The 68,627-nt window shown below is 36.9% G+C and overlaps 1 protein-coding gene and 1 pseudogene across 1 annotated transcript; both read left to right on the forward strand.

Moving 5' to 3' along the window:
* The first annotated feature begins 4,843 nt into the window (after positions 1–4,843).
* Positions 4,844–6,687, forward strand: LOC138389655 (neugrin-like; annotated as a pseudogene).
* Positions 6,688–13,839: 7,152 nt separating this feature from the next.
* CLCA4 (chloride channel accessory 4) lies at positions 13,840–41,516 on the forward strand. The gene is made up of 14 exons (XM_069478161.1): positions 13,840–14,040; positions 19,497–19,637; positions 19,778–19,925; positions 23,798–23,906; positions 25,775–25,952; positions 26,286–26,504; positions 28,528–28,755; positions 31,841–32,018; positions 33,353–33,459; positions 36,052–36,267; positions 36,879–37,146; positions 39,049–39,219; positions 40,131–40,364; positions 40,726–41,516. The coding sequence occupies exons 1-14, from the start codon at positions 13,882–13,884 to the stop codon at positions 41,166–41,168; spliced, it is 2,799 nt and encodes a 932-aa protein (XP_069334262.1). The 5' UTR covers positions 13,840–13,881; the 3' UTR covers positions 41,169–41,516.
* Positions 41,517–68,627: the final 27,111 nt, after the last annotated feature.

Here is a 68,627-nt window from a genome sequence, read left to right on the forward strand (position 1 = left end):
TAGCTCCTGCAGTCTGGGCCAGGGTTGGGAAATTTCTGTGTGAGGATGAGCAAGACAGAACCTGAGGGATTGAGGTCCCCTGAGGAGGGAAGAGGCACCCGGTGGGTAGAGAAACAATATGGCACCTGCCATCTGGCTCAGGTCTGTGGGGCAGGAGGCACCCCCTGGGGGAGGTGTGGTGAGAGCCTGGTGCCCTATCTGCAAGAAGCTCTCTGCTCACTGGTGGCAGCAGTCTCTGGATTCGCTTTGGCAGGAGGTCGCTCCAGCAGCTCAGGAGCCCACCAACAGTCTGAGACCCGAAGGAAGGGGATGTTAGCCAATCCACCTTCCCTTCTCGCTGGTCTCCAAGCCTCTCTGGACTTAATCCCCAACGATGCCTTTCTCCTTCCAGTTCTGCTCCACAACCTCTTCCCATGGAGTCTCCTATAGGTTCTGGTACGCTTCCTTCAGACCCTCATCTGATTTATGTTTGTCTGTTTTTTCTCTTTCATCTAAAATTTCCCCTTCTTACACAGACATTCTGGCTGGTGGTATCTTTGGTCCACCATATTGTCCTCTTCCACTGTAATTTTTAATCTTGGGGGTAGCAGTTTGCCCTTTGTCCTCACCCACCTCTCTTACAGGTCCAAGAAGAGTTGTTGATTTTTCAGTTTGTTCAGCATGTTGTTTGCTGTTAGGATAGAATGGCAATTTCTAAGTTCCTTACATGCCAAATAGGAAACCAGAACTTGATCACCAGCTTTTTCATAAATAATCCAATATATTTTTTTAATGTCCAAAGAATGTCAAGGATCCACTTCCTCAACTTATATATAATAATAACAGCTGATATTTGTGGAGCACTTACCATGTGTCAGGCAGTGTTCTAAGCACCCAATATGTATATAGATTTAACTAATTTAAGTTTTATAACTACTCTTTGAGGCAGGTTTTATTATTACCCCCACTCTACTATTGAGGAAACTGAAGCACAGAGAGGATCCATCTCAACAAGTTTGGGTCTCCCTGAGGCTTTTAATCCACAGGTTGGAAATCACTCTCCTTTACTCAGTGTTGCCATTAAGATCTCCAAGTTCTCATCTCCATATTAGGGACATTTGAAAATTTGAAACTACAGTTTCAGAGTCATATATTTAATGTAGCTATAAACAGCTATGAATATACGCAATTGCTGCTCGGAAGCAAACACTCTAATTGTAAAATAATTCTGGGTTATTTTAAAGACAATAGTGACTCAGCCCACTCTACCAGTTGATCAGAGAAAGAAGCACTGCTATTGTGCCAATCAGAGCAAGTACATTGGGATCTAAGTCATCGCGTTAGAATTTTAATAAGTATAGATATAGGCCATTCTCTATCACTGTGATTTTTGACCTCTATTTCAATCACAATTCTGGTACATGTTCTTCCTTCATAAAATATAAAATACGGTAGAATAAAATAGAATGAAATAATAAAATAAAATTAAAATAACAGAATAAAATATTAAAATCCTATCCATTCTTTAAGACCCAGCTTAAATCCATCCTTTAACACCCATCAGTAGCCCTCACTCACCCAAAGAATCCCCAGGGCTATGATTGTTTATTCCTTCCTCCTTGCTATTATATACTTTTATTATGGCATTATGGCATCATATTATATCATAAGTCTTCTTAGGGAAGTCTCCTTTACTAAATTGTGGATTCCTCAAGGGCAAGCAACTTCTTATTTTCTCAGCAGTATTTCAAAGCAAATACTCCATAAATATTCAAGGAATTAGTCTAAAGACTATATGACCTGTTATATTTGTATTTCCCAGACAAGATTTCTACTTTTCCCCAGTTACAAAAATCTAGATCTTCTGAATTAGGAAAAGGAAATTGTAAAATATGTGAGAATTTGGTTATTGCACTGAAATTATAATCATTTGATTTTAATATTCTTCCTCAGATAGAAGGCTTCACTGATCATGGGTTGGCCTCCTTTCTAGGGAAAATAATGTCCTCAACGAATGCAGCATAAAGGTTATAAATATGACTTGGAGACAGACCAGGGTTTCAGTTTGGTTCTAACACTTGCGTGACTTTGAGCAAGCTATTAAGGTTTAGTTTTCAGATCTGTAAAATGAGAAGTGGTGTCTACTCATGGGGCAGTTGTGAGGATTAAATGAGTTAATACATGTAAACAATATCACATAGAGCTTGGCATACAATAACTGCTTAATAAATGTTATTTGATAAGTTAAGACATGGTATCCTATCTTAGGCTGGGTTTTCCAAAAGCAGGCCCTGAGACAAGGATTTGTGTATAAGCAACTCACTAAGGAAGTTCTCAAGGAAAAAATGGTATGAGAGTAGGGGAAGCTGGACAAGAGAAGCCAAGCAGGATATACTGCCTTGCAGGATATACGCTATCTTCCAGCCGTATGCCATAAATGGGTAAAGTAGCCCGAGTAGCCTGAGGGCCATTCTCAAAGAAGAGTTGTAGGTATGGGCCATTGGAAGCAAAGACATGTTTATACAGGGAGAAGGAGCGTACAGGAACAGTAAAAGGAATATGAGGTGATCTGGACAGAGCATCACACCCCAAGGTATAAACTACCAGGAAAAATATAACTACTCATAGCATGGTGTAGAGACAGATAAACATAGGTTCAAATCCCATCTCCTACCCCTTTCCTGGTTATATAAACTTGGACAATTTACTTCACATCTCTGAGTCTCTGTTTCACCATTTTATAGAAGGGGGTGATAACACCTATCTCAAAGAGTGATTATGAAAACTAAATGAGTTAATGTAAAGTAACTATTAGAGTATCTGAAATACTCAGATAGGCTCAGTAAATATTAATTCCCTCTGGTCCTTGAAGGATCCCTTGTATATACAAAGAATGGATTGTAGAGATTACTGTGAATAGATGAATTTGTAAGTACTTGGTCCTGGCATAAAATTCTTTGGAGAAACTCTGTTTAAAGCAACTTTGTTCAAAGAATATTTCTTCTTCTTATGGCTTTTTCAATTCTTCTGATTATATGAAGAGAAATTTTATAGAGAACTTATAATTTACGAGTCACATGTTACAATATTTCTGTAGCATCCACTAAGCTTACAGCTTCTTGAAAGAAATGGGTGCCTTGAGCTCAGGGTACAGGTGGTGTAACAAATAGCAGCAGCAGCAGCCAGGGAAAGTAAAGAGGGCTGGAGCAGCGTGGACAAGGAGGAAGCCAAGAGAAGAGGTCACACGGGCTACAAGTCAAATGTCTCCAGTTTAAGTTTTGCCATTAAGTCAGTTACTTTCCTCAGACGTCAGCCTTCTCATCTATAACATTGGTGGTCAAGCTGTTTGGTCTCTTAGGTACTTTCTAGTACTAAAATTCTATTGTGTGAATATTCAAAACCTCAACTCCTAAATCCTTGATCCAGAGGATTTCCTGTTATGGTACAAAGTGTACAAAAGTTCAGGGAAGGGAAATGATAGGCTGGATTACTCAGGGAAGTCTTCCTAGGGAAGTAGAATTTAAGCTAGATATTGAAAAATAAGCAGAATTAGGAAAATGAGTATGATCAAGGGTATAAGAGTGGAAAATAAAAATAATTTTTCACAAAATATGAATAGCTTTAATTAGAGATTTATTATAGGTAGTATTGGAAGATAAAGCTGGAAATTATAATTTGAAACCAGATTGTGATGAATTCTGAATAGCAAGTAAAGGATTGTGCCAGCCTAAAGGTAATGATAAATTCTTGAAGAATTTGAGAAAGGAAAGGTGGTATTATGCATGAGATAACTTGGTGATATGTAAGACAAATTAAAACTGGAACACAGTCCTGGCTAAGAAATCTTTAAAAAGGCTGCCAAATTGCCCAGTTATGAGATGAAAATCCTTAAAAATTGAGGTTTTTATACCATTCATTTAACACTATAAAAACAATAATTGAATAAAGCACAGTCCTCTAACAGTGAGAGAAAATGAAATCATCTCCAATAGTCCATCCCTGTGAAAAGGTAGATTTCCTTTTGTTTGTGTAAGACTATTTTGCTCTTTATACATAATCACCGCCTCTTGATGAGTTTGAATATGCAAATTTGGGAGTAGGAGCAGGAAAGAGATGAAGTATTACTGCGTAGAATAGAAAGTATTTTGAGTTCCAGGAATGTAACAATCCCAAAAGGAAGGGGTAAGAAGCAGAGAATGGGGGAAGGGGAGGGGAAATCTGGGTACTAAGTAGGTAGAAGGGCCAATGAGAAATCCTTAACTGTGGATGTCCTAAGAATGTACAAAAATATGTGATTTCATATTATTCCCTGTTTAGTGTATTTAGTGTATTAAAGTGGCAATAACAGAAACAAAACACAGCCATTTCCCCTTCAGAGTTTGGAAGTGATTTGGAAATAGATATAGGAGTCAGACAGATGATGCAAATATTAGCTTTATACATGCTAAAGCTAACCTAACAAGTACTGCTTGACCGAAAGCACAGTTGGGATTTCTAATGCTTCTCCTCAAGTCTAGAGCTCAGAAAGACACTCCCTTTACCACCTCAAAAACATTTTCTGCAAAGCAGTTGCTTATCTGACTGGGTACCAAGGGAATCATAGCCTCACATAAATCGGACACTGGGAGTAGGGAGAGAGAGACTGGTTTCCAGATCGGCCGCTAGAAGGCAGGACAGGCCCCGGCCGTGTGCTTAGCACAAGGAATCAATCCACAGTAGAACATACACACTGCAGACAGGGAGATCCAAAAGAGCAGGAGGCGGAAACTAAGGCTCACAGGATACATTCCACTCTATTTCCATCCCAGGTTCTGTGTTAATGGTGACTAACTTATAATAATTAAAATCTAGGTTTTGCAGGGACATGGCGGTTACCCTAAGTCTCTTGCCGAGTGGGCGTGTCCGCGCTGTGGGTTCACAACCCGGGGGGTGGCTGGCCTGGGCCCTGTCGCTTGGAGCCAACCTGGATTCCTACTGGGAGCCCGAGGAGTGGGAGCTGCAAGAGGTGGAGAGGTACCGGTTCCTCCCGGGTCCCTCAGCCTGAAGCAGGACCTTGGCGCCGGGCATCCTGCCACTGCATGCGCCCCTAGCCCTTGTTTCTTCTTACCCGTTGTCAGGGGCACGGGGGCAGATGTTCAGCTCCCTTGGGACCACGAGTCCCTTCACCAGTGACGTATTTCATCACCAGGTTAGACAATTCGGCAATCTTACAGGCAGCTATTGCTCTGTTAGATTTCTGGGATGGTGTACAGAGCAGCTCTAAGCCTGCAGACACGGCCCCGTTTCCCTTTCAAACAAAGAGAAGAGGGCTGGGCTCTGTGATTTAACCTGAGGCTCTTCAGACACCCATCTTGCTTCTACCCATGGCTTCTGCCATTGTTTCTCTGCCCCAGCACCCTGAAACGACAGAAAAAAGCAATCCGATTCCAGAAAATTCGTCGGCAAATGGAGACTCCAGATGCCTCACCCAGAAGACTGACACGGGAAGTCATGGAGCAGATCTGGTATTTACACAAGGAATTTGTAGAATCCCAGTCAGTTTCCAGGTTGTCTGAAGGCTTTGATGTCAGCACCCATGTGATCCGAATAGTTTGTTTTTTTTTTTTTTTTTTTTTTTTTTTTTTTTTTTTTGAGACAGAGTCTCACTTTGTTGCCCAGGCTAGAGTGAGTGCCGTGGCGTCAGCTTAGCTCACAGCAACCTCAGACTCCGCGGCTTAAGCGATCCTACTGCCTCAGCCTCCCGAGTAGCTGGGACTACAGGCATGCGCCACTATGCCCGGCTAATCTTTTCTATATAGATTTTTAGTTGTCCATATAATGTCTTTCTATTTTTAGTAGAGACGGGGGTCTCGCTCAGGCTGGTCTCGAACTTCTGACCTTGAGCAATCCACCCGCCTCGGCCTCCCAGAGTGCTAGGATTACAGGCGTGAGCCACCGCGCCCGGCCGAATAGTTTTAAAAAGCAAGTTTGTACACACATTGGAGCAGAAACTGAAGCAAGATCAAAAAGTCCTTAAGAGAGCTGGGCTTGCCGACTCGCCGCCGCAGATCCAGGGCTCTGGAAGTACCCGGAAGCCGCTCTCTGGAGGCCACTTTGTATCAGGCTGTTTGCTGATGCCAGGGAATGAAGGTTCATCCAAAGGCCAGAGTCACAGCACGGCTTTGAAAGTGATTGAGTCAAATGGTCATAGTACAAATACACCGAGGAGACAGAAAGGAAGGGATAAAGGAATCCAGAGCCTGGAGAAAGAGAGCTTTGTGCCTGTCACTGCAACTGTAGGTCATCAGAGAGCTGCAGAAGTACTCTACCAGTGCTTGTGAGGGCACCAGAAGAACTGACAGTGATGGATTGCCCAGTGAGGAGAAGCTGGAGAAATTGAAGGCAGGGGAACCAGGTGACCAGAACTTCAGCAACAAAGTACTGCAGAGGGGGCAGGAGTTTTTTGACAGCAATGGGAACTTCCTGTACAAAATTTGAGCTGAGACTTGGCTTGTGGAGGTGCCTCATGAAACACAACTGGACAAGCATATTTGTAGCTGCCTGGATTTCTGTGTATGGATTAGCCACCTTGGAATGGGAGGAAGTGATGAGCCTGGAACATGGGAGGAAAGAGCTGCTTGGATAGAGTCAAACTTTCTGGACCACTGCTCCCAGTCTGACCCCTGTAGATCTTTAGTACTCATCTTTCTTGTTTGGGTTCTGTGTATATTGAAAACCAGCCCATGCTGCATGTGTTGTTATGAGTTTCTGTGATACTTGTAATACATATTTGGGAAGACATGAAAACTTTGCCTTCTGACCTCATTTCCTTCTTGATCAATGAATACTAACAGTTCTGGAACTGCTTAGTCAATTGGTTTTCCTTAGGTGCAAAATAAAGTAAAATGTAGCAGTCAAAAAAAAAAAAAAATTAAAATCCAGTGTTGCCTTCAAAAAATTGTATAAGGATAACTCAGCTTTTCAGTTCAAAAATAAGCTCTTTTCATTTTTTTAAATAAAAATCTTACAAATATTATTCCTTCTAGGAAATAAAACATGAAATCATGACCACAAGCCTCCCTCAGTAAGAATCCAAATCTTCTCATAGAGAATGAAAATGGCTATTACTCTCTTACTCTCTTAGCATGTAACTGACCCATGATTAAAAGTCTGGTTAGGGAAGACTTCTCTGTTACCATAGAAATCAGAAGTTCTGACTCTCTCTGGAGAATTAAGTGTTGTTCGACTAATTTCCCAGAGAAGAGGAGTCTCTGGAATGGGATGTTAAAAAGAAATAACATAAAACTCATATCCCATTTTCTGTACTTGGCATATTCATTCTCCCTGTAAAGAATATAAGGAAATTCTTTTATTAATAAATTTATCAAAATAAATAAATATATATATCATGGGAGAACACAAATCCATTTCTTTTATGGCTCTTGAAAAACAGTGTTTTTCATTCAAATGTGAGTCCACTTTGGCTTATTGCAGGTAATAAAATGTTTGTTTGAGCCAGAAAGAGAGTAGAAGAGGGAATTATTAACCCAGTAAAGATAAGTTCTCCTAGGATCTTAAACATTCACCCAAACTGTCAATGCTATATCATAGAATCTGTTACCCACTGGAATCAATTATTAATTTAACTTTAGAAACTATTTTCCTTTTATGTTATGATCTGATAACTAAACCTAACAAAAACTGTACTTTGAAGCTGAATAAATGTTTTTTATACATAATAAATGTTTTATAAAGAAAAAATGCATAGTAATTACATTTGCAAAAATAAAATATTTACCAATTTTGTAGTATTTCACATATCAACCTGGAGATCTAGAGATCTTATAAAAAAGTGGTATAAAAATCAGCATAATCAAATCTGAATTAGTATATGATATGCAAGGACACTGCGAGGATTTTAGCAAAATAGCCTCAGCATTAAACGTATTAAATATCTCTAACCTGCATAGAATTAGAGAGAAAAATCACAATTAAAATTATAAACTATGTAGAAACAAGTGTCAAAAACATCAGTGGAACAAAATAAACTATCTAGACTGTAACACTATATATTAAAACTGTGGGATATGGCCAAAATAGTGCTGAATGTACTTGTTTTTTAGCATTTATCCATAAAAAATAATAAAAATAAATAAGTTACCTAATCAACTTGAGAAGCTAGAAAGAGAATTAAATTATAAACCTAAAAGTAATAAAAGCAATGACTAATGATGAAAGAAGAAATTAATGAAATATAAGCACCACCCACAACAACCAAAAGCAGCAAAAATAATTTTTAAATATATAATTTCTGGCACCAGTGTAAGTAAGGGGGAAAATTTTCCCTTAAATTTTATAATACCCAATACTGGAAACCTAAATACATACAAATGCTCATTAATAAGAAATTCTTCAATTATGGTTAATCTGCATTATAAAATTATATTCAATGTTTAAAAAGAATGAAATAATTCTATATGTAATACACGGACTAGGTTTCCTAATCTCATGCATGCACAAACTAACTTCAGGATTGTTATGTTTGCATATTCATTCTACTATTTCCTAGTATTTTGCTTTAAATCAATTCACTTTAAAAGAAAAAAATAAAAAATAAACCTACCATACGATCTAGCAATCCCACTACTGGGTATGTATTCAAAGGAAAAGAAATCAGGATATGAAGGGATATCTGCACTTTATGTTTATTGCAGCACTATTCACAATAGCCAAAATAAAGAATAAACATAAGTGTCCATCAAAGGACACGTGGATAAAGAAAATGTTATATATGTATACAAAGTCTATCCGGAAAGTATCCAGCCATGTAATATGAAAAATAGAGACATCTATTGTAGAAAATGCAAGATACAAGAAACATTGTACATAGGACAATGAGGCCTCACAGCAGGTACCTTGGGACCTCACACATTTCTCGCAGCATCTCTTAACCTAACCCCTACACATTCAGCATTCTCAGGTATTCTGCTTATTGCAAGCCTTCCAGAATATGGATCACTTTCAACAGATTCTCGACCATTTTTGAAGCATTTGTGCCACACTTTTATTTGCGCTATACTCATTGCATCATCCCTGAAAGCCTTCTGAATCATCCAAATAGTTTCCACAGAGAAGGATGTTCAAGCTTAACGTAAAATCTGATGCAAATTCATTGCTCTACTGACTCAGTCATTTTGAATGCAATGGCCACACCGTACACATGCTCACTCAGTGGCGTCTAGCACCCTACTGACTAGTGAAGTCGTCATTGTTCATGCATGCACATGCCAGTCCACTCTCCTTGGCTGCCAGGTTATATGGTTATCACGAAACTGTTCCCGTTATATTAACAATGGCTGGATACTTTCTGGACAGACCTCGTATACACAATGGAACACTATATGACCATAAAAAAGAATGAAGTCATATCATCTGCAGCAACATGGATGGAACTGGAGGTCATTATATTAAGTGAAATAAACCAGGCCCAGAAAGACAAATATTACATGTTCTCACTCATACGTGGGACCTAAAAATGTCGACCTTGTGGAGCTAGAGAGTAGAATGATTGATACCAGAGGCTAGGAAGGGTGTGTGTTGGGAGGGGGAATGAAGAGAGGTTGGTTAATGTGTATAAATGTACAATTAAATAGAAGGAATAAGTTCTAGTGTTCAATAAGTTCAGTAGGGTGACTATAGTCAACAATAATTTATTGTATATTTCAAAAGAGCTAGAAGAGAAGATTTGAAATGTTCCCAGCACAAAGAAATGATAAATATTTGTGGTGATGGATATGCTAATTACCCTGATTTGATAATTACACATCGTATGCATGTATCAAAATATCCCATGTATCCCATAAATATGTATAATTATTATATATCAATAAAAAAAGGAAAAAAACAAACCTGGTATCATTCTCACAGTAATATGGGTGAAAATGCAAGTTCGATATGTTGGATACATTTTTCTATTACACACTAAAATTGAACACATAACAAGTGACTTTTTTCAAAGGCTCTTCCTTGACCCAGTAATAAATAAGGCAGCCCAACCCTTCTGAATGACCCATATGAGCCTGTTTGCCTGAGTTGGGTCTGGTTTAGACTCTCTTAGCACAGTTCTTTCTGATTTGTGACAAGCAGTCCTCTGCCAGAATGCCTATCTGAGGCTGGGTTAATGGAGACAGTGGCTCTTGTAGCTGGACCAGCGGACCAGGAATTTCTAAGAAGTGGACTAGTTATGTATGGGGATAGCTCTGAGGGCACCAGAGTACCTGCCCACTTCCCTCTTTTCCAAGAATATTAGAAACTCAGCCAGGCAGACAGATGGAAAATAAGTCAAGGACATACATTTGTCTGCAATTCTAAGGTTCCTGTGATGCCAGGAACAAATAGAGGGGGGCTGTTATAAATATTTACCTATTTCCACCAGGCTGCATGTGTTCATTGCCTGAAGGGAGCTTTTCCTAACTCCTTTGGCAAAGAGGAAATCTCTCCTTTACAATGTTATAACCAAGAGTTTCCTGATTTTATTTAGGGTGTAATAAGACCTGCTCAAAATAAACTAGGTACTCCCCCAAACAATAGAGGGGATATGAGTCCCTCAGGCTTCTTCAACATTTCAAAGACCTTGGATAAGCTTCTGTTCAGGCATTGTGATAGGCTGTTATTTTTGTTTTAAATTATAATCATTCATTTATGCAGTAGGTCCATCAGTCAAAAACAATTTTCTGAGCACAAACTCTATGAGATGGGTGCATACTTTGTTTGCTTGAAGCCACCAAGCTAGAGTTCAGAGAGAAGAAGGGAGCAATAGGAGGAGAGGTCAATAAGGGAACCAGGGCAAGACTGCATAGGATGTATTTGTTAATACCTAGATCTCTAGCCACTTCACGTAATCACAATTTTCTGAGTTGTCAGTATAATAGCTCCACACCATATCTTGCACAACATAGTAATTTTGTGAATGTGCAAGTATTAGGATACTAAGTATGAAATGTCTGATTTTCTTATGTACTAAGTTTGACAGTTGATAACTCTGACATTTCATTTTGATATTTCTTGTTTTTTTTTATTTCAGCATATTATGGAGGTACAAAAGTTTAGGTTACGTATATTGCCCTTGCCCCCCCTCACTCGCTGAATCAGAGCTTCAAGCGTGTCCATCCCTGGACGATGCGAATCGCACTCATTTATGTATGTATACACCCATCCCCTCCCCCACACACATCTGCCCCACACCCAATTACTGTTATTCCTAAATGTGCTCTTAGGTGATGATCAGTGAAACCAATTTGATGGTGAGTACATGCGGTGCTTATTTTTCCATTCTTGGGATACCTCACTTAGTAGAATGGGTTCCAGCTCTATCCAGGAAAATACAAGAGGTGTTTTATTTTTATTGTGAAGGCACATCCTCAGTCTTTCAAGCACACATTTTGGTTTGTGATTACCTTTTAAATTTTTTAGAGCAATTTTTGTGAAACCATTGATAAGTCAAAAATTCATGTTATTTTAGAATATGAGTTCCATTGTGGAACCAATGCAGCGTAAACAGCTCGAAATATCAACAAAGTGTTTGGGAGGGATGTGCCTAATGAACATACAGTACATCGATGGTTTGAGAAGTTCCATGCTGGTGATTTTAATCTTGAAAATGAGCCATGTGGGTGACCTGAGACCAAGGTGGATAATGATGAGCTGAAAGCTGTAGTGGAAGTGAATACATCTCAACCTATGTATGAATTAGCAGCAAGGTTTGACGTTACTATTCCAACAATATTGGACCATTTGAAACAAATAGGCAAGGTAAAGAAGCTGGATAGATGGGTCCCACATGAATTAAACAAGCGTCCGAAGAGAAATCATCTTGAAGCTGGACTTTCTCTGCTATCACAACATAAAGGCAAACCATTTCTATACTGTATTGTGTGATGAAAAATGGATTCTTTTTGACAATCCTAAGCATTGTGTACAATGGGTGGATAAAGATGAAATGCTGAAACAGTCCAAAACTGAATATTCATCAACAAAAGCTAATAGTGTCTGTTTAGTGGTGCAGTGCTGGTATTACCCACTACAGCTTCATGAAACCTGATCAATCCATTACAGTGCGTGTCTACTGCAACCAACTGTGTGAAATGATGAGGATGATTGAGATTAAGCAGCGGAGCGTGGTCAATAGAGACAGGCCAAAACTCTTGCAAGACAAAACTCGGCCTCATGTTGCACAAACAATGCTGCTCAGACTACAGAGGCTGGACTTGGAAACTGTCTGTCATCCACTATATTCACCAGATTATGCACCAACTGACTATCACTTCTTCCAGGCTTTGGACCACTTCTTGCAAGGAAAAATATTTAATTCTCAACAAGCTGTGGAAAACGCCTTTCGAATTTCATCACCACTTGCTCTCTAAGCTTCTTTGCTGCTGGCATAAGCAAACTACCATTAAGATGGCAAAACTGTGTTGATAGTGTAGGCACACACTTTAATTAATTGTATTGCTTCTTGTTTGAGATATAATAAACTAAATTTTTGATTCAAAATTGGACACTTCATATTTAATTATCTAATATCTTGTAATACTCCTGAGGGAATGGAAGTAGGGTGTGATATGCTGAGAGGACAGAGTCTGGGAAAGTACAATAAAACCTCTATCTTGGGGATGTTGCCAAGATTTCAACATTGTATCCTCTTATCTGAACTCTTAAAGATATTTTCTGCTATTCTATTCTCGTAAGTCCTGGTTTCTTTTGCTTTAGGCCAAGACATTCTTAATTCATTATTACAACCCCTAACCTGACCCCTTTTCTCTCTTTTTAAATTTTTTTTATTATTTTAATTTATTTATTTGTAGAGATGGGGTCTCACTATGTTGCCCAGGCTAATCTCAAACTCTTGACCTCAAGTGATCCTCCTGCCCCAGCCTACCAAAGTACTGGGATTACTGGCATGAGCCACCATGCCCAGCCCCTTTCTCTCTCTCTCTCTAAATTTATTACATTACTCGCTGAATAAAGCAACATTGCCTTATTATGGAGTGATTAAATCCATGGGCTCTGGGGTAAGAATGCTGGCTCCAGATTCAGACTGCCTATGTGCCTTAGTTCCTCCATACATAAAATTAAAATTATATCCATGCTTACCTTTGAGAATTGCAGTGAGGATTAAGTGAGAGAATCTGTGCCCTGGTAAGCACTGAATAAATACTAACTATTAATATTATTCTCTCTGCCTCAACAATAACCAGTAAACTACTAGGTGTTTTTGATATGCTTGTAAGAAAACAAATTCTATTCATTCTTTACTGGGAAGGATTTTTTTTTTCAGTTTACTCTAATAACTTGACTTTATCAAATCTTCCTAAATTTATTAAAGCCTTTAAAATCTTTGGTCTCAAACCCATCCTATCTAATTTGGTGTTATTTATATTTAATACTTTTATATTCTCTTCCATTATTTATACCACTATAAATAATCTAGCTAATAATTAAACTGCTTTGTAAAACTGAAGAGCAACATTAGTATTACTGTGTCTCTTCATTTTATTATGGACTGTTATTAATCTTAGCATTCTACTCTATAGAAAATATAAAGTATATGTCCATATTTAAGAAATTAACCAAAATTAGAAAGTTTAGAAAATGTGTCCCAAGAGGAAGATGTGCAATGTATTTTATAAAAAGATCTGACTTCCTCTATGTTTCTTAGTCACTTTTACGGTAACATACAATAAAATGATTGAATTGAAGTTAAACATTTGCCAGACAGGTAACGTTGACCTTTGTACAGACAATGTCCCATAATTAGCCAATACTGAGCATTTTTAGGAGTATATATACATGGAGAAAAATAAGATGAATGAAAAGCCTCTTGAACAAACCAACATTCGGGTCAGGAACAACTAGACAGGAACAATGGTATTGTTCAGAGGTTTTATTTTTCTCTTAATTCTGTACCTGCTGCACAAGTCAAATACTTCCTTTGTTAGGCTGAATGGCAATGGTTATGAAGACGTTATCATTGCTATAGATCCTGGTGTGCCAGAAGATGAAAAAATAATAGAACAAATAAAGGTAAGGAAGAAATAGGATGTCTTATTTTTAATTTTCATTTTTCATTATTTTTAATTGACACATAATTGTACATATTCATGGGGTACAAAGTAATATTTCAATACATGTATATAATGTATAATAATCAAATCAGGGTAATCAGCATATCTGTCACCACATTTATCTTTTCTTTGTGTTAGGAACATTATGATTCTTCTCTTCTAGCTATTTTGAAATATATGATAAATTATTCTTAACTATAATTTCCCTACTGCACTATTGAATACTAGTATTTTTTATACCCATTAATCAACTTCTCTTCATCCTCCCCTCACTCCTCTACCCCTCCTGGTCTCTGGTACCAGTCATTCTACTCTCTACCTCCATGAGATTGACTTTTCTTAGCTCCCACATATGAGTGAGAACGTGTGGTATTTATCTTTCTGTGCCTGGTTTATTTCACTTAACATAATGTCCTTCAGACTCATCCATGTTGCCACTAATGACAGGATTTCATTCTTTTTATAGCTGAATAGTATGCCATGTGTATACGTGCCCCGTTTTCTTTATCTAGTCATCTGTTTCTGGACACTTGGGTTGATTCCATATCTTGGCTATTGTGAATAGTGCTGAAATAAACGTGGGCGTGCAGATATCTCCTTGATATATTAATTTCCTTTCTTTTTGGATATATAACCAGTAATGGGATTGCTGGATCATATAGTAGTTCTATTTTTAGTTCTTTGAGGAACCTCCATATTGCTTTTCCATAATGGCTGTACTAATTTACATTCTCAACAACAGTATATAAAAGTTCCCTTTTCTCCACATCTTTACAAATATTTATTATTTTTTGTCTTTTTAGTAATAGCCATTCTAACTGGGGTGAGATGCTATCTCACTGTGGTTTTTATCTCCACTTCCCTGATGATTAACGATGGTGAACATTTTTCATGTACATGATGGCCATCTGTATGCCTTCTTTTTAATCCTTTTTAATGTTAATCCTTTGTTGGATGAATAGTTTACAAATATTTTCTCCCAAAAAATGGCATTTTTTTTGTTTGAATTGTGGAGAAGCAAACAAATTTAATAGTGACTAATTATTGTGAAACTTTTGAATGCTCCAGGAAGTTTAAAAGCAGCATGGTGCAGGGAGAACAATGCTGGAATGGGCAGGGGGAGACAGAGGTTTTAGGTAGGGTTCTACACTGTCTCACAACCAGGTGAAAAACAAGGCACGGGGGCTCCCTGTTCCCCAGTTTCTTCATCTGTAAATTAGTAGTTGGACTCATATGTTCTTTAAAGAATTATTTACTGAATGCTATGGCATACTGGAAGAGAGAGCAGTGAATTCTTTAAAAGCTTCTGGCTTTGTGGAGTATATATTCTTTTCAGAGATACAGTTAATAAATATGAGTAAACGAATAGCAGGTAATATGGTAGTAGGTTGCTGTGAAGTAAAACAGATCAGGAAAGGGGGATATGGAGTGTTAGGTGAGGCTGGGTTGAGGGAGAATGTGGGTTACTGTTTCATGTAAGACAGCGAGAGAAGGCCTCACGGACAATGTGAGAGAAGAGCCCATTGAAAACCTGGGGGATGGGAACAGCATGGAGGTGAAAGCATGCTTGATGTGACCAAGGAAACAACTCTGAATGAGCAGGAGGAAGTGGAGGGTGAGCTGAAGTTAGAGAGGTAGCAGGGCCCAAACCATTAGAAAGACTGGCTTTTATGTGAGTGAGATGAGACTCCACAGAAGGATTCTGAACAGAGGAAGGTGTGCTGTCATGCGTGTTCTGGGATTACTTTGAGTATAGCGTTGAGGAAACTGTAAAGGATTTCCATTTGTCACTCATCCTCTATAGACTCTGTGATAGCTCAGAAGTGTAGAAGGACCCAGGTAGGAAACTCTCGCAGGTGAGCAGTGATGGTGACTAGGAACAGGGAGGTTGTGGTAGAGATCACTAAAGTGATACGATTCTGATCATATTTTGAGGGTATCACAGACAAAATTTCCTGATGGTTTAGATGTGTGGGGTGGGGGAGGGTGAGAAGGAAATGGAAGAGTCAAGTAAAGTAGCCAGGCACAGTGGCTCACGCCTGTAACCCCAGCAACTCAGGAGGTGGAGGTGGGAGGATTGCTTGAGGCCAGGAGTTCAAGGCTAGCCTGGGCAACATAGCAAGACACCCTCTCTAAAAAAAAATTTAAATTTAGCCAAGTGTGGTGGCGCAGGCCTGTAATCCCAGCCACTCAGGAGGCTGAGACAGGAAGATTGCTTGAGCCCAGGTGTTTGAGACTGCAGTGAGCTATGATCACACCACTTTAACCTGGGGCACAGAGTGAGACCTTATGTCAAAAGAAAAAAAAAGAGTTAAGTAAGACTTTAAGAGTTTTTCCTGAACAGTTGGAAGGATGGCATTATAAGACTAAGTGGAAAAAAACTTGGCATTTGGGAAATCAGGAGTTAGTTGGGGCATTTTGAATTTGTGGTGCTTCTGAAAAATCCAAGTTGAGGCAAGAATCTAAAGACAAGATGAAAGTTTGAGTGGAGATAAACATTTGGGAGTCATCAGTGTGTAGATGGTATTTAAAGCCATGCATTCACTAGGTAAGTGCAGATGGAAAAGGGAAAGGCTCCAGGATGAAACAAAGGACTCTGATTTCTAATATTTCTTCCAATTATAATATTTCTGTAATATAGAGATTGGTGTTATAGCCATGTAAATTGTTTCTTCTGTCCCTGACATCAACACCTACTAATTCCTCATTTTGAATTTCTCCACTGCTGGGTCCTGATGTTCACTGTTGTAACCTTCTGCATGGTGTCGTTACCCAACAGAAGCTGATGGTCACGACCCAGTGGTGATCAGGTGACTCTGTGGCTGATCCATTTGCACTTATCCTCTATAAACTCTGTTGCATCATAGAGATGTTTACTTATTGGTACCTTTTGAATTCCAGGGTTTAGTAAATATTCCTTTTACTAAAGAGTAATTGGTGCAGCTGATTATGAATGATAGATTCTTAGTGTCCAGTGTCAAACTATTCTTTGCTCAGAAATCAATATCTGAAAGAATTATTTATAGGGCAAAAAATTTGTTAACATGGTCTTCTATTGATAACTACAAATAGAAATTCAATTGTTTGCAGACATGCCTAGATTAAACAATGTTTCCAATCATTCTCCCAGCCTCCTACAAAGTCCTTGCATTTATATTACCAGGCAATCTTGTGAAATACTATCATCTACGTTACACAGAAGAGAAAATGGGTTCAGAAAAGTTAAATGACATTTCCAAGGTCACAATAGGTAGCACAATCAGAGGTAAGATCCAGCACATAAGTATGGAAGACTAGATAGACCTGGATTTGAGTTTTGGCTTGGATAAAAATGACAAAAACTTTTGTGAAAAACTGGTGAACCATTTGTGGTCTTTTAAAAAAAATTTTCAGATTATTATGGGGGTACAAACATTTTGGTTACATAAATTGCTTTGGTACCCATTTGAGTCAAAGTTTTAAGTGTGTCCATCACCCAGAGAGGTGCATTGTACCTGTAAGGTGTGAATTTATCCATCTCTTCCTCCCCACCCTCAACTGTTTGATTTCCAATGAATATTATTTCCATATGTACATATTAGTGTTGATCGATTAGTTCCAATTTAATGGAGAGTACATGTGGTGTTTCTTTTTGTGGTCTTAATCCTACTCCTAAGGATACTATCTGACTATAATGAGATTTATACTGAACTGGCTCATAATTCATGACCTGAGATGTTAGATTTTCAGCTTTCCATTTTTTGGGGGTTCATTTTTCTTCTTGGTTTGAGAGTACTTACTTTGGAAAACATTCATATCTTCATCTTTTTTGATCTAACTAGGATATTATAGAAATTCTGAGAAGGAATTTAGGACTATTATAGGAATTCTGCTTGGATACCCTGTGGGAACCCTTATTAACCACCCTAGGATAGTCCAGGGGATGACAGTCATCTAACAGGGGTCTCTGAAATCTCTCCACGATATGAGAACATAATCACTATCCAAGGCAGTAACTTGGGCCATGGAGACTCCAAAGTAAATGGAATCCCTTCGAGTTGTACAATGCACAACTCACACAACCATACACAGCAACCCTACTTCTTCAACCCATAACTCAGTTTGAACCACCAAATACACTTTTGTCTCATACGCACAGAGAGCTATCACTTCAAGCAGAAGGTGACAACCTGTGGAGATCTAAATATCCCTAAACAAAAAAAGAGGAGAGGCATCCTTAGGGAACAAAGAAAGAATTCTTTCACCTTCTTTAGGTCAGTGCTGAAGTAACCTGCACTCTACATTGGGAGCTCTCCTAAACCCTTTTCTGAACTTCCAGGCAGTCCTCTGGGCCTTCTCTTCTGTGAACTCTGGCCTTCTGACTGATCCCATGGCTCTGAGCCCAGTCAGTTTGCTAACCACATGCAGTACATATGAGTCAGCATACTGGACTCTCTTAAAGAGAACCAGGAAGAGATCCCTGTAATTCCTGAAGAAGAACAGGAAGCACCAAGGAGCCTGCCTTGAAGAAAACAACACTGTAGAATGGGACACTTCCAGCAAGATGAAGAGATTGGTATCATCATCCAGCACCCAGGATTCTTCAACTATTTGGCAGCCTTGATCATATGGAATAGATTACCACAAGTGGCTTCCACCCATCTGTTTACCCCGTAGGATATAAACTCAAGGGAGAGATGATTTCTCTTACTGTCATTGTATCTGGGCTCATAATTCTAAATATACGGTGATGTTATTTTCAGCTTGGTGGCAAAGCAACAACTCTGTGATCAAAATTTTGCCTCTACTATGGATTTTTCCATCACCCCACAGCCATGCTCCCAGCCCAGCTGCCTCTCCTGGAGGTGGGGTGGGTAATGAAAAACTTCTTTTATGACCCATTTTATAGACTATCCTTCTCAGCTTGTATCAGCTAATGTTGTTCTCTACTACTATTTCTTATAAACAGTAATAATATCAAAGTTTTCGGACTGCCTAAGTATAGAGTACTGAATAATTGGTTCCATCTTTATGCCAGCCATACAGATAGGTATAGTAATCCACTGCAGAGATGAGAAAAGTGAGCTTCAGAGCATTACATAAATCAACCAAGGTCTGTCGCCCAAAAAGTGCTAATGCCGTTATTGGTACCAAGTAAATGACTCCAAAGTCCATGTACATATTAATATTTATCAATTTTGCTTAATGCCAAGCATAAGCATTTGCCATTCGAGGTAGGATTATAGAAGACTCAGATGCCTTTCAATGCGCAGGACTGACAGGTGGCACAGTTGGAATGGTAAGGCAGAGACTCTGCTCATCAGTCAGTTGCTTTTTCTATCCACTCTTGAGTTGGGAAATGCCTGTTATGAACACCTGCTCTCTTAGTCCACTCTCACTTGGCCATACTCACATGTTTTTTTCCTTTAATAACAGGACATGGTAACTACAGCTTCTACTTACCTGTTTGAAGCCACAGGAAAAAGACTTTTTTTCAAAAATGTATCTATATTAATTCCTGAGAATTGGAAGGAGAATCCTCAATACAAGAGGCCAAAACATGAAAACTACAAACACGTAAGTGTGAAAATCTTCTCTTAAAAAATTGTCTTTTCTGATGCTCCCCAGTTTTGCCACAAATTGATTAAGAGTCTTTCTAACTAAACATTGTCATTTCTATTTTTGCTATTTTAACATGCTTTTTTAAACATTCTCAGGCTGATGTTATAGTTGCACCACCTACCCTCCCAGGGAGAGATGAGCCATACACCAGGCAGTTCACAGAATGTGAAGAGAAAGGAGAATACATTCATTTCACTCCCGACTTTGTACTTGGAAAAAAACAAAATGAATATGGACCATCAGGTAGGAATTTTGGTTAAAACATAATTTTACAATGATTGCAGCACACAGCTTTGAACATGGGTTAAGTGTGCAAGGCTTGGAGCCAGATCCCTAGGATCAAATCCTTGCTCCCCTACTTAATAGCTATGTGTAACCTTAAAGAAGAGACCTATACTGTCTGTGCTTATTCCCTAAAAAATGGGGAATAGACGAGTTTCTACCTTGTAGAATTTTTGTTCTGTGTTAAACTAGATAACCCAAGTAAACATACTCAGTACAGTGTCTACAAAAATTTGAACAGAGAGCAGCAATAATAAATGTTTTTCTTAAGGTGTACTTTTTAGATTTTAATTTTCCAGTTCTCCATAGCTGGATATTAATAAATCACATGTAAGTTTCATGGAAACCAGACATATAGCAAGCTAGAAAGAGCGATGATGCCAGTTACTGGTTGAGAGAAAACACTCATAGGCTGTTAGTTGCTGATATTATTAATCAACTGATTTGGTTGAAACAGATGAAATTATCTATAATTGATCATTTTGACCTATGAAAGTTGCAATTTCATCTAGTTCAAACTAAATGTTAAGATTATTTGTCCGAACAAACTTAAGCACGTTATTTTACAGATAAAAATGTAAATCATTATTAAAGGAGGCCCTACACATGTCTCTATTCAACAAAAACCTTCCTGAATCCCTATATCCCAGCATTGCCTCTCCTTCCTCTATTCTCTGTTCATTGGGCATTCATTAAATCCCTTGTTTCTCCCAAACACTCAGGTAGCCCTGGTCCTTTTCATTACCTCAACCGGTTCCCCACTCCAATCTGGAAAGCTCCATCATCCCCTGCCATCCCAATTTTACTTCTCCCCCATATGTTATCCTGACCATGTTTGTTCTCCTTGGCACCTCCAATCCTTTGTGCTCTTTTAGCTATACTTTTTTAGCATGTCCAGCAAAGTCAGTCATTTCAACTACAAGTATAAATAGCTCAATTCCTGCATCTCTCTTATCCTTACGTTTCATTCAATTTACTAAATCCCCAGTACTAAATTATCCAGCCAGTTTATTTTTGACTCCTGTTATGTGTTTTCAAGACTGTTGAAAAAAATTATAAAACTAATTGACATTATTACAAAACCACATTTTCCAAGCTCAATGAAGGTCTCAAAGCTACTCAAGTCTCAAAAAGAAATAATATTTTTACTTGGCTCTTCTCAACTCCCTTTCTCATTTCCCATAGCAGCTGTTCTAAACCTTCTACCATTCTTCTCAAGATCTCTAGCCACTCTTCTCAATCTCATCAATCAGTGCCCTAATTGAGAAAACAGAGGCCTCTACTACGTCCTTCCTTCCTATTTTCAAACTCATTACCACCTACACATCTCCCATCACCACCTGTCTTAGAAGAGGACATCTTCTCCAATTTATAAGGTCAGTGTCCCCATCTGAACTCCTGATCTGTTTCCATATTCTGCACCTCAGCCCTATTCTACTACTGATAGGTCACCCCTTCCTCTTAGACAGGTCTTTCTTCTGTAATGTGATATATGCGTATATGAAAAAATTCACATTCTGCACATCATGTCCTAAAAACAATTGGGCTTTTGGAAAATAAGATTAAGAAGAGCCCTCAAGATCTATACAATTTTGTAATGATAATAACAACAATAATAAGCACCTAGAAAGATCATTTAGATCACCCAAGCAACAATTAATTCAGTATGGCTGGGGGCTTCCACAGCACATATTAAAAGTATACACACACACACACACACAGAGAGAGAGAGAGAGAGAGAGAGAGAGAAAATGCTATTAGAAATGGGAACATGGCTAACTTGAAATGAGACGATGATGTAGACGGGAATGGCATTCTAAGTCAGAGCAGCTGCTTTTAACACACTGACTGCCACACTAGAAAAAAATTATTTTCTCTGGGACCACAATGTTTTATTAAAACAAAATGATCATTTCTAATTTGGCTTTTTTTATTGTTTTTCTGTGCAGTTATATGCAACGCCATCCACGTGTTTAGAAGTAAATTGTTAATGTTTATTGTAACAATAAGAACATCAACAAGTAAGATTTTCATGAACCAACTGCAGGGTTTTGCTTCATGCAGCCCGGGCTCAAAAACTAACCTGAGTTAAATACAATTCACATGGCAGTCAATGTGTTAAAGTGGGCTTGGGAGAGGGCTATCTGAGAAGAAAGCAAGTCTGAGAGTGGGCCTTTCTAAGAAGAGAGCCAGGTATACTTATAAGGAGTTTTAATTTTCTTAAAATTCACCAAATTCCTACTGCAGTAGCTCATATGAGGGCTTATTCCCTCCACACTAAAATTTATGATTCTACTCCCACTAATCTAGTTCCCCTTTGCTTAGGAAACCTTAAATAAGTGTTTTCAAAATTTATGGTGCAGAGGAATAACTTAGGGATCTTGTTAATATGCAGATTCTTGCTCAGTAGGGGTATAGGCCAGGCTGGAGAGTCTACATTTCTAAGAAGCTCCCAGTAACAGGATGTTGTTAGCCCCTTGTTGATGTTGATGGTGCTAGTTCAGGACCACATTCTGAGTAGCAAGGACTTAAAAGAACATGACTTCTTCATAATACTGGTATTTTCTGCCTATTTTCAGATATCATAGGAGGTAATTTGAGCTACAAAAACATACATTGCAGCAGAACAGACTTTATTTCCAATTTTTGATTTCTTTATTTCCATTTTTTTACTTTATTTCCTCCACTTCTGTTCTCTTTGAAGTTTTTTCTAACATTGCTAAAAACAAAAGTTCTACTTGTTTCTTTCTGCATCTCAAGCTGTGGATTTACCTTTATTCTTCCATTCACCCTGAAATTCTTCTGAAAAAAATTTTTTATTCTAACTCCCTCTCCCAAAATTTCTCCAAGTTAAGGACTATATCTTACATATCTTTATATTTCTTAATACATAGTATTGCACTGAATGTATACAATTAATAAAATTGTTTCATATAATTAATGCTTATAAGTACTATGTGCTAAGTACCCTAAATTAATCACTTCATTTTGACATCCCCAAAATTATAAATGGTCCATAACAGTATTTCTCAATCTTTTTCTTATTATCAAGCCCATAAGGAGCATTTTTAGACTTTTTTTCCCTAATTTTATCTCCATAGTATTTTATTTTATTTTATTTTATTTTATCTTATCTTAATTTTTTAGACACAAGGTTTTGCTCTGTCACCCAAGCTGGAGTGCAATGGTTCAATCATAGCTCACTATAACCTTGAACTCCTGGGCTCAAAGGAACCAATCCTCCTGGCTGAGCCTCCCAATTAGCTAGGACTACAAGTATGTGCCACAACACCTGGCTAATTTTCTTTTATTATTATTTTTTGTAGAGACAGGGTCTGGCTATGTTTCCCAGGCTGGTCTCAAACTCCTGGCCTCAAGTGTTCCTACTGCTTCAGCCTTTCAAAGTGCTGGGATTGTAGGCATGAGCCACCACAATTGGACCTTTCCTTGGTATTTTAATACAACAGATATATCAGATTATGTTGGTTGAGATATGGAGTGCCATAAGCCATTGTAAGAAAACTAAGACTTCCTCCAACCCAAGAACCAAAACACAAATCTCAGTCCACTCTGCCCATAGAAATACTCCATAAATGTTTCATTGATTGATCACGTTGTGGAATAAAAAGATATCCTGTATAACATAATATAATGTAATTTAATGTAATATGCTTTTTATAAACAAAAATATAAATGTTAGTAGTTATTGAAAACCTAAATCTAAATATATTTTGTAGTTGAAAGAAAAGTTCTTAAAACATTTGAGAAACAAAATTTGTATGGACATACAGGTACTAGAATTATGATCATATATTTGAAATGTTTTCCCACAGGTAGACTGTTTGTCCACGAGTGGGCTCATCTCCGATGGGGAGTGTTTGATGAGTACAATGAAGATCAGCCTTTCTATAGCTCTGCGTCAAAAAAAATTGAAGCAACAAGGCATGCATATTTAAATTTTCTTAAATGACTTTAGGCTTTTTAACTGTTTTTATTTTCCTTACTTTGATTTCTTTCAAATAGCAATCATTCATTTTTGTCCCAATGCAGACAATAGATGCTATGTCATAAAATGATGCTGTTATTTTTTTAGAAAATGTATCTTAAAGTAGTTGGTTGTCTACTTAAAATATACATAATTTCAATGGCAAGAACTTGGTTGGCAATTTGACATATTTTATTCCTCTACGCCATAGCTGTTAGAACCCAGCAGCACTGAAGCTGGGCACTATGTAAATAGGCCTACTACATGCTGGGAACAGGTCAGAGTTATTTGCATTATACAAGGATGAACAAAAGTGGTTAGGTAGTGCTAAATGTGGACTGAGTAAGAAATAAAGCAGCTTCAAGGAGACAAAGAGCTACTTCTTGGAGATTTATAAGGGCATTTTAAAATACCAGTGTAGCATCACAGTTAGTAATAGACTAACTGTGGTTCTGAAATAAAGAGAGAAAAATGGTTGGGGGAAATCAGTTGGAAATTGGGTGCCATCAGCCTCATCAATGTTAGATGTTCTGCTGGGGCTGGGGACTTGTCACTAATGTGCAAACTGAAAGGTACTTGATTTCAATCAAGGTCCTTCCTTTGCTCCATTGCACCAACTTTCAGGCACGCATTTTAAAAAGTATTACATTTATTGCATTTGTTTATGTCATATTCTCCCTAAATGTCTAATTTCTGCTGCAGAATATTCATCATGATTATTCACATAAATAGCTTCATTATGTTCACCTAGTTTTAGGGCAATAAAAGCATGGACATATTTAGGAGACTCCCTAAATAACTGAATAAAACCTATTCATCACTTCCTGAATTTGAACTGAAAGCCTATTGAGAAGATAAGATATATTCACACCCCAGCATATTTGTTGTAATCACTGCCACCTGTGACCAATTCCATGCAATAAAACATAAATCTACTCGGGTGCAGTGGCTCACGCCTGTAATCCTAGCACTCTGGGAGGCCAAGGTGGGAGGATTGCTTGAGGTTAGGAGTTTGAGACCAGCCTGGGCAAGAGTAAGACCCAGTCTCTACTAAAAATAGAAAAAATTAGCTGGGCGTGTTGGTGTGTGCCTGTAGTCCCAGCTACTTGGGAAGCTGTGACAGGAAGATCATTTGAGCCCAGGAGTTTGAGGTCGTTGTGAGCTAAGCTGACCCCACACTCTAGCCCAGGCAACAGAGAAAGACTCTGTTTCAAAAAAAAAAAACAAAAACAAAACACACACACACACACACACACACACAAACAAAAAATCATATGTCTAAAATGCCTCCATCATTCTTTATTCTACTGTCCTTCTTGGTAGCACCTTGTCTTTGCTTCCAGTCACATTTCCCTTTGGATAAAAATTCTCCTTGAATAATTAAAACACTTGTAACTATGCCACATCCCATTCTATTGTGGATATCATCTTTGAAAAGAAATCTACAAAGAACCTCAAGCTAAAGTTGAATCCAGAGTAAATGGGTTCACAAGTTACTTCATCCAGGTGCCTGCAGCACATTTACCACCACAAGGCCAGCAGGAGAGATGTCTAAGCAAGAGACCAGCAGCTTTAATCCCAGCAAAGAACCAACTATTGTGTATATCTGAAGGTCCCACTTAAAATTTCCCTCTAGAATTTCTTTAAAAATAGATAATTACTTTGATTGAGACCCTTAAACTTTGTTGTCAGAATAGGAAGTGCATGGTTCTCATAGAAAAATAAATACCTTGATTTAAAGATCATCATAAATAAAACCACTTAAGATTTTTTTGAAGTGTTAACAATTAAGTTATCACAAAGATTAACTGTCATATATTTTCAGGTGTTCTTCAGGTATCTCTGGTAAAAATAGAGTTTATAAGTGTCAAGGAGGCAGCTGCTACACTAGAGCATGCAGAACTAACTCTACAACAAAACTGTATGAAAAAGATTGTCAATTCTTCCCTGATAAAGTTCAAACAGAAAAGGCATCTATAATGTTTATGCAAAGTATTGACTCTGTAAGTATACCAATTATTTCTTCCAGAATTCATAATCAAAAGACATTGTGTTTTCAAAATATCTGTCCAGGTGACCTGACATATATATTGATATATGGTTCTTCGAACATTGGCTAACACACAGTAAACACTGAACTAGTGTTACCTATTATTATTACTATTGTTATTGCTGTGGTAGATCTACCTTACTATAATATTGATTCTCAGTGAATCATATTTCATTCAATAAACAATATATTTGCAGAACATACTTTAGATTTTTTTCAGGTGTGTAGTTAGATGTTTAAATGCATGATATATTAAAATTATTTTTTCATTTTATTAACCTTTTAGGTCTCTGAATTCTGTAATGAAGAAAACCATAACCGAGAAGCTCCAAGCCTACAGAACATAAAGTGCAGTTTCAGAAGTATATGGGAAGTGATCAGCAATTCTGAGGATTTTAAAAACACCACACCTTTGGTGGCACCACCCTCTGCACCTGCCTTCTCATTGCTGAGGATCAGTCAAAGAGTTGTGTGCTTAGTTCTTGATAAGTCTGGAAGCATGGGAGTAAGTTCATTTTTTCTGGATATAAGGACAGGGGGTTGATTGAAGGCCTAAGAACACACTGAACACTATCTGTACCTGGGTTGTTCTAAATTGCATGGTGACATAAAGTGCCATTACTGCCTATGACCATGACTTCAAGATATTGCAGCAAAATACTGTAGTAAAAGAAACATGCCAATATAATTAAAAAGACCTAACCCAAGGGTCTTTGTTTTTTCCAGAAAATGGATGGTTTACTGAGGGGAGTCTGGAGGCCCTTCAGTAAAACTGTATTTGGAAGGTCAGAACTAGAGATTGAAACATAAAAAATGATTTCTAATCATGTCCCTTTTATTTGTTGAAAATGTTTGAGAGATAGGATGATAGAATGGATTGGGGGGATGCTGAACTTTGTTCCAGGTCAAGGAACACAGGGATTAACCATATTTGCAATACTTATACAAATGACTTCTTTATGCTCAAAGACACAAACAAAAACATCACCATAAAGAAAATATGGCTTGATCTGGCCATTCATTCCTTCTAGTATCATTCAGTGAATGGGAGATATTGTGACTCTAGAAATACAGGTCAGTATCCCTGAGGAGTTCATAGTTAACTAGAAAAAACGTTCCCTTTTCCCATCACCTGTTTAAATCATACTCATCCTTCAATTTGAGATAAGCACCCACTTCCTCCAGGATATAGAGTGGGCTTCTAGGCTGGCCAAGACCCTTCCACTGATTCCCAACAATGCCCTGAACATGCGTCTATCAATATATATGATATTCACATTACACATTTCTTTCGCACTAGACTAGGAGATGCTTTAGGACGTGGAACCAGGTCTTATTCATCTTTGTATCCCCATTGCCTAGAACAGAGTTCATCACATAGGAGTAATCAATAAATAATTTTTGAAAGGAATGGGCTACAAACAAGCAGATACAATGTGATAAGGAACCAGAGGGATGGCACATTCAAGGCAGAACAAAGCATGCTGAAGAACAGGAATAAGGTCTTCAGCAAATGGTGGGGGAGTGGTTATTAAAAAGGACAGAGAATGATACAGCTGAATGAAATGAGCCAAATAATACAGGATTTCAGAGAGGGCAACAAAGTGCTAGACACCAGTACAGACAAGTGGTCTGGGACATGTCACTGGGGAGAGATGAGGTACTTGAATGGGAGAAGATGAGTATCCTCCCCTAGACACTGGGCAGGTAGATCCAGGTTTAAAGGTAAAGCAAGGTAGTGGAGAGAGCCCTAGAAGATAGGGATATAGGAGAAGTTTGTCATTATAACTTGATTCAGGGAGTTCAAAAGGAAATCTGGGCATAAGTTAGGGGTAAATATCACAGTCAGGGTGGTGATAAGGATTGGAGTAGATAAATGTATGAAGAGGCTTATATCCCAGACAATCACCTAGGAAAGATGAACGTGAGTCCTGATATGTTACCAAAGAGCCAATTCCAATTAACCTGTTGGTGGAGAAAGGGTGGGGAGAGGTTAGAAACAGAAAAGGAAAGTTGGGAGATAGAGACTGGGCCTCTCAGAAATTAGATGACGCTTGGGTCAGTTTTACCTTTTGGACAGTCTAGTACCCCAGTGGATGGGGTGGTTCCAGTCTCTGGTTGGAGTATGCAATAGTAAGGTTTACTTTGTAGGCTCTGAAGTGTGGTTTCATCTGAAGACAACAGGCACAGGAGCTCCCAGGAGTAATTAGAGTCTCTAACAAGTGAATCATTACCCCCAATTCCAACTCAAACCCCCCCAACCCATGCAACCTTCCACCTCTAACTTGGGCACTTAGCAGCCAAGAATCAACTCTAGTTAAAAGCCTATATAGTTTATGGGTCCCATAATATGTATAACTATGTTTTTTAATTTTATCAATTGAAAAAATGATCATTGCTTTCTCTAACATCAATTACTGTTCATAGAAAATTCTTACCTATAAGTTCTGTTCATTCATTTTATGTGATCTGCTATTATCTTCCAGTTGAAAACCACTTGGTTGTTTTTCTTCTTCTTTGTTATTCAGGGTTATAACCGGCTCAATCGAATGAATCAAGCAGCAGAATATTTCCTGCTGCAGATTATTGAAAATGGATCCTGGGTGGGGATGGTTCACTTTAGTAGTTTTGCCAGTATTGAAAGTGAGCTGATCCAAATAACAAACAGCAGCCAAAGAAACAAGCTCGTGGAGAGTTTACCTACAAGAGCTGGGGGAGGAACTTCCATCTGCTCTGGAATTAGAGGTGCATTTCAGGTGAAAATCATATGGCAAATATATTTTGTTCTTTTTTTATTTTCAGTACATTTTCATGTTAAGTGATGTTGCACACACTTGATGCCTAATTTTAGCATAATTAATCCTAAGAAGCAGAAAACTAAGCACAGAGAAAAAACTTCACTTGATTTTTTTAATGGATCAGTGAATCAATGAATAAACTGTGGATGAATAAATGACTATAAAAATACCACTAGTTTACAAGCCCAATGAGGTCAGGGACTTTTCTGTCTTGTTACCATGCAATAGTTGGTGCTCAATTAATATTAGTTAAATAAGTTTGCTTGGATGCAAAAGCTATCCATTTTGGGAACAATGAAGCAAATTATATGGTATGATTCCACTTTGGGCCATTTCTTATTTGAGTTTCTGTAACATTCAGTTAGGGTGAACTAATGTTTATCTACTGAAGCAGATGTAGAAGGGACTGAGAGTCATATTTAGAGTTAGCTATATGAGTTAGAGCATGAACTTGACATCAGAGCACTGGATGTGCTACTTACTACCTATGTAATCTTAAGCTAACATTTCAGTCCCTGGATTCTCGGTGCCTTATCTATAAAGTATAGGAATGTTGAGCCTAAGAATACTGAGTTATAGAAATGCCCCCTGTATTTCTGAAATCAAATCTTGCCTCCAGAAATACAGGGGGCGGGGAGTTAGCTACGCTCCCTGCATAGGAAAGTATAGGAAATAGGAATGCCTAACTCATAATGGAATTATTATGAGAATTAAGTAAAATACGTTTATATACTTAAAACAATATTTACTGTATTACATAGTAAATTTTTGATTCACAATAACTATTACTATGAATCTTACTTTTAACTGAATGGTCCTCTTTTCAGTTATGTCATTGTCCTGCTGGAAATCTTCACTGTCTCTTCACTGTCTGTAAAATTAAGTTCGAATTCCTCAGTCTGATATTATTCAAAAGTCTCTCCCCCCAACACCCCTGCCCAATAAATTTGGCTTCACTTTCACCTGTCTTTCTTGTCTTATTTCTCAGTTCTCTATCCTCCATCCTCTACCTCTATCCTCTATCCTCCAACCAATTTACTGCGCACATTGTTCTCCAAGCTCACTGTGTACTTAACAGTCTCCATATATTTGTACATGCAATTCCTCTGCCTAAAATGCTTCCCTTTTCCCCATCTTTACATGTTAAAATTCTACTAATCCTTCAAAATCCTTTCTCCTTCTGTAGCTTTCCTTCTACTTCCAACCCTTTTGAATCTCTCTCTTTTATTAACTGCATGACATTTTAGTGTAGGTTTGTATTAAAAACATGAAGGCCTACACTCAAATCACAATTGTCACATATTAGCTTTGTGACCCTAAGCATGAAACTTAACCTCTCTAATCCTCAATTACCTCATCAGTAAAATGGGATAATAAAAGCTAACACATAGGGTTGCTCATGTTTTAATTTATTCAACATATATTTATTGAGTGCTAGTTATCTGCCAGGCAAAGCTGGTTCACTCTTGTGGTGCATCTTATATAGTGGGGAACAGATAATAAATAGATAGATAAAAACAATAATTGCAGATTGTGAAGAAACCAAACAGAATGATATGATAGAGTAACTGGGAAAGGAGGGGAACTACTTTGGGTAGAGAAGCCATAGAGGCCTTCTCTAAAAGGTGACATTTATCCTGAGATTTGAAGGTGGAGCCAGTGGTTCAGGCAGAAAGGAAAGTGCAAAGTTCCTTGGGAAAGAGGTAGGAAAGAACTGCATTACCCTAAGGAATGACAGATGTTAGTGGCACTGGAGTTTGGCAAAAGAGTGGGTATGAAAGGTGGTTGGAGAAGTAGACAATGGCTAGATATTTCAAGCTTCAAAAAATATAAGGTATTTTGTTTCAAAGCATCAGAATATGATAATCAATTTATGTTTTAGAAAGATGACTCCAGTTGCCCTGTATAAAATAAATTGTAGGGAGTAAGAGTGGTAATATGGAGACAGTTTGGGAGCTTGGACTTGGATTAAATTACATGATGTATAAAACACATAATTAACACATTGCAAATGTTCAGTAAATGATAGCACCATAATATTTCCCATACGTTACAATGTACATAATAGTCATTATTTGCCTCCAAACATGCAAAAATTATAATGGCAGTGGTCAATTTGTTCTCTGATACCAGCTTTGTTAGATATTTCTACATTCCAAACCCTCTTCTGCAAACCTACATACATCCCCACTCTATGTCCAAGAAAGCCACTGATAATCTAGCATTTTTTGCCTCTTGGCTTATACTCAGTTTCTCAAAATGGTGCTCCAAGAATCCAATTAAAGTTGTCAGAGAAAATGAAATATAGTTGCTATCTGGGGCTAAATTCTCTTCATCTTCTCTTGCAGATACCCAGATTCAGAACTTTCAGTTTCAAACTGGCTTTATAGGAAAAGGATTCAAGCTACAAATTGAACTCGATAAATATAATTCATGTATTCTTTGAGCACCACCAATATGCTTAGTTCTATGCTAGGTACTATTAGAAGAAAACCAGAAATTATATAACAAGGTCTTTAACCTCAACGTGCTTAGAACTTTCCATATCTTTTATTTATAAGCATACTGAGGGTTTCCTAATTTGTAATCAATGACACATTTTCATGATGAAGTAGATTCTTAATGCATCTAGCTGTATGTTTAACAAATTTTATACACTGAAGGCTCGTCATAGGACAGTCCAATCAAGAAAAAAAGAAAAATATTTAATATCCACATACCACAATTATATTTCTGGTATCTAATTGACTCGAGTTTCCCAGGTTATCACTGTCATTTAGTATAGGCAGGGATTTTACAAAGCCTGTTCCCACCTAATTTCATTTGGATACATATTCCCTACAGTAGGGGGTCAGAAAAAAGAATTCATGTTTAACTTCCCACAGGGACTGTTGATTGAAAATTCTATGATTTTAAAACAGGGCATATTTCTGCTATTCTGCACACTTTTGCTTATTTTCTCTGTAATTTTTTTCTAATTTCCCATCAGTCTATTTGCTCTAGGAACACCTGGTAGTAATTGTGCTCTGAATTGTGTTTGCAGGTGATTGGAAAGCTATACCCCCAAATAGATGGATCTGAAATAGTGCTGCTGACCGATGGGGAGGATAACACTGCAGGGAGGTGTGTTGAAGAAGTGAAACAAAGTGGGGCCATCATTCATTTTATTGCTTTGGGGGAGTCTGCTGATCAAGCAGTAATAGAGATGAGCAATATAACAGGTAAAACATGATCTATATATTCCATCCTTTAATATCAACGCATAAATATAGAGATTGACAACTCAACAACTTCTCTTGAGCTCCTGCTCTGCAGGCACTGTGCCAAGAGCAGAGAACCAGAGTCAAACCAGATCCTATCTCTGTTCTCATGGCACTCAGCCTAGTTGGCTGGAGAAAAATAAAATAAAATTGCTAATAAAATAACATAATCAGATAACATTCCTTCATAACAGGAGGACTATAGATGAATAAAGTTCTATGTGAGCAGAGGAAGCCATTAACTTTTCCAGGGTTGTATAGAGTCAAGGAAAGAAAGCATAAGAGACTAGGTGACTTCTGAGTTGGGCCTTGAACAAGGTGTTGAATTTCTCTAGGAAGAAAAAAGGGTGGGAAAAGATGATCAGGTCATGAGCAAAAAAATCATGTTGTGATGACAATGCAAGGTACATGGAGGAAATGGTGAAAAATCCATGAGACTAGAGCATAGACTGTGGGATAGGTGTATGTGATTAACAGAAGCTCAGGCTGAAAAAATGTAAATTAACAACAAAGTGTCTAGATAAACTTTAAATATGGTAGCTGTTTTTCAGACACACAGACATGTCATGAAAAAATGTATTACATGTTTCCAATACCTTCTTAAACATAGTAGAGAACAGAATATATAATTTAATTTATCCCATGAGTATCAATTATTGTGTTCAATTGGCTTCTAATGGTACTAAATATATACCTGCTTTGTAATGCTCAGTGGTAGAAACTCCCATCATTTCAAAGTGCTTTCGTGGCCATTATAAAATTTATTTCTGTCCCAAGTAGCCCTTTAAAGGTAGTAGTTTTTAGACTTGTTTCTATTGCTTTCTGTTTTTCTATCTGCTTATTGCCAGTTTTGGTTAGGATACCTAAACAAAGCAGCTGTTTAATCTTTCTAACTTTCTGATTTTGAACTACTCTGGCTGGAAAATCTGAAAGCCAACTTTGTTAGAACCATATCTTATATAAAAGTCAATGTAATTCCCTTAAAGGACTATGTAAAGTCTGTGAGCTTTAATACATGGAATTGTTCACATCTTCTTTCATGTTCTATGATTTTTGGAAGCATTTCGGGTAGCTAAGATTTTGATACTGAGGTATTATAGTAGCTTTTGCTTCCTAGTTAGGTCATTTTTAAATTAGCATTTCAGAGTTAATCTTTACACCTATGTGATTTTGCTCTATTTTAATAACACATACTGAATCTATGATTTTGTTTAAACTATAACTTTATTAATCACTAAAATGTAATAAGTACTTATTTTCTAGAAAGTAACCCGGTTGATGCATTTACATTTTAGGAGGAAGCCATTACTATGCTTCAGATAAAGCCCAGAACAATGGCCTCATTGATGCTTTTGGGGCCCTTACATCAGGAAACGCAGAACTCTCCCAGAAGTCAATTCAGGTCAGAGTTCCCACTCCCTGGGTTTTCATGTTTGCATTTACCATAACAAAGAAAAAGAATTTGGTAGTTTTAAGTTTTGAGATCTATAATTTTCTCAAAGTAAAGTATTAATTAAAATCAAATCTTCAATCCAAAATAGAAATTACTCATTAGATATAATCAAATTAATTGGTAAAGAAAGAGTGAAATAAATGGTGAAAAGCAGATACACTGTCCCTTTTCCTGTTCCCATAGGCTTTGGTTAAGGGATAACATTGAAACCTAATAATGTCAAATTTTCCACCAAAATAGCCTTTGTCCAAAAGAAAGTACTCAGTTTTCAATGAATGCATTTAAAAAAGAAAGAAAGAAACCTCATGTTTCCAAGCTTTATTCATCCTTAACTGCTATGAAATAGATTTAAATCAGACAAATGAACTCAAGAAACTGGTTTGTAAATGAAAAGAATGTATCTTGGAAATAAATTAAGCAGGGGAAAGATGGGGTGAATAATCATTGTATATATACAAGCCTAGGGCTTCTCTCACCTCTTCAACCACTACTTTCATTAGCTTTTTATTTTAATTATCTATCTTCTGAACTCAATTCTTTTTCTCATCTGTATCTCGATAGCATCACCATTTTTTGTTACTTATATTCAAAAGCTTTGAGTAAACTTTGATTCTTCTTCCTCCTTCATGTCCCATGTATAATGTCAACACATTATATGTTTTATATATGTTTGAAATATGTTTTACAAAAATCTGTTTCTCTTCTTTCCATTCCCACAAGTCTATGTCATGCCACTTTATGCCAAGATTTCTATGTTCTGTTTTCCAATTCAAGTCACTGCCTACATTAAAACTTGTCATGATCACCTAAACAAATCTATTTTCCTCTACCTCTCAACAATGAAGAGAACAGAAGTTAAAGGATGTGAGCTTAGAGTATGTGCAGATTGGTTTGGAGATGTGGTCTGTAGATTTACCCTGTAAACAGGTTAAAAATTGGTATGAGTTCTAGCCTGGCAGTGTGTCGAGAATAAACTAAAGGAGAATAAAGATCATTTCTGAGATTTTCATCCTGGTTGACTGAGAGAATGATGATCATACTGTCTGAAATTGACAAGTAAGGGGGAGAGAATTGATTCTGAGTATATTAATTTATATTCTGTTTATTTTAAATGGTTGATGGGGATACCAAATGAAATATTCCAAAGACATTTAAAAGTATAGGAGCAGAATATGGGAAGTCAGTTAGAAAGGAGATATTTACATGCAAGAGGTGCTCAAAGTTTTGAGAATGGACTTCTTTTTTAAAGGTGTGGAAAGTGCAGGAAGAAAGTTTTGTTCCCCTTATTTGAAATACCTGTGGTAGGTTCTTAAATAGAGAAATCACAAAAAGAAAGTAAAAAAGAAAGTAATTCATTTTTAAATTTAACTCAATAATAGTACTTTGTCTACTCAAAGACATGTTCACTTAGCAGGGGACTGAGATTTTTGTCATAGCAATGATGTTTCAGTAGAATTCATTCCTTTCTATCAGTACTGGACTGAAGCTGCTTTTGGTTTAGCACTGGGCTGGAGTGGAAGTGGGATTTCCTACTGTTCCTGAAATTACACTCGCTAGGAAGCACCTAGGTCAGTGGATAAAGTTGTATCTCCTGGGCCTTTATGTCAAGTGAAATAAGACAGGCACAGAAAGACAAAGGCTGCATGATCTCACTTATATGTGGAATCTAAGAAAATTGAACTCATCAAAGTAGAGAATAGAATGGTGATTACCAGTAGCTGGTGGGGTGGAGGAGTTAGGGAGCTAGTGGTCAAAGGACAGAAAATTTCAGAGAGATAGGTGGGATAAGTTCAAGAGATCTATTATACAACATGGTGACTATAGTTCATAACAATCTATTGTATAATGGCCTTGAAAATCACTAAGAGAATAGATTTTAAGTGTTCTCACCACAAAAAAATGGTAACTATGTGAGATAATGTTAATTATCTTGATTTAGCCATTCCACAATGCATATATACTTCAAAACAACATATTGTACATGATAAATACATATAATTTTTATTTATCACTTTAAAAAATAAATAATCAAACAAAAAAGGTTGGCTCTCTGCACTAAAAGCTATCAACAAAGACTTGGAAAACTTTCTTTAGAGATCCTCTCAAAGAAAGTCCTACCTTTCTACTTCTTCTCTTCTAAGGATTTCCACCTTCATACATCAGTATTCCCTCCCATTAAACATATTTACTGTCTTGTGCTTCTCCTTCTGTCCTGTATGAAAAACGATTTCAAAATTCCACATCAGGAAAATATCCAAGTGCTTGCCAAGACAACTGGGAAAAAATAATAAGGTCATAGTCCCATAAAATCCATGTTCCTGCTCTGTCTTTTACTAGACCCTGTCCTTTCCCCAGACTCTACACTTCCATACTTTCTGACAACTGTCACATCCCAATCAGCTTTCGGAGAGATCACAAGCTAGTACGCTATACATAAGCTTGTTCTCATGCCAGAAATTAAAAACTATCTTAAAAAGAAAAAAAAATAAAATTACTCCTTCCTGCAGTCATTAATTTTAAAATATATTTATATTTAAACAGCTTGAAAGTAAGGGATTAACACTGAGCAGTAATCTCTGGATGAATGACACCATAATAATTGATAGCACAGTGGGAAAGGACACCTTCTTTCTTGTCACATGGGCTAAACAGCTTCCCAGTATTTTTCTCTGGGATCCCAATGGAATACCAATAACAAACTTCACGGCGGACACAGTTTCCAAAATGGCCTATCTCAGTATTCCAGAAACTGCAAAGGTAAGCAATCAGCTCTTAGACTTCTTCTCAAATGTTTTTAAAAGCTGAACATAAATTGTTTAATGTCATAAATGTGAGTACCAATGGTTGTATCAACTTCAAAATTAAGATAAAATAGTATGTCCTTTCTATGCCTGTGTAATCCTAAAAATTATGATGGCAGAAAAAAGGAAAAAAGAATTTATGTATCAGGAAGCAGAAAAGAAGGTAGTCTAAGAAGAATTTTAAGGAGGAAACATGGGAAGAGTCTATGAAATTTGGTGGGTAGAGAGCTACAGAGTCCTTCCTTATTAGTCCTTACCAGATCAATGAGTCTATGGACTGTGAGACCAAAGAACAAAGCCAAAATCAAGGCAAACTTTCCAAAACTTATTCTTTCCAATTGAGATGTCACAAAATATAGGCATCATGCATGACACTAGTTGGAATGCCCTGTCTGAAATACCTCAACTCTCATCCTTTTGCCCTCAAAACTCTGAAAAACTTGTTTATTCTACTCTACACATATATGATTTATTTTAGAATTGGAAAAATTCTAAATTTTAATGGAATTTCTAATATAGAAATTAGCTTGACTCTGGATACTCACTGTATTTCCATTGAAACTTTAGGTGGGCATTTGGACTTACAGTCTTCAATCAAAAGCAAACTCAGAAACATTAACTATTACAGTAACTTCTCGGGCAGCAAATTCTTCTGTGCCTCCAATCACAGTGAATGCTAAAATGAATAAAGAGATAAACAGCTTCCCCAGCCCAATGATTGTTTATGCAGAAGTTCTACAAGGATATGTACCTGTTCTTGGAGCCAATGTGACAGCTTCCATTGAATCACAGAGTGGAGAAACAACAGTTTTGGAACTTTTGGATAATGGTGCAGGTAATTCATAGGTTTTTACAAATAAGCCTATATTTTCCTAACGCAGGATATGTTATGAGTCTCTGTGGCAATGTGGGTCAGTAAGACAGGCATCAGAAGAACCGATGCAGATTAAGGAGGAACAGCAAGACAATTAGGAAATTCTACCCAGGTGAAACCTACAAAGTGCTTAGCAAATGTCCTGTACATTGTAAGCACGCAACAAATGTAATCTATTGTCATCGTTACTGTTTTTCATCTAGACTAACATTGGGCAATGTCTGTTACCAGTTAGGAAGGTCTCATTCAGGAGGTTGAGGACAGCATCAGGAACTCTGGGCACGTGTTTCTTAGGGGCACATAATCAAGAAAGAGAGCGTGAAGCACACCCAGCCAGATGTGATTAAGTGTTGGAACATGGGCCCTGGCAGGGAAAGGAAGAGAAGCAGGAGTAATTCTCAACAGCTGGAACAAAGTACAAATATAGTCCTCAGAACTGAGGCCCAGGGGCAGCTAGAACTTCCACAAGACAGGAGGAATCATCACTGGGGTGTCAGATACCAGCTCTGACTGGCAGGAATCAAGATACAGTGTTGGCCATAGTCTATCTCCCTGAACTTTACAATGAGTGGTGCTTAAAGACCTTTTTCCCAGACTCTGGATTGTGCTGAGAACTGAACCTTCTGTTAAGAGGTTAATGAGCAAGGAAATAACCATATGATAACCATCTGAATCAGCAAAGTTTTCTATCAGTATTTTTTGCAATGTAATTTATTCAATCATTGTATAATCATATCTTTAATGAGAATTGGCACTAGGAAAAACTGAGAAGGTGAAATTGTTCTTTCATGCACCTCAATGCCTTCTTCAGATATAACAATATTTCACAACGATCCCTTGCCTCTTTTTCCCCTTTCTGCAAAACCATCTATACTACATTAAATCTTACCAGGATCTAGTTTCATTTTCTCAACATTTTATCAAATGACAGTTTAGCTAATTACTAATTTGGAATGGCTTTACCTCAGAAGGTACTGGTGATTAACAATGACAGAGAGCAGTCATTCTCAAACTTTATTGTACAAAGGAATCATCTGGAGGGCTTGTTAGAACACAGAATGTTGGGATCCTTCCCTAGAAAGTCTGGAAAATTTGCATTTTTAAAAATCTCCAAATTTTTAGACAGATGCAGATGCAACTGGTTCAAGAACCTCACTTTAAGATCCTCTGTCTTAGAATGTTAAACCGCCTGGGAAATGTGTCTGCAATTTAGCTGGCAACTCTGATGCCGGTGATATCATATCAATATGATACGATATTCTTGAGCTCCCTCAAATGTTTATTCTAATAGTATATGGGATTTTCCACTGTCAGACGAGGTAGTTAATGGATCAGAAGAGCAAGAGCTGAGCATTTAAAAAAAGAGTTGTTTATAAGGCAAAATAAGTAATTTTAGTTGACTATAGTGAGAACTAAATCCTATTCAAAGATACTTTTTCCTTAGTAGGAATCCTTTTGATTTAAACAGAGAGATGACAGAATTAGTGTGTTTAGACAAGGTGAGCTGAAAGCAAACCACTTGGTGGAGAAATGATAAGAAAAGTACTACATATTGTAATCTGTATATAGATTGTTAAGGGATAGAAAGGTGAGGTATTTTGGTATTTATTATACATACATATCAATGTGTGTATATATATGTTATATAGATGTAATATTTATATATCAAAACAACTCAAGGGTATTAATTCAACAATATATTGTTTTGGCAGAGCATAATGGAATATTCTCCAAAGGGTCAATCTCAAAATATTGCGCCTACTCTAGGGTACATCCTTATAGAAACCAATGCTTGTCTTAGAAAATGTATAAATTTATCTTTTTCTTTACAATAATAATTGATTACTTCATTTCCATAATAAGGTGCTGATTCTTTCAAGAATGATGGGGTCTACTCCAGGTATTTTACAGCATATACAGAAAATGGCAGATATAGCTTAAAAGTACAGGCTCACGGAGGAACAAACTCTGCCACGCGAAGCTTACGTCATCCACTGAATAGTGCGGCATATATACCAGGCTGGGTAGTAGATGGTGAGTAACTCATTATATCTGAAATCCAGTGACAGTTTAAATAATATTTGTATTTGATATGATTAAGGTTTCAAACACTTTACAATTCAAAGTATAGCTTTTCTCACTTCTAGAATTAAGTTCATACTAGGGTTTGCCTCCAAAATAATCTAAGTTTTCATAAAATGTCTGGAACCTAGTAAGCACTCAAAAAAGGTCAGTTATTATTATTAGTTTGGAACATCTTACTGATGTCAACAATAATATGCCCAATTTTCAGCTCAGGATGAAGGAAACAAGCCAATATGTTCTGAACCTAAGTACAAGCCAGTGGCAGAATTTATCCTTCAGATTATATATGCTGTAAGAGAATTTGGGATGTTTTTATTAAATAAAAAAGAAAAAATGTGTAGAACAAGATGATGATAAGGATTAAGAATGCATTCTTTGCTAGCTTTCCTCTAGTCCCTTAGCTTATGACTTTTAGGGGCTTTCAGTTAGCAATTGGAATACAATCAGAAGAATTATTCTTTAGCACTTGCAGCATGGAGGAAGGGACCCAGCACAAGTGGTTGGAAAGGAATTGGCAATGATTTCCCCCAGTATATTCCTAGCTTGGAGATAATTTAAGAGGTAAAGCAATTCCTTTTTGAAAAGGCATATATTGAATTATATAACATTATTCCCATTCAGTGCTGTCTTAATTCCAAAGCAATTTGTTACCTGATTCTATCCTACAATAACCTGGTAAGGATACTAAAGGAAGAATTCTCCCACCAATGGGATGCTTATGATTGTATCACAAAACTTAGTAAAAATGTGACTGTATATATGAGAAACAAAAGGAAAAGACAAGTGGATGGTGATTCATTGTGTTCTAAAAAATGCTAGCATGGTTTTGCCCATTACAAATCAGGAAATTTTCAATGTAGGGGAAATTGAAGCAAACCCACCAAGATCTGAAATTGATGAGGCTACTCAGACGACCTTGGAGAATTTCAGCAGAACAGCATCTGGAGGTGCATTTGTGGTATCACAAGTTCCGAGTCTTCCCTTGCCTGACCTGTACCCACCAAGCCAAATCACAGACCTTGATGCCACACCTCATGGGGATGAGATCACGCTAACATGGACAGCACCAGGAGATGATTTTGATGTTGGAAAAGGTAAGGACAAAGTGTCATGTGGTTTTGACTTAAGTGAAAGGTGGATTATTGCAACGGCAAGGGTGTAAGGATGGGTCAGGGAGAATTGTTTTTAATTGAAAGCTCGGCAAAGTATGAATTTTAAAATCTGATATTTTGGAATCAAACAAACATGATACATTTAACCTGGCCCTACATTTCATACAAAGAAGAGAGCACTTGAAAAAGCTTAGAAGTCAGAATTCAGCTTTTATTGAAAAATGAGTAAGGCTTTTGATATGAATATTTGCTTTGTATAACCAAACATTTTTTAGAATAAATAAAAAGGAAGTAATATGCTATGCACCTGTTTCTAAACTACATGTTAACTTTTTTTTCTTAGTTCAATATTACATCGTGAGAATAAGTGGAAGTATTCTCGATCTAAGAGACAATTTTGATGATGCTCTTCAAGTAAACACTAGTAATCTGTTACCAAATGAAGCCAACTTCAAGGAAACCTTTGCATTTAAACCAGGAAATATCTCAGAAGAAAATGTAACCCACATATTTATTGCCATTAAAAGTGTAGATAAAAGCAATTTGACATCAAAAATATCCAACATTGCACAAGTAGCGTTGTTTATCCCTGAAGCAGATCCTAGTCCTGATGAAAATTATCCTAATCCTACTCCTGATAATAATCATCATAATTTTGGAGTTAATATTTCTGTACTGGTGTTGTCAGTGGCTGGGTTTGCTGTAGTTGTTACTATTATTGTAAGTATTACCATTTGTATCTTAAAGAAGAGACAACCTTCAAGTGTACCTAGAACAGGGTTTTAAAAAACAAAAACCACATAAGTAAAGGATATTTCTGAATTTTAAAATTCATCCTGTGTGATCATAAACTCATAAAAATACCTTAAGAAGTCTGGAAAGGATACTTTGATTAAAAATAAACATCCATGGATATGTGAAAAACTGTAAGTCAAAATTAAAGTTTAAAAATTTTATTTATTTGTTATTTTTTCCTAAATAGTGATAAATAAAGATTATTTTTCATATTGGTCCCTGGTTGTACATTATTTGACACAAGAGTTTTCTGAAATGGTATTTCAAATTTCATCAAGAAATTAAAATAGTCTATTTAAGTAGTCAAAATATATATAAAGGAAAGCAAATAATATTTGGGAAAAATTAATTTAGTCTTGATATTGTTACATATAAATTGATGATATTATATTCACCCCAAACTTACAACTGCATACTACAATTGCCAAGGTTATGTCTAATGCCATTCATGGATATGGAGAATACTAGCAAAAAAATAAATTACCACCTGTCAAACCGTATTTTCCTGATTTCAGTTCAATATAAACATATATCTATCTCTTTTCATTTAAAAAGCAATATCTACCTTTAACATATGAAAGAATTACTGAAGCTACTATTTATTGCCCTTGTTCTCAGATAAAGAGAGAAAACTATATTTTTAAAACATAATATTTTAATTCATCTCTGAGTCACAGCCTAGGAATGACAACTATATTGATGAATGAGATCAATTAAAGAGAGAATGTAGGTTGAAAGGAGCAGTTTCACATGGTAGACCATAGCCAGGTCAGCTAATGGCCCTAATGATGCAAACAAAATGTAACAGAGCATGTAACTATGGCCTAAGATAGTGAGAGGAGAATTTTTCCTCATGGGAGTAGGTAGACTTTGAGTTCAAGTTTATAAGCATATAGTTTCCTTGTTCTTCCAACTGTTTGTTTTCTCATTTTGCATGGGGAGTTTTATTGCTATAGTTCAACAACCTGAGGAATTGGAGAGGAACTGAAGAACAGCATCTGCTCTTTTTCATTCTTATGTTGCCTTGGCAGGAATTATTTGCTGATTTGGAAGTAAGCTAAAATGAAAGCCACATAAGCTGAGTCCAGGGGTCACTTTTAACCATCTTCAAGCATAGATCAGACATTTTGACCTGGCATAATTAATTTGGTGTGATTAGCAAGATTGACAAAAAGGGCCTTGAGTTTATTTTGGAAGTGGCAAAGGAGCAAGGGAAGAGGAAATAAGTGGGAGGCTCCTGATTACTGGGAGTTTTACTTACTCTCATGGCCTTCAGAGGAAAATGAGCTGTGCACTAGGGCATTTAGGGATTATGCTGTCCAGGCAGACAGTCTATTAGCACTGTTAGCTCCTCTAGTGGGCTAGCACCTGTTCAGTCCGTGCTAATGGCTAGGGATGTACAGGTTAACATGGAGAAAAAGTAGGAAAGGGGTAAGTATAGAACACCTGGCATTTTACTGAGAGGGAAACGAAGGCTTGAAATTCTGTATTGGCATAAGAAATACTACATAACAGTCAGACTTTCTCTATGTCCTTCCCACCCATCCACCCCATAACTCCTGAGGCAAAGCCTACCGCCCTGGTTATTTCCCTCTCTGATACTCCAGTGCAATAGCTAGGCTCAGATGGTCCGCAGTAGTGGGCTCTCCCCTCCCAGGTCAGGCCCTGATTTAGTTCTATTCCCAGGTCTGCATCAAGTAGCTAATTATGAATTAGTCAGAATCAGAAAAATAACTAAATGGTTATCATTATTGTAGTCAGGTCAAACTATATAATTTATGTTGCCCTGCACAAAACGAAAATGAGAGGTCCTTGTTTAAAATTAATAAAAATTTCAAGACAGCAACAGCAAAGCATTAAAACAAGTTCAGCATCCTTCAGAGCACAGACCTCTGAGCAACATGCCCAGATCCCATGCCCACAAAGCCAGCCCTGGCTGTAGTCCAGGATAAACTAGCAACAGCACCTGCAATGTGGAGTCTCTGTGTGGGCTGTCCTTTACAGCCACTTGGCACCATTTGTGGTCTGACAGTTGGTCTAGTTAATTATGAAACAAAGTACCAGGTTTGGGAAGGAAAATTTAGGCCCATACCTCCGGCAGGAAATCTAGCAACAGAAAATAAATCTAAGATGTCCCAGGAAGGAAGAGACGCAGCCCTATGTAGGAGAGGACAACCCCTGTACAAACCATAGAAACTTTAATATCTGCAGGTTTCCTGAATAGAAAAAAAGCCTGTACCACCAGCTATCCAGTCAATGCTGCCCCAGATGTGGGCAGTCTACAGTGTTACAAGACAAACACCTGTCCTCAGGGGTCTGCCCACGCTGTGTTCTGAGACGTGGTATACATTTACAGTCTCAGCCCTGACTGAGAGAACCTATTCATGCCACTGAGGTGGCTAGTGTCACAGCCCAGAGTGCCCCAGTAGAGCATGTATAAATGGGGGGACTCAGACCATGCATAAAATAGGACTAAGAGGAGCACAGCTCAAAGTAATACTGAAGTGATCCAGGCCTATTGCAGCCGAACAGAAAAGTATGGTAGCTGTCTCCAAAATGTTCTCTGAAGATCCATAACTCTTGTTATTTCATGGCCTTGTGTAGTACCTTCTCACATTGGGTCCGGGCTGGCCAAATTATTTGCTTTAACAGAATATAGTAGAAATGATAGATGTTTCCGTTTTTGTATTCTCGAGACCTCTGACTTGCCATCTCAAATTCCAGCTATACTAATAGAGAGAGTACTAGAGAGGTTCCAAGACTACATGGACAATGAAAGAAGCCTAACTATCCTGCTTCCCAGTCAAGCCTCTAGATGATTCCATTTTCAGTCACCAGATTTCAAGCCTAACCAGCAAAGGAACCTCCAATTTAAGCCCAGACAACCAATAAAATCATGGACAAAATGAAATAATTGTTATTTTAAGCCACTAACTTTGGGATGGTATGGTCCATAGCACTAGATTACCAAAACAACCAATAACTGTGTTAGTCAGGTTTCCATCACAAAAACAGAACCACCATGAATATCACAAAGGGGGGAATTTATTTATTATAAGAGTTAGGATGGGGAAATAAAGCACTAAAGAAAGGACTTAGAGGATCAGAAAAAAATCTGGCAAGCCTATCTGCAGTCCTGGAGTGTGTGTCTGGTGTTGGATGTTGGTATCTAGGCATGTCCAGGAACTAGACTGGGACTACGAAGGGGGCTGCTGTAGAAGTCTGTGGAGGACTGTTGACTTTGCATAGCTAAATCTCTGTGGGTTTGCTGCCAAGAGTCTTGTGGTGGGCCTGGGACCACAGTCAACAAGGTTAGCATTAAGAAAAAGAGTCAGACATGGAGTGGAGTAGAGCAAGGAGGCCAGCCCATCCACATCTGCTTCTCACCTCCTCCTACCACCTCACCTTCACACAGTTACAGTTACTGTTTTACTTCTGCCTTCCAAATTTCATGTAAATTCTCTTTTTTGTTTGCCTTTTTGTTTTGTTTTAGAGACAGGGTCTTGCTCTGTCACCCAGGCTGGAATACAGTGGTGTGATCATAGCTTACTGCAACCTCGAATTCCTAGGCTCAACCCATCCTCCTGGCTCAGCCTTCTGAGTAGCTGGGACTATAGGTGTGCACCATCACACCTGGCTAATTTTTTTATTTTTTGTAGAGATGGGGTATTGTTATGTTGCTCAGGCTGGTCTCAAACTCCTAGCCTCAGTGGCCCTCCCACCTCAGCCTCCCAAAGTGCTGGAATTACAGGCATGAGCCACCTCACCCAGCCGCAAATTCTGTTTTGATCAACTCTGACCTAGAATCATATGGTTTCTGAGAGTTGTAGTTCCAATTTATCCAGGATGCCTAGACAAAGCCACTTCAACCATGTAAGTATGCAACTGTGACAAATTGTGGGATAGCAAAGAAACTCCTTATGAGGTAGTGAGTAGACCATGACCCCATCCTGATGATTTAAAAGGCATCAAGCTGAAAGCTATGAACTCCTGCGACCTGGCAGATTACTCACTCCACATTGGCTGCAGTGACTACAGAACTTCTGGCCCATCCCCATGAGGAAGGGTGGAGGCATGCGGCACTGTGTCCACATATGCACTTTAATCTGAATCTTGTTAATCTCTTCCGCTTATTTGCTGGTTCAGTAATGAGCACAAGCAAAACAATTTAAGCTAAATCCAAGTTGCTATTCTCACAAGTCTTCTAACAGACACATATTTTTGAGATTAAATAGAAGAGGAGACGCTGCCTGTCTCCCCCTCCCCCCCAAAAAAGGCTGAGAAGGACTTCTAAAGACAAATGAGAAAACCTGAGAGTATGAGGTCAAGGAATTAAAAGGAAAGAATGACTGAAGAAGGAAGGAGCAATCAACTATTTTGATTAATGCTGCAAATGGCCATTGGATTTAGCAACACAAAGTTATTAGTGATCTTACTAAGAGCAATTTTGGTAAAGAAAGAATGGAGAGTGAGAAAATAAAGTGTGCACACACAATTCTTTCAAGAATCTTGACTGTAAAGTAGAGCACAGAGGAGTAGAAATTGGAAGAAGTAATACATAGCCAGGAGAGGTTTTATTTGTAGGACAATTGTTAAATTTTATTGTTATAAAACTATTTTATATTTTAAACTCTGTATACATGAAACTGACAAAAATAAAAAAATTTAAAAGAAGTCTTTGGAGTTGGACTTTGGTATAAAATTAAACTGTGGTTAAACCTCAGTTTTCTCATCTGTGAAAATAGGGATAATAGTACCCATATCCAAGTGTTGTGTGGATGCCAGTAGACAGTGGTGGCAGGTGTTTGATACCATTCCTAAATGCAGTTAGTGCTCAATTCATGGCAGCTGTCATGTTAAGAAGTTTTGTATTTCTGTCCCTGAACATCAGGGATCTTAGGACTGAGGACTACATGTTCATCAGTCAGTCAATATATTAATTTCGTATTATTTACCAGATACTCTATACTAGGTGCTATGGATATAGAGGTGAATTAAAAACACAGTCTTGGAATGAGAGAAAATATTTGCAAATCATACATCAGATAAAGGTTAATATCCAAAATATATAAGAAATTCAAACAACTCAATGCTAAAAAAACTAATAACCCAATTTTTAAAATGGGCAAAGGACCTGAATAGACATTTCTCAAGAGAAGACACACAAGTGGCCAACAAGTATATGAAAAAATGTTCAACATCACTAATCATCAGGGAAATGAAAATTGAAGCCACAATGAGATTATTACCTTACACCTGTCAGAAAGGCTATTATCAAAAAGATGAAAGATCACATGTGTTTGGCAAAGATGTGGGAAAAAGGGAAGCCTAACACACTGTTAGTGACAATATAAATTAGTACAGCAATTATGGAAAACACTATGGCGGTTCCTAAAAAAATTTAAAATAGAACTACTGTATGATTCAGCAATCCCACTTCTGAGTATATATCCAAAGGAAATGAAATCAGTATGTTGAATCAGTATATCTGCAATCCCATATTCATTGCAGGATTATTCACAATAGCCAGGAGGTGAAATCAGCCTAAGTGTCCATCAACAGATGAATAGATATGAAAAATGTGGTATATACCCACAGTGGTATACTATTCAGCCTTAAAAAAGAAGGAAATCCTGTCATTTTTGACAACACGGATAAACCTGGAGGACATTATATTAAGTGAATTAAGCGAGGCACAGAAAGACAAATACTGCATGATCTCACTTATATGAGGACTCTAAAAAAATTGAACTCTTTGAAGCAGAGAGTAGAATGATGGTTACCAGAGGCTGGACAGTGGGGAATTTGGGAGATGCTGGTCAAGGGATGCAAAATTTAAGTTACGAAGAATAAGTTCAGGAGGTCTTTTGTACATCACAATGACTATGGTTAATAACAATAAATTGTACAATTGAAAATTTCTGAGAGAATAGATTTTAAGTACTCTAATCACAAAAATAATAATTATATGAGGTAATGCTTATCTTAATTAGCTTGATTTAGCCATTCCACAACATATACATATACAGGCACATCTTGTTTTATTGGGCTTCACTTTATTGTGATTCACAGATATTGTGTTTTTTACAAATTGAAGGTTTGTGGCAACCCTACATCAAGCAACTCTACAGTGCCATTTTTTTAACAGCATATGCTCACTTCATGTCTCTGGGTCACATTTTGGTAATTCTCACAATATTTCAAATTTTTTCATTAGTACTATAACTGTCATGGTGATCCGTGATCAGTGATCTTTGTTGTTAGTATTGTAATTGTTTGGGGCTGCCACAAACCACACCCATATAAGATGATGAATCATACGTAAATCTATAAATGTAATTCACCACATAAATAGAAGCAAAAACAAAAACCATATGATACTCTCATTAGATGCAGAAAAAGCATTTGACAAAATTCAACACCCTTTTATGATAAAAACGCTTAACAAAATAGGCATTGATGGAACCTACCTAAAAATGATACAAGCCATATATGACAAACCCACAGCCAACATCATACTGAATGGGGAAAAACTGAAAGCACTCCCACTTAGAACTGGAACCAGACAGGGCTGCCCATTGTCTCCATTACTTTTCAACATAGTATTGGAAGTCCTTGCGAGAGCTATCAGGCAAGAGAGCAGAATCAAGGGAGTCCAAATAGGGAAGGAAGAGATCAAACTCTCACTTTTTGCTGATGATATGATGTTATATCTGGAAAACCCCCAGGATTCAACCAAGAGACTCCTGGAATTGATTAACGAATACAGCAAAGTCTCAGGCTACAAAATTAATATACACAAATCAGAGGCATTTATATATGCTAATAACAGTCAATCGGAAAACCAAATTAAAGACTCAATACCCTTCAAAATAGCAACAAAGAAAATAAAATATCTAGGTATATATCTAACTAAAGAGGTAAAGGACCTCTATAAGGAAAACTATGAAACACTGAGAAAAGAAATAGCAGAACTTGCAAATAGATGGAAAAATATACCATGCTCGTGGATCGGAAGAATCAACATTGTTAAAATGTCTATACTACCCAAAGTGATCTACAGATTCAATGCAATCCCTATTAAATTACCAACATCATTCTTTACAGACATAGAGAAAATAATTATACACTTTGTATGGAATCAAAGAAGACCCCGTATAGCAAAAGCAATTTTAAGCAACAAAAACAAAATGGGAGGTATTAATTTGCCAGACCTCAAACAATACTACAAGGCCGTGGTTCTTAAAACAGCCTGGTATTGGCACAAGTGCAGGGACACAGACCAGTGGAACACAACAGAAAATCCAAATATAGAACCATCCTCATATAGTCACCTAATTTTTGACAAAGCAGGAAAGAATATACTCTGGGGACAAGAATCCCTATTCGACAAATGGTGCTGGGAGAATTGGTTAGCCACTTGTAGAAGACTGAAACAGGACCCACAGCTTTCACCTCTCACAAAAATCAAATCACGGTGGATAACAGACTTAAACCTTAGGCGTGATACAATCAGAATTCTAGAAGAAAATGTAGGAAAGACTCTTACAGACCTTGGCCTAGGCAAAGAATTTATGAAGAAGACCCCCAAGGCAATCACAGCAGCAACAAAAATAAATGAATGGGACATGATTAAATTAAAAAGCTTCTGCACAGCCAAAGAAACAGTCCAGAGAATAAACAGACCACCTACAGAATGGGAAAAAACTTTTGCATACTACACATCAGATAAAGGACTGATAACAAGAATCTATTTAGAACTCAGGAAAATCAGCAAGAAAAAATCAAGCAACCCTATCAAAAAGTGGGCAAAGGACATGAATAGAAATTTTTCAAAAGAAGATATAAAAATGGCTAACAAACATATGAAAAAGTGTTCAACATCTCTAATCATCAGGGAAATGCAAATCAAAACCACAATGAGATATCACTTAACCCCAGTGAGAATGGCCTTTATCAAAAAAACCCAAAACAACACATGTTGGCGTGGGTGTGGAGAGACAGGAACACTAATACACTGTTGGTGGGACTGCAAACTAGTGCAACCCCTGTGGAAAGCATTATGGAGGTATCTTAAACAGATTCAAGTAGACCTGCCATTTGACCCAGCAATCCCATTACTGGGCATATACCCAAAGGAAAAAAGGTCATTCTGTAACAAAGGCACATGTACCCAAGTGTTTATAGCAGCACAATTCACAATAGCAAAGTTGTGGAAACAACCCAAATGCCCATCAATACATGATTGGATTAGTAAGCTGTGGTATATGTATACCATGGAATATTACTCAGCTATAAGGAATGATGAAGATACAACATCTCTATGGTTCTCCTGGAGAGAGCTGGAACCCATTATATTAAGTGAAGTATCCCAAGAATGGAAAAACAAGCATCACATGTACTCACCAGAAAATTGGTTTCCCTGATCATCACCTAAATACAAATCTGGGAACGACACCAATTGGACATCAGACTGAGGTGGGGGGTGGGGGAGGGGATGGGGGTATGCCTACACAATGAGTGCATTGCGCACCGTTTGGGGAGTGGTAACACTTGAAGGTGCTGACTCGGGAAAGGGGGGGGTGGGGAAAAAATATGAAACTATTGTTTTTAACTTGCACTGTTCACTTAATAATTTATCATGAATATTTCCCATATTATTTCATATCATTGTACAAGAAATAATGTATACATTATGAGGACATACTGTATCTAACAAGATATACTGTTAGACTCTTTGATTCTGTAAAATTAAATTGAAAAAAAAATACATATGATCTGATAAAAAAAAAAAAAAAGATGATGAACTTAATAAACGTGTGTGTTCTGAGTGTTCCACTGACCAGCTATTCCTCTGTCTCTCTTCCTCTCTCTCTCTCTCTGTCTCTCTTTCTCTCTTTTTGTCCTTGGGCCTCCCTATCACCTTATTCCCTGAGACACAATATGGAAATTAGGCCAATTAATAACCCTACAATGGCCTCTAAGTATTTAAGTGAAAGGACAAGTTACCTGTCTCTCACAAAGCTAGAAATGAGCTTAGTGAGGAAGGCATGTCAAAATCCAAGATAGACTGAAAGCTTGGGTTCTTACACCAAATAGCCAAGTTACGAATGTAAAAGCAAAGCTCTTGAAGAAAATTAAAAGTGCTACTCCAGTGAACACACAAATGATAAGAAAGCAACAGTCTTACTGCTGATATGGAGATAGTTTGTGTGATCTGGATAGAAGATCAAACCAGCCACAATGTTCTCTTAAGCCAAATCGTAATCCAGAGCAAGATCCTAACTCTATGAAGGTTGAAAGAGGTGAGGAAGCTGCAGAAGAAAAGTTGTAAGCTAACAGATGTTGGTTCATGAAGTTTAAGGAAAGAAGCCATCTCCATAACATAAATATGCAAGTTGAAGCAGCAAATTCTGATGTAGAAGCTGCAGCAAGTGATCTAGAAGATATAGCTAAGATAATTGGTGAAGGTGGCTACATTAAACAAGAGATTTTCACTGTAAACAGCCTTATATTGGAGGAATAGGCAATCCAGGACTTTCATAGCTAGAGAGAAGTCATTGCTTGGCTTCAAAGCTTCAAAGGACAGGCCGACTCTCTTATTAGGGACTAATGCAGCTGGTCATTTTAAGTTGAAGCCAATGCTCATTTGCTATTCTGAAAATCCTAGGGCTCTTAAGAATTATGCTAAGGGCCAGGTGCGGTGGCTCACTCCTGTAATCCTAGCACTCTGGGAGGCCAAGGCGGGAGGACTGCTTGAGCTCAGGAGTTCGAGATCAGCCTGAGCAAGAGCGAGACCCTGTCTCTATTAAAAATAGAAAAAAATTAGCCAGGCGTCATGATGTGCACCTTTAGTCCCAGCTACTCGAAAGGCTGAGGCAAAAGGATTGCTTCAACAGGAGTTTGAGGTTGCAGTGAGCTATAATAATGCCACTGCACTCTACCAGGGGCAACAGAGCAAGATTCTGTCTCACAAAAAAAAAAAAAAAAGTAAGTGAAATCTACTCTGCCTATAATTGGAACAACAAAGCCTGGATGACAGACAGCATGTCTGTTCCCAGCATGGTTTACTGAATATTTTAAGTACACTGTTGAGAACTACTTTTCTTAGAATAAGATTTTTTTCAAAATATTGCTATTCATTGGCAATGCACCTGGTCACCTAAGAACTCTGATGGAGATGTACAAGAAGATTAATATTGTGTTCGTACCTGCTAACACAACATCCATACTGCAGCCCATGGATCATGGATCAAGGAATAATTTCAACTTTTATGTATTATTATTTAAGAAATACATTTAGTAAGGCTATAGCTGATGGATCTGGACAAAATAAATTGAAAACCTTCTAGACAGGCTTCACCATTCTGTATGCCATTAAGAACATTTGTGATTTATGGCAGGAAGTCAAAATATCAATATTAATAGGAATTTGAAAGGAGTTAATTCCAACAATCATGGATGACTTTGAGGGGTTCAAGACATCGGTGGAGGAAGTCACTGCAGAGAACTAGAATTAGAAGTGGAGCCTGGAGATGTGACTGAATTGCTGCAATCTCATGATAAAACTTGAATGGATGAGGAGTTGTTCCTTATGGGTAAGCAAAGAAAGTAGTTTCTTGAGATGGAATCTACTCCTGGTAAAGATACTGTGAACATTGTTCAAATGACAACAAAGGATTTAGAATATTCCATAAATTTAGTTGATAAAGTAGTGTCGGGGGTTGAGAGGATTGATTCTAACTTTGAAAGAAGTTTTACCATGAGTAAAATACATCACATGCTACAGAGAAATATTTCATGAAAGGAAGAGTCCATCGATGCAGCAAAGTTCATTGTTATCTTATTTTAAGAAATTGCCACAGCCACCCCAACCTTCAGCAGCCATGACCCTGATCAGTCAGCAGCCATCAACATCGAGGCAACGCCCTATAGCAACAAGGAGATTAAAACTCAATGATGGCTCAAATGATTTCTTCAGGTTTAATTCAAGATGACAAATATTTATGGAGTGCCTATTATATGCATGTCCTAAGAAATAAGTGTTTCAAACGTTCCTTGCATGGGAGCGAAGTTCTTACACCTCTTACATTAGTCTATGAAAACAGACTTAATGTAATTTATCACAGTATTCTTAAACGAGCTCTGACTGGCAAGCTTTAAGGACTGAGGAGGAGAATGATCACACCATATCTGTATGTGAGGTGGTGGGGTGGGAAAGGCAGACAGGCAGCAGCCAAGGGAGGGGTTTCCCTGAAGTAAGGGAAACCTGTAAAATGTGCTGAAAGTGGGAACCTCAACAGAAGCCTGGCAGGGTCAGTGCACTAGGCCAAGGACGAAAGATAAGCAAATGACAAAGCGTTAGCGGGGTGAGCATGGCTGAGCCCCAAGGAATACGGCAGTGCTCAGCAGAATAATGCTTATTTTGATCTTTACTACATTTCAAATCTTTAAGAAGTAGTAAAATATCATGAAAGAGCATCTGTATAAGAGAAGGTCACCAATCGGGAACCTGCAACTTTTTGTGTGGGTGTAGAACTATAGAAGGCACAAACCAGGGAAATGCCTGAGTGCCCAGTGATTTACTGCTTGGCCATGTTGAAACCATTGCTCCCCTTGCTGCATTTCCTAATTCTAATGTGCAGCTTTAATGGGTGCTTTAGGACCTTGACTCCCTTGCCATGGTGTATAACCAACTGTGGACAATCACAGAATTCTAACTCCCTGGCCACAGAGATTGGTTCAAAGGGTGAGCACGTGGCCTAAGCCAATGTGGCCATAGTCCCTTACCAGATTTATTTAAGCTGAAGTAGAGACATAAGCTCTTTTTCTTGGGTGGCAAGGCTGGGAAGATGTGAGCCTGGAACCGTCAGTAGTCAAGGTTCGTGTCCTGGGGAGAAAGTCCAAGAGATCCACACTGACATGATAAAAGAAACAAAAGCAAGAAACAGAGAGTGACTCCCGCTTATCTGTGGTTCCCTAAGTCAAACATTAGCCCTCCTTCTAAGATAGTAAGTGTGGCATGTTCAAGGAACTGAAGCCACGTGTGTGAGGAGAGAGTGAAAGCAGATGAAGTTGGAGATCTCAGCAACAATGAAATTTTATGTAAGTTAATCAATCTCAATATTGGTTGAACATTAAAATCACCTGGAAGTTTTCTAAAAACATCACACGGACTTTAATTTACAGTAATGGTGGATTTGGTAATTCAAAACAACCTTCCCTCTTCTATTCAACATTCTACTGGAGATTCTATCGCTGTAATAAAACAAGAAAAAGAAATACAAGTTGTCCAGATTGAAAAGAAGTAAAACTATCCTTGTTTGCAGATGACATGATTGTCCATGTTAAAAAATCCAACCGACTCTACAAAACAGCTACTAAAACTAATAGATGAGTTTAGCAAGGTTACAGTATACAAGAGCATTCTATAAAAAAATCAATTGTATTTCTATACACAAGCAAAGACAACTAGAAATTGAATTTTTTAAAAATATCATTTATAATAACATCAAAAATATGAACTAAATAGAAATATTATGACAACTGTTAAAAAAATGTACACTAAAGACTGCATCACTGAGAAAAATTAAAGAAGACCTAAATAAATAGAGAGATATACAATGTTTATGGACCAGAAGATGCAATAATGTTAAGATGGTGATTTTTCCAAAATTGATCTCTAATTTTGACAAAATTTCAATGAAAATTACAGGTTTTTTGGGAGAAAGTGAGAAGAAAATTCTAAAACTTATATGGAAATTCAAAAGGCCTAAAATAACCAAAAAATATTCTGAAAAACAAGAACAAAGTTGGAGGACTTACATTGTCTGACTTCAAGACTTACTACAAAATTACAATAATCAAGACAGTGTGGTACTGGCAAAAGGAGAGACACATAGATCAATGAAACAGAATGGAGTCCAGAAATAGACACACACACGTACAGTCAACTGGTTTTTGACAAAAGTATAAAGGAAAAAGTGCCATTTCAACAAATAGTGCTGGAAAAATTTGGACATCTATATGCAAAAAAAGCAATAATAATATTCTTGACACATATCTAACACCTTATGCAAAATTTAACTCAAATGGATCATAAATCTAAATATAAAATATTAAACTATATTTCTAGGAAAAGAAACATGAGAAAATCTATATGCTTTGCATTTAAAGATGAGTTTTTAGAAATGACACCAAAAACATGATCAGGAAAAAGAAATCTGAAACTTAACTTTATTAAAATTAAAAAATATTGCTCTGTGAAAGACACTGTTTTAAAAAAATAAAAAGATGAGCTGAAAGGAAATATTTGCAAATCATGTATCCACTAAAGAACTTGTAACCCAATAATAAAAGTATAAGCAACGCAGTGAAAAAAGTGAGCAAAAAAAATCTGAACAAATCTTCACCAAAGAAGATATATAGATAGCATATAAGCACAAAAAGATGGGATTTGCTTGCAGCAATTATTACTGTGGTGTTTTAATGGTAATTTCTATTTCCTCATTTCTTCTTGATTTATTAATTACAATGCTTTAAGTAAGATTTGTCCTTTCTCTCATTTTTATTCATATCACACAGACTCAGAGATATTTATGTTATTCTTTGAGTTATGAATTTAATCCAATACTATTATTCATTTTTTAATTGACATAAAATTCATATAACAAAATTTACTATTTTAACCATTTTAAAGTGTAAATCCTTAAACATACATGGGTAGGTAGCCATGTGGTAAGATTTGAGATTAGGAAATCTTGTTCCCAGAGTTAATTCAAGGTGCCACCATGTTTTAAAAAGGTACCACTAAAAATGTATTCTTTTCTGCTTTTTAAACAATTCTCTACAATATAAACAATCCAATTCACTGGCTTTTGGCACATTCACAATGTTGTGCAATAATCACTGTTTTTTAATTCTAGAACTTTTTCATCTCTCCAGGAAGAAATTCTATACCCTTTATGCAGTCACTTCCCATTCTCTGTCCCTTCCTCCAGCTTCTGATAAGGACTAACCTGCTTTCTGTAACCATAGATTTGCCTGTTTTTGACATTTCATATGAAGGTAATCATACAATATGTGGCCTTTTGCATCTAGCTTATTTCATTTAAAATAAGGTTTTTAAAAGTCCATCTACAATATAGCATGTATCAGTACTTCAGTTTTTTTTATGGATGAGTAATGTTCCATAGTATAGATATACTACATTTTTTAACCCATTCATCAGATTCTGGACATTGAGTTGTTTCCACTTCTTCAAGATAGTTTTGCTGATATAGAATTTTAGTTGACAGGGTTTTTTTTTTTCTTTCATCACCTTAAATATGTCATTCCACTGCCTTTGGGCCTCCCTGGTTTCTGATGAGAAATAAGCTGTTAACATTATCCCTTGTATGTGACAAGTCACTTCTCTCTTGCTGCTTGTTTTCTTTCTTTGTCTTGGGATTTCAACAGCTTGATTATAATGTGTCTCAGTGTGGATCTCTTTGAATTTATCTTACTTGAGGTTTGTTGAGATTCTTAGATGTGTAAATTTATATCTTTCACCAATATTTTAGGGAAAAAAAGACTTTTACACAAATGTTTACACAAATTGTAGCTTTTCTCATAATAGCCAAAAAAGCATGGGGAAAAACAAATGTTTACCAACTGGTGAATGGATAAGCAAAGTGTAATAATATATTCATACAGTAGAATGCTACTCAATGATACATAGTAATGAACTACCGACACGTGCAACAGTATGGATGATTCTCGGGAACATTATGCTGAATGAAAGGAGCCAGACACTAAAAAATACATACTGTACAATTCCATTTATATGAAATTCTAGTATTTATAAATTTATCTATAGTGGCAGAAATTAGATTAGTGATTGCCTGGGGCTGGAGATAGGGAGGAGGATTGACTAAAAAGGGATACAAGGGAACTATTTGTGACCATAGTTATATTGGTACATAATTTTTCAAAATTTACAGAAACATATGCTTAAGATGAATACATTTTTGGTATATAAATTATGGTTCAATAAAGTTGATTTTCTAAAAAAATCATTCTGGCTGCAATCTGGAAATTAGATTTTGGGCAGACAAAGGTAGAAGTAGATACACTAAATAAAAGCTTATTGCAGAGATAACAGTAGTTTGGATTATGGTGTAAATCACAATAATACTTAATGTGTATATAGCATTTATTACGTGCCAAGCACTCTTCTGTGTACTTTACATGTATAGATTCATTTAATCCTCCTACAAATCCTATAAACTAGGTAAAATTATAACTATAAGGCACAAAAAGCTTAAGTAACTTATGGGAAAGCTGGTAGTCTGCCTTCAATTCAAATACTTAGTCATTATGCTCTACTGGATAGATTCAGAGCATGTATTGAAGGTACAGTTGCCAAAACTTTGTGATATATAAGATATGCTATGTAAGCTAAACAAAAGAATCAAAGATTGTGATGCCATACTGAAATAAGGAAAATTGGAAAAGGATCGTGTCTGCAGGTTGGAAGGAAGAGACTTCCATTATGTATCTAAAAGCAAAATCTTACTTTTTTATGTGCTAAGCAAAGGAGAACTGTTTCTAAGTAAAGCCTCTGAAGAAAACGAACTACTGATTTGTTTGATTTGGGGAAGCATGATGTTTTGGGAATGGTGGAAAACATTTAAGTGGGAGTGTTTAAAGATTGACTGACCACAGGATTGATGGCCACAAAAGTGTGGTCACTGGAGTGAGGCTACTGCTGCCTGGCTGGCTTTTAGAGGTATGTGTCCTGGTAAGAAGCTGACATTAATCTATAGGAATGAGTAAAATCTGTTCTGCTGTTACTTTTTTACAATGACCAAATATCATTACATCTGTTTCTAAAGGAATAAGAATTTATTATTATCAATAAGGAGAGAAAATTTTAGAGTTCTGTTTAGGACACATCATGTTTGAAATACTTACTTAGCTACCCAAGTAAAGATGTAGGTCTTAGGTTACATCAATCTGGAATTTCAGGTACACATCAAGTCTGACAGTCATCAGCCTATAAGTGGTATTTTTAAGTACAAGACTGGACGAGATCACCTTAAGGAGAGAATGCAACTATATAGAGCCCTGGGTGGGGAGACATCTCCAAACTTAGGAGTATACAACAAAGGTGTATGAGAAGGATTGACCAGGAGGTCCAAAAAAAAAAAAAATCTTAACTATTTCACAAGGTATTTACAGAAAATATTCAACCACTTAAAAGTTTAAAATTGACCCAACTTTACCTGACAATTCTGAGTATACAATTGCAAATAAGTCATAAAGAAAATATGTTTATAAAAATTAAATTTTATTATTGAGTGCACACTCCATGTGTGGCATTACATAAGCACTGGGAGAGAGAGAGAGAGAGAGAGATGAGTGAGAAAATTTCTTTCAAAATGAAGTTTTGAATTCATCCTTCCATTAATTCTATAAAGAAATATTTAGCAAATATCTTTGAGATATCTGACACATGCTTAAGTAATGAGAATGTAACTTAAATAGACAGCCATACTCATGAAGTCCACTGGAAAAGACAGCATATACCATTGTAGTGCAAACTATAGACTGCTGTGGGCACTTATGTCATGGACAACTAAACTAATATGAGGGTCCATAGAAAGTCTCTCTGAAGAAGTAAAATTTTAGCTACAATTTTAAGGAGTAGAGGGTCACCAAGAGGGTAGAAAATAGTATCCAAAGCAAAAGGAACAGCATGAGCAAAAAGTTTGAGAGAAGAGCCTTGGACAGTTGAGAAACAGAAAGAGTAGTCTGATCAGAGTGAGAGACAAGGCTGAAGAATTAAGTGTGTGGGCTGTGATAGGGTACAGGCCTTGTAAGTCTCACTAAGGATTTTGGATTTATCATAAGGTAACTGGAAATAACACCATAAGGACTAGTTTTCCAAAAGTTCACTATTGTAGGTGATATATATATAATTAAAAATATCTGTGGATCACAGAGGAGGGAAAGATCAACTGGTCAGGTAGAATCTGCAGAGAAGAAACATTTAAGTTGAACTTTGAAGAATGGGAGAGATTCTACCAGATAGCAAAAGAGAAAGGACATTTCAGAAAGAATGAATGGCAGGTGCAAAGGCACAACTATCTATTAATAAAAAGATTATTAATGCTGGGGAACAGGGAGCAGCCATAAACGACTACAGCACAAAGTAGGGAGAACACAGTGGAAAATAAAGGTAAGAGGCACATCCCTAACATTGGTATACAAATGGTACAATACGGTACAATATGGTACAAGGGTACAATATGGTAAATATTTAAAAGTCATACATCATGCTAACAAACAAAAAAATATGTTCTCCTGTCTGCAATATCTTCATATTCAAAATATGGTGGATAAGAGGCTGTGGAGTGTCAGTAAACATGGTAAATTTACTCTTATACAGGCCTTTATTTATATATAACAGTCCAAGTTATTACTATATCTTTATGGGAGTTTAACAAGTCACCCAGTTTTAAATCAAATTTCATGAACTTTATGACTAAGAAAGTTACATAACTCTTGCCAGATGACAATACTTAGTTAATAGTCAACTTTTGGATTCTAGGACTAGTTTTTTTTATGATTCCAGTAATCACTGCACACCTAATATGAATAAGATATGGATATAAGACTGGAAAGTTTCCTAACTCTTTTTTAAACGTAAAAATGAAAAACTGCCATGGAATGAAGTTAGCCCCACTGGAATCTTATAGGGTCTTATATGATATTTAGACAAATTCTTTACTATGCAAATTCACTTATTTAATGTTTTTTATACAAACTTTAATAATATTGTTTTTTTCATGGTTTCTTTTGATTCTTTCTCAAATTCTCCCACATCTATCTCTTTTTTTTCTTTCCTTTCTTATCATTCTAGTCCATTCACACCTGCCTGACCACAATAACTTCAGGGCTGATGCTCTTGTCACCTAACACTCTACATCTATATTGGAGTGCATATACCTCATAATTTTTACCATGTCATACTTCTGCTTGAATGCAGCCAATGGCTCCCTTTCCTACAGGATAAAATACAAACTCCTCACTTTGGTACTTAAGCCTTACCCCTATATGCCTATCTTATCTACCTCTACTCCCTTCTCATGCTATTTTTCCTAGTGTAAAACTAGATATCCATTGTTTAGGGCTTGATTCCAGTCACATCTTCTTAACTCTTCCCTGAGTCCAAATACATTTTTCTCCCTGCTCTGAACACCAAATCACTAATTTTAACACTCGAATAAACAACACACACACAAATATAGAAATATATATATATGCATGTGTATTTTATATATAATTCCTATAAAGTTCCAGTGACACTAACTTCATTCAATGGAAATTTTTCACTTTTATATTTAATAAAGATCTGGGAAACTTTCCAGTCTTATATTCATATCTAATTACTGATATCAAGTGTGCAGTGATTACCAGAATCATTAAAAAAATTCAGAGTTGTAGATACACAGAAATCTAAAGGAACTAAATTCCAGAGAAAAGAACACTCTTCCTAAAGGTATGGACACAATGATAGGGTCTCCTTTAGGTAGAGGGACTCTGCTGAGGTAAGAAAGCCAGCAGAACTTTTAACAACCATGCATGCTGTTGTGATGGATTGGAATCTATAGGAACCCCAAATGCAGAGGTGACTCTTCCCACCTACCAATTCTCCCCAAGAGACTTCCATTGAGCATGCAGCAGTATAAAAGGCTTGTGGCTAGGCTGGAAAACATAATCCCATGATGCTTAGGCCTCAAATCCTTTCAGAGGGAGAGGCCTATAATATACACAGAACAGATCACACTCTCAAGAAATCTGAAACCAGAGGTGAATTGAAACTACCTAAAGCTGCAACTCAGCTCTGACTAAGCTTGACTCCCGACAAAAGTAGAGGGCACACCTTTTCTGAGAGAAAACAATACTGATTCAAATCTCTATAATTCTTTCAAACACAATTACATTTTAGCTTGTCATTTCTAAAATGTCAATGTCAATGTCAATGCATAAAATAATATTATGAGACATATGAAGAACCAGGAAATGTGAAACATGATTAAGAGAAAAAAATTATAAACATGTTAAAGAAATGGAGGGAAAAATGGAGACTTTCAACAGAGAAAGGGGATCTTGAACAAGTCTCTCAAGGCACAGTTCACTTTTTATATATAGAGTGAAGGGACAGGAGAGGTTAAAGTGGGGGCCTTACAATAAATTGGTAACATAGAAGAAATGGTTAAATTCCTAGATACATACAACCTACCAAGATTGAACCAGGGAGAAATCCAAAACTTGAATAAACCAATAACAAATAACAAGATAGAAGCAGTGATAAAGCATCTCCCATCAAAGAAAAGCCCAAGACCTGATGGCTTCACTGCTGAATTCTACCAAGCATTCAGAGAAGAACTTAGATTAATACCAATCATATTTAAACTGTTCTAAAAAATTGAGGAGGAGGGAATATTCCCAAACTCATTCTATGAGGCCTATATCACTCTGATACCAAAACCAGACAAAGACACAACAAAAAAAGAAAACTATAGGCCAATATTTCTGATGAACATGCATGCAAAAATCCTCAGCAAAATGCTAGCAAAACAAATTCAACAACACATTAAAAGGACTACTCATCATGATCAAGTGGGATTTACCCCAGGGATGCAAGGATGATTCAACATACTCAAATCAACCAACATGATACATGATACCAACAGAACAAAGGACAAAAACCCTATGATCATTTCAATTGATGCTGAAAAGCACGTGATAAAATTCAACATTCCTTCATAATAAAAACTGTCAAAAAAAACTAGATATAGACAACTACTCAGGAGGTTGAGGCTGGAAGATCACTTGAGCCCAAGAGGTTGGGGTTGCAGTGAGCTATGATGATGCTCACCACACTCTAGTCCAGATGACAGAGTGAGTGAGATCCTGTCTCAAAAAATAAACAAACAAACCAACAAAAATTAACACTAAGCATAGAAGGAAATTACCTTAACATGATAAAAGCCATATTTGACAGTCCCACAGCTAGTATCGTAGTGAACGGGGGAAAAACTGAATGCCTTTCCTTCAAGATCTGGAATGAGATAAGGATGTCCACTATCACCACTGTTATTCAACATAGTACTGGAAGTTCTAGCTAGAGCAATCAGACAAGAGCAAGAAATTAAAGGCATCCAAATTGGAAAGGAATTATCCTTGTCTGCAGACAATATGATCCTTTTTTTATTATTTCAGAATATTATGGGGGTACACATGTTTCGGTTACATAATTTACTTTTGTACAGTTTGAGTAAGAGTTAGAGGTGTGCTCTTCATGACAATATGATCTTATAGCTAGAGAAACCTAAATACTCCACAAAACAACTATTAGAACTAATAATAAAAAAAAATTAGTAAAGTTGCAGGATAAAAAAATCAACATACAAAAATCAATAGCATTTCTATATGCCAATAGTAAACAATTTGAAAAAGAAACCAAGAAAGTAATCCCATTTATAATAGCTAGAAATAAAATAAAATACCGAGGAATCAACTTAATCAAAGAAGTGAAAAATTCCTATAACGAAAATTATAAAACATTGATGAAAGAAATTGAAAAGGACAAAAAAATGAAAAGATATTCCATGCTCATGGATTGAAAAGATCAATATTGGCCGGGCGCGGTGGCTCACGCCTGTAATCCTAGCACTCTGGGAGGCCGAGGTGGGCGGATTGTTTGAGCTCAGGAGTTCGAGACCAGCCTGAGCAAGAGCGAGACCCCACCTCTACTAAAAATAGAAAGAAATTATATGGACAGCTAAATATATATATAGAAAAAATTAGCCGGGCATGGTGGCGCATGCCTGTAGTCCCAGCTACTCGGGAGGCTGAGACAGGAGGATCGCTTGAGCTCAGGAGTTTGAGGTTGCTGTGAGCTAGGCTGACGCCACGGCACTCACTCTAGCCTGGGCAACAGAGTGAGACTCTGTCTCAAAAAAAAAGAAAGAAAAGATCAATATTGTTAAAATGTCCATATTGCCCAAAGCAACTTACACATTCAATGCAATCTCCATGAAAATACCAATGACATTTTTCACATAAATAGAAAAAGTAATTCTAAAATTTATATGGACCTACAAAAGACCCAGAATAGCCAAATCCATCTTGACTTCAAATTATACTATAGAACTATAGTAACTAAAACAGCATGGTATTGGCATAAAAATAGACACATAGACCAATAGAACAAAATAGAGAACTCAGAAATAAATTCACATATCTATAGTGAATCTATCTTCAATGAAGGTCCCAGGAACATACCATGGGGAAAAGATAGTCTTTTCAATAGATAGTGCTGGGAAAACTGGATATCCATATGCAGAAGAATGCAACTCGACCCTTATCTCTCACCATATACAAAAATCAAATCAAGATGGATTAAAGACTTAAATCTAAGATCTGAAACTCTGAAACTACTAAAAGAAAACACCAAGGAAATGCTTCAGGTCTTTGGTCTGGACAAGGACTTCATGTGTAATATCCCCAAAGCACAGGAAACTAAAGCAAAATTGGACAAATGAGATCATCACATCAAGCTAAAAAGCTTCTGTGCAACAAAGGAAACAATTAACAAAGTGAAGAGACAACCACAGAATGGGAGAAAATATTTTCAAACTACCTATTTGACCAGGGATTAATAACTAGAATATATAAGGAATTCCAACAACTCAACAGGGAAAAGTCCAATAATCCAATTAAAAATGGGCAAAGGATCTGAATAGACATTCTCAAAAGAAAACATACAAATGGCCAACAGGTATATGAAATAATGCTCAACATCATTAGTCATCAGAGAAATGCAAATCAAAACTACAATGAGATGGCATCTGATCTCAGTTAAAATGGCTTTTATCAAAAAGACAGGCAATGACGAATGCTGGCAAGGATGTAAAGAAAGGGGAACTTCCTACATTGTTGGTGGGAATCTAAATTAGTGCAACCATTATGGAGGTTCCTCAAAAAACTAAAAATAGAACTACCATATGACCCAGCAATCCCACTGCTGGGTATATATCCAAAAGAAGGGAATTCAGTATATTGAAAAGATATCCACACTGTCATGTTTATTACAGCATTATTCACAATAGCCAAAATTTGGAATCAACCTAAGTATCCATCAATGGATGAATGGATGAAGAAATTGTGGTACATATATGCAATGGAATATTATATAGCCATCAAAAGAATAAAATCCTGCCATTTGCAACAATATGGATGAAACTGTAGAACATTATGTTAAATGAAATAAGCCAAGCACAAAAATACGAATCTCACATGTTCTCACTCATTTGTGTGGGAGTTAAATATTAAAAACAATTGATCTTATGGAGATAAAGTGTAGAATGATGGTTACCAGAGGATGGAAAAGCTAGTGGGGAAGAGGGATAAAGTGGGCATAGTTAATGAGTGCAAAAATATAGATAGATAGAGAGATAGAAAGAACAATACTTGATAGCACAAGAAAGTGACCATAATCAACATTAAGTTAGGGCATACTTTCAAATAACTAAAAAAGTAGAATTGGAATGTTCTTAATACAAAGAAATGATAAGTGCCTGAGGTGATAGATACCCCAATTACCCTGATTTGATTAATTCACATTGTATGCCTGTATTAAAACATCACATGTACCCAAGAAATATATACAAACATTATGTGCCCATAATAATTAAAAATGAAAAAAAAATGTTTTAAAGTGTGGCCTTAGGCTATATCCACTCCTGTAACCTCAAGAATTGGCAGTTTCTACTGACAACCCCTTGGCAAGATATCAGCTTTGTAGAAGTGGATGCTGGTCACAGTGGTAACGATAAAGCTTACCTCTAATGACTCTGAGGACAAAGTAGATCAAAGAGAGGAACGATTTAGCTTATACTCTCTCAGATGTGCTCCTGTAAGACATATCCAGAATCTTTCCAAGAAAACTGGGCAAAACTTAAAGAATGACTGGAAAAAAACAATCTAAATTTGAGTCATTATCATTAATGTAATTATATTTATATATAGGCTCAAAGAAACCTGTGATATATATGTATGCTTATAGCTGGGAAACATCATCTTACTCTTGCTAAATATTATCTTACACTTGCTACACATAAAGCCCAATAAAGAAGAAATCACCATTGGGAATCTCTTGAACTTACACTCTGGTATACAACAGACAGACAATTGTGAAAGTTGATATCATGGGAAACAGATAGAAAAATAAGGCAGAATAAGGTATCACCTGAGAGCAGAAAACTTCTTGATATGTGCCTCCTGATGACAAAAAAATCATTTCCCACCATGAATTTCTCAATCTACCTCCATATATACCAATATGCTTTGCCCTCTCACCTATTTCAAATGTTCCAAGATAACTCCCATAATGGTCCCTTTTTTGCCCTATATCATCAAATTTTGTCTTTCCACGGGATTATTCTTATCATTATAGTTGCTATAATAGCTCCCATCTTAAGCTATCTCTCTCAGCTCCTATCCATTTCTCTTCCCCTTCCCAGAAAACCTCCTTGAAAATACTTGTCTACAGTTACTATTCCACTGCATCACCATTAGTTCTCTCCTAGACCTGTTCCTATCAGGCTTGTTCTTATCAAGTTTGCTAATGATCTCTATCTTGTCAATGCCAATTATCAGTTATTATTTGATTTCTCATCAGGATTGACTGCTCCCCAACCCTTTGTCTCCAAGCCTGCCCCATCTCAGTAGTGATACCATCATACATTAAAGCCTAGAGCCAAAAATATAAGAGGTATTCTTGAGTTATCTCTTTTCCTCACACTCAGCAGCACCAAATCCAGTCCTATTAATTAACACTACCTCCAAAGTACACTCAGGAACTATTTCTCACCTTTTCCATTGTATAACTGCAGTCCAAGCCACCATTACTTCTCATGTGGACTACAAAAGAGTTTCCTAACTGATTTTTCTGCCTCAGTTTTTGGTCCTCTGCCACCTTTTCTTCCCAAGGTTATTATCACAAAGCATAAATCAAGTTATATCATTATCCTATTTAAAAGCATTCCAATGGCTTCCTGTCACACTCAAAGTAAAATCCAGCTCCTTTTCATGACTTACAAAGCTCTATGTAATCCAGCCTCTGCCTATACTTCTGTCCTCCCTTCCCTCCATTCTTTCCCTCTTGCACTGTGTTTCAGCCACACTGCCATCACTCTTTCACTGGACTATGAAAGCTCGTTTTTCTCTCAGGGAACTTGTACTTGCTGCTTTTCTGCTTGGAATATTCTTTTCCCGGATATTCACACTACTAACTCCTTCTTATCATTCAAGCCTCAACTCAAATATTACCTCCTGATAGAGGCCTCTACATTTATTACCTACACTAGGATATAAGCACCTTGAAGGCAGAGACTATCTAATTTGCATATTACTGTATTTCCAATGCCTAGAATAGTGAATCATACAGGCATTAGAAAAATACTTGTTCATGAACTTCAACTCCTTTTGAATGTTGAGAACATTCATTCAAATACTTATAATTATGAAGGCCATCAACAAGGAAAACAAGAATGGAGAGAGAAGAAATTATAAAGGATAGGTTTTTGGAGAAGGGAAGTAACCCTAGTTACAGGGTCTGAGAGGTAAAATGGAATGCAGAACAAAGTAGGCCAAAAATATGAACACTGATTATTTAATACAATAAAAATAAAGTCTTGTGGGTTTAAATATGTAAAATTAAAATTTATGAATTGGGAAGGAGGATTAGAATTCAAGTTTTCTAAGACCCTTGTTTAATTTTAAAATACAGTCATGTGTCATGTAAGTGGCAGGGATACATTTTGAGAAATGCATCATTAGGCGATTTTGCCATTAGGCAAACATCATAGAGTGTACTTACACAAGACTAGATGGTATAGCCTACTGCACACTTAGGCTATATGACATAGCCTATTGCTCCTACACTACAAACCCTTACTGCATTAATTACTAGTGTCCAACATCCCCAGGGAGATCATAAGCACCTTGAAGAAGGTAAGGACCATAATTTAATAAATATTATATAATACTGCCTAGCAGAGTGACTGACATATCACAAGTGTCCATTAAGGTCACTGAATGAATGAATGAACAGATTAATAAATGAAAAGAATATTCATAAATGCAGGGCATGAATATTGGTGGTAAATAGAATGATGTTTCAAAGGTGCAAAGAAAGAAGACCTGATAAACAGAATTCTGAGGAAGTATCTACATTGAAATAAAGCTGCCAATTCATAGTATTCATCAAAATTGTGTAACAGCGAATTCCAGCATAATTTCTATAGCAATTAACTGTGACATCTAAGAATGATTGTACTGGAGCATGAGTGAGTGTGGGTAATTGTATTGTCTTACAAATCTCAGTATACTATATCCATAGGTGAGCTCTTAACATTTCCTTCTTTAGATCTCACATTATGAAGAATGGCATTTGTTTTTAATTCATTTTTATCTGAGTCCTTGAAAGGTACTATAACTATATAAAAACTGATTTGCGACTACTCCAACACCTGTACCCTTCATATTACATGTTTCCATGAAGCATTTGGAAAAATGTCTGTCACAGGAAGAGGCAACAGGAAAAGAATAAAGAAACGAGTTTTACTAAAGATCACTTAAAGAGACTTGGTCAGAGATTAAGTTTCTAGAATTTTGTGACAATATTATTTTTACTCTTGTCCATTTAGATTTCAGATCCAATTTAAGAATGACTTAGTGAACGGTTTTTCTGTCCTCAAAATTATAAGAAATGAATAATTAAATTCTGAAAAACTTATACTTAACTCTAAGTTTTCAAGGCAAAACCACCAAAAGAAAATTCCATCATTCAGCCTAAAATTGAAACAAGATAGAAATTCTATGGACTCCTACAAAATTGATCATAGCAATCTACATTCTCTTGAATCTGCTACTGACAACTATGAATCTATAATAGAAAACAAAAAAAAACTACTTTCAAAATAATTTTTAAGATTGATACTCGCTGATTACCCTTTTGAAAAGTATTATATGTCATATATGCTTTAAAAACCAGACTCTGAAACTGTAATGCCTGAGTTTAAATCCCAGAGTTGCTCCTTCCTGAAAGTGTTACCTAGGACAAATTAATTAACTTCTCTATGCCTCAGCTTTCTAAAGAATGGCCTGCCCCCAAAACTTTTTCTGATTCCCTTTATCGTATAGAAACAATTTCCCATCTTTTGGCTCCCTACCACTGTATCTATAACTCTCTTATAGAACTTTTCTTATTCTACCTTCTATTTTAATCTTTTTTTATTTTTTTTATTTCAGCATATTACGGGGGTACAAATGTTTAGGTTACATATATTGCCTTTGCCCCACCCGAGTCAGAGTTTCAAGCATGTCCATCCCCCAGACAGTGTGCACCGCACCCATTAGGTGTGTATATACCCATCCCCCCCTCCCTGCCATCTTGCTGACACTTGATGAATATTATTACTATATGTGTACTTAAATGTTCGATCAGTTAATACCAATTTGATGGTATTTTAATCTTTTTTATTCTAATCTAACCCATGCAACAAGTTTTCAAGTTCTTTGGAGGCAGTGCCTGTGTTTTAATCATTTGTACGCTCTCTAAAGATCAGCGCAGTGGGCCTGGCACATAGAAATACTGGCATTTTTTATATGAATTAAAAGAAATAAGGAAAAGCAAGGAATACATATGTACCTGTACTTACAATAGTTGCTTTCCCACATGTTATTTCATTTAACCTTTACAGCATTTCTTCTAGGTAGTTATTACTGTCCTCATTTAACAGTTAAGGAAATTGACATTGAGGGAGGGTAAACTCAGAAAAAAATAATCTCTTCCTTCAAAGGAGTTTATGATCTAGTAGGGAGTTATACTATGTACAAATGCAATACAGGTAATATATAAATATAATGGTTCAAACAAGTTCAAAGAAAGATGATTTGGAAAGATTTTATGGGTGAGGCTGCAACTAAGCTGGACCATCAAGGATAGGATATTATCAAAAGATGGCGATTAATCAAAGAGCATTTCAAAAAGCTTATATTAATAGTTTCACTCAGACAGTTTCTCCTCTAGTCTTTCCCAGGCAGGCTCAGGGACTCAGTCGTTCTCCAGTTAAACACCAGAAAACCATCTTTAAAAGTTTTACAAAATAAGCCAATGAAAACATGGAATTTAATTGGCAAAAATTTATAGCAAGCTTTGTATTCATAATATAATACATAATGTTTAATAATAGCAGATAATATTTCTTGAGTGTTTATTAGGTGTCAGAAGTCTTGTATGTTCCATTCAATTTAAGGCATTAAAAGAAAAAAAAGTCTTGTATGAAGTGCTTTCCATATATTATCTCATTTAATTCTTCCAACACCCTGTAA

This window comes from Eulemur rufifrons, chromosome 8, assembly GCF_041146395.1.
Source record: "Eulemur rufifrons isolate Redbay chromosome 8, OSU_ERuf_1, whole genome shotgun sequence".
Taxonomy (NCBI): Eukaryota; Metazoa; Chordata; class Mammalia; order Primates; family Lemuridae; genus Eulemur; species Eulemur rufifrons.

Coding starts and splice junctions, on each gene's coding strand:
- CLCA4 (XM_069478161.1), top strand. CDS start 13,882: ATGGTATTGTTCAGAGGTTTTATTTTTCTCTTAATTCTGTACCTGCTG. Junction 36,268..36,878: donor GTATTCCAGAAACTGCAAAG/GTAAGCAATCAG, acceptor TTGAAACTTTAG/GTGGGCATTTGGACTTACAG. Junction 40,365..40,725: donor TGATTTTGATGTTGGAAAAG/GTAAGGACAAAG, acceptor TTTTTTTCTTAG/TTCAATATTACATCGTGAGA.